We start from the raw sequence: 69514 nt of genomic DNA, 5'->3' as shown, positions 1-69514 counted from the left end.
CAGCCTGTCCAGGTCACGCTGGATGGCAGCACGGCCCTCTGGAGTGTCGGCCACCCCTCCCAGCTTGGTATCATCAGCAAACTTGCTGAGGATACACTCTGTCCCCTCATCTAGGTCATTAATGAATATATTGAACAAAATTGGACCAAGTATTGACCCCTGAGGGACACCACTGGTTACAGGCCTCCAACTGGACTCTGTGCTGCTGATCACAACCCTCTGAGTTCTGTCACTCAGCGAGCTCTTGATCCACCTCACTGTCACCTCATCTAGCCCATACTTCCTCAGCTTCCTAATGAGGATGTTATGGGAGACAGTGTCAAAAGCCTTGCTAAGGTCAAGGTAGATGACATCTACGGCTCTCCCCTCGTCCAGCCAACCCGTTATAACATCATAGAAAGCTATCAGATTGGTCAGGCATGATTTGCCCTTGGTAAATCCATGCTGACCACTTCCAATAACTTCCTGTTTCTCTATGTGTTTGGAGACGACATCCAGAATGAGTCGCTCCATTACCTTCCCAGGGACAGAGGTGAGACTAACCAGTCTGTAGTTCCCTGGGTCCTGCTTCTTGCCTTTTTTGAAGATTGGAGTGATGTCAGCCTTCCTCCAGTCCTCAGGAACCTCTCCTGTTCCCCATGACCTTGCAAAGACAATGGAGAGCCGTCTAGCGATAACATCTGCCAGCTCTCTCAGCACTCGCGGGTGCATCCCGTCAGGGCCCATGGATTTATGAATGTCCAGCTTGGCCAAGTGGTCTCTGACCCGGTCCTCCTCAACTAAGGGAAAGTCTTCCTCTGTCCCGACCTTCCCCCTTGCCTCCAGGGTATGGGATTCGTGAGGGACAGCTTTATCAGTGAAGACCGAAGAAAAGAAGGCATTCAGTAACTCTGCCTTCTCTGTGTCTTCCACCACTAGGGCACCCGTCTCATTCATCAGTGGACCTATATTTTCCCTAGTTTTCCTTTTTCTGTTGATATACTGGAAAAATCTCTTCTTGTTGTCTTTAACTGCAGTGGCCAAGCTGAGTTCTGATTGAGCTTTGGCCCTTCTAATCTTCCCCCTGCATAGCTTTGTTATATCTTGATAATCAAAACAATGACTGAAGTCTTCATCTATTTGCTATATTTTTAGAACAATCTTTGCTCTGTCACGTTAAGATGGATGTGGAAGCGGGACACCTGTGATCTGAGAAGAAAGAGACGTGTATCTAAACCAGAAAATTAAACAGCTGGCTTAGATCCATTCCGCTCTTTTGGATGTTACAACGTTGTCCAGTTTTTAAACACCCACGTTTTTGTTTCCAGATCATCATTCGTTGAAACCTCCCTCTTCAATCTACCCCATTTTACAGGATTATGCCACTTCTTTAGTACTTCCAGCCTCCAAGGAACTCCTGGCACCTCACCTGCTCCAGATATTCCTGAGACTGGCAATAACCCCTACAATGGCAAAGCTCTTACCCCCCACAAAGTCCCAGGAAATCCTCCCTGGCTAAAATGTCAAACACCAGGAGCCTGCATCCCTCCAAAAGCAGTTTACGCCCCAGCATCCTGACACATATTGAGGCTTCGTACAAGCCACTCCCACAGCTCACCCAAATTCCACAGTCTCTACTCGCTCATTTTGTTGTTCTTCAGCCATTTTCTCTTCCTAATCCTTGCTCTCCTGCCAAACCAGGCTCCTGGAATGAATGCGGAAGAAAAAAGAAGAAAAGCCAAACTTCTTTATCCTCCCTCTATTCCAACTCTGCTGGTAAGCAGATCAGGACTGGTGTTAGTATTAAATAACCATTTTGTTCTGACCTTGAATTTGTGACGTGTCCGTTTTAAAAATCTCCAGCTCCCTTGATGGTTACCAACAGTTCTTCCCCTTCACTGGGCATTGCTGGCATCGAGGTGGAAGCCCTGAAGTCCAGGCTTGTGTGTTTCCAAATCATTCTCTCCATCCTTGGAAGCATATTGAAAACAACGGGGAATGCTGTAGGGATGACATTTCTGAGCACGTTCATCAAGGTGCGTTACAGTCCTCTGCTCCACAGGCAGGGAATGCCAGGGCAGCAGCATTATTTGGGGGGCAGCAGACAGAAAAGGGTTCCGTGGACAGAAGCAGCCGTAAGGTATGGAAGTGAGGACCGCGTGTTCTTTGCGCTTCCGAGATCCAGGTTTTCCTCACGGGGACCCAAGTTACAGGTTTCACTTCCTTAGTGGAAGATACCGGCAAATAAAGGGATTGAAGTACTTTTAAAATCCTAAAGTCCTATAAAAGTATGTATTTCCACGTGTTTTCTTAAGGAAAGCTGCAGCCCCACATTACACATCATCAAATCTACGATAACATTTACGCAAGGTGTAATTGCGCTCACTTCACACTCCTTCCACCTCCCTGCTACTCAATTTAGCAACCGATCCAACAGAGAAGGAACAGCTTTTGCCTCTCTCCCCCTGAAGCACACCATCACCAGACCAGATCACTGCTGGGGGGGCTGGGAATCCACTGGGAGGGAAAGCAGAGCAGCCCCTTCCCATGACAGTTCCCACACTCCACCAAAAAGAAAAAAAAAAGCCAAAAAAAGACAAGAATGTGTTTTGAAAAATGAGACTATCAGACAAGAAGCACGGAAGCCCAGCTTCCTCCCACCACCTCTGCCGCTTGCACTGGCCCTGGGGATCACTCCGTGCCACCAAGTCGGCAGGAGACTAGTCCAGCAGCAAAAAGCAAAGGATTTTCTGACAGCTTCGGGTACCGACCAGCCCAACAAAAAGTCAGCTCAAGGGCAGCTGATGAAGGACGAACACAAAGAACGACCTGTCCTTTTGGTGGCATCAAGCTATCAGATTGTTTCGAACCTTCTCAAACTGCTTCCTTAGTTCTTCTTCCACAACGTCCAACTTTTTTTTCCCTTCTTTTTTGTTTTCCCCTCCCTTTTTAAACTGGGAGATAAACCAGTTTCAGTTTGCTTTGCTGCTGAAATAGCAAGTCCCATTACTTGCGAAAGCACCTGGTATTTCTTCTCCATCCCCAATGCTGACATTAGGACTCGTGGCTCCACAATCCAGTCAAGCCTGCAAAGCAATGCAGCTGGAAACGCAATCGGGGAAAAAAAAAATAAATCAGCTGATTTAATTCCCAGATCCGACTGGCTGTCCAAACACTAGTATAAGGGAGAAAGCAGAACACGTTTTCAGGAGCACAATTCTTGTTGGCAGCGTGGACTTGGAGCAGCTCAACAGACAGTCGGAAAGTCATATCCTAGATTCTTTATCCAAACGCTGCTGCTACTCTGCAGAGACTTGAGCGCTTCCCGCTTCAAAAAGTAGAAAAGCCATTGACTCGGTAAAATAAAAGCCTTAAGTAAGCCAAAAATGTCATAAATAACACTAGCAAGAGCATTAGAAAAGCCGCTCCCTCATCTAGTCTGAAATAGCAGGTTGTAGCTCTGTGCTTTTCTCTCTTAATTTTACAAACACGTACGTTGCATACACCTTACCCAGTTATGACTCACAAAAGTTCAGCCATCACTCATTTGAAGCTTTGGTGAAGACTGCCCGCACGTGATTTTATTATTTTTTGTTTGAAGTCGAAGTATAGGAAAGGGAAGAATAGGGAAGCATGAAGAACAGAAGAGCAGAGACTAGGGAAGCAGGTGGGATAGCAATTGCTGTCCTGTCGTACCCTGCACAATTCTGTTTCAAAAAGACTTTGCTCGAAAGGTCTTCATGTTTCCCCTCCTTCTGATTGGAAATACAGCGCAGGTTATCCTGGCAAACTTTTACTAAAGTTCGGCTGCCGTCTTAAACTGCTTTTCAGTGGACTTGCACAACAGCAACTACATCAACTTGTTATAAAAAAACTAACACACAGAAATCCACCTTGAGCAAGTCACAAGTAATAGTACCTCCCTAAAAACATAACAGTTGTAGGAAGGACATGAAGACATCAACGGAGAGGTGATACCGGGGGCGGGACGAGTCTGTTCTCTCATCCCTGTCTTTCAGCATTCATTCCCATGTAGCATTTTTAACCTCCTGGGAACCAAATTTTCCTAACCTCATCTGCACTGAAGTAGAAACACTTGAACTATTAAAGCTTCTCACAGTGAATCTGAAAGAGAAAAGGCCATATTCCAAGCCAGACACTGCAGTTTCCTGCTCAGAATTATTACGTTCTCTTTAATATTTTTTTTTTGCCACCTCCAGGGAAGGTTAAAAATTTAAACTCCTTATCACCTCCACAACTCCTCCTGATGCTGCAATAAGTTAAAAAATTACAGGCTGATGAGGAAAAAAAGGTGGTCCTGCCCAGCCGAGCGGGGCCAAGGCCAGGATCCTGTCTTCTGTGGAATCAGAGAAGCAGAGAATGGCTTGGGTTGGAAGGGACCTTAAAGATCATCTGAGAGATCCCATGGGCAGGGACACCTCCCATCAGACCAGCTTGCTCCAAGCCCCCTCCAACCTGGCCTTGGACACCTCCAGGGATGGGGCAGCCACAGCTTCTCTGGGCAACCTGGGCCAGGGGCTAACCACCCTCACAGCAAAGAATTTCTGCCCGAGATCTTATCTAAATCTCCCCTCCTTCCCTCTGAAACCAGCACCCCTGGTTCTGTCGCTCCCCTCCCTAATCCAGAGTCCCTCCCCAGCTTTCCTGGAGCCCCTTTAGGGACTGGAAGGGGCTCTAAGGTCTCCCCAGAGCCTTCTCTTCTCCAGGCTGGACACCCCAACTCCCTCAGCCTGTCCTCCCAGCAGAGGGGCTCCAGCCCTCCCAGCATCTCCAGGGCCTCCTCTGGCCCCGCTCCAACAGCTCCGTGTCCTTCTGCTCTTGGTGGCACCAGAGCTGGATGCAGTGCTCCAAATGCGGGCTCTCACGGGAACCCCCACGGTCCCTAGAGCTGTGCTCTTTCCCTCCCACCCATCGGGCACCAGGGACACAGTGCCACAGAGAGGTGGCCCCCGAGGGGGGAAGGCTCCGGTGCCGCTCCTGTAACACTTCAAAGCACCAAATCAGGGCACTCGTCACGCCCACGTGTTTTGGAAACAAAATAAATCCCCTCCCTGCCTCTAGCATGAGCAATCACAAAGAGAGCATCAGTTTTCACCTTTGCTGTCCCCCCGCCATCCCCATCCGAGGATGACTCTGCTCCTGGTAGACCTGTAGTCGCTGGCCATGTGAGGCCAGGTCTGAGCCAGCCTTGGGGGCTGAGCCCCCTCCACGGCCTTCCTGTGAGCAAGGACCACCTCACGGGGCAGCCGGCAGCATCACAACTGTGCCAAGCCCCATGGGGACTGTGTGTCCCCCCTGCCCCGCCGAGGGCGGCAGGGCATTACTCACACCGCACACGCGCTCGCCCATCATAGAATCATAGAATTGTTGAGGTTGGAAGGGACCTTTGAGATCATCGAGTCCAACCATTAGCCTACCCTGACAAGAGCCACTTCTAAACCATGTCCCTAAGTACCACATCTACCCTTTTTTTAAACACCTCCAGGGATGGTGAATCCACCACCTCCCTGGGCAGCCTATTCCAACGTTTAATAACCCTTTCAGTGAAGAAATGTTTCCTCATATCCAATCTAAACCTCCCCTGACATAACTTGAACCCGTTTCCTCTCGTCCTATCGCTTGTCACCAGGGAGAAGAGGTCAGCCCCCATCTCTCTACAACCTCCTTTCAGGTAGTTGTAGAGGGCGGTAAGGTCTCCCCTCAGCCTCCTCTTCTCCAGGCTAAACAACCCCAGCTCCCTCAGTCGTTCCTCATAAGGTTTGTCCTCCAGGCCCCTCACCAGCTTTGGAGCCCTTCTCTGGACACGCTCCGACACCTCAATGTCCTTCTTGGAGTGAGGGGCCCAAAACTGAACGCAGTACTCGAGGTGGGGCCTCACCAGTGCCGAGTACAGGGGGATGATCCCTTCCCTAGTCCGGCTCACCACACTATTCCTGATACAGGCTAGGAGGCTGTTGGCCTTCTTGGCCACCTGGGCACGCTGCTGGCTCATATTCAGCCGGCTGTCCACCAACACCCCCAGGGCCTTTTCTGCCGGGCAGCTTTCGAGCCACTCCGCCCCAATCTTGTAGCGCTGCATGGGGTGGTTGTGACCCAAGTGCAGGACCCAGCCCTTGGCCTTGTTGAACCTCATACCACTGACCTCAGCCCATCGGTCCAGCCTGTCCAGATCCCTCTGCAGAGCCAACCTTCCCTCAAGCAGATCAACACGCCCGCCCAGTTTAGTGTCATCTGCGAACTTACTGAGGGTGCATTCGATCCCCTCCTCCAGGTCATTGTAAAGATATTAAAGAGAACTGGCCCCAGGACCGAGCCCTGGGGGACGCCACTTGTGTCCGGACACCAACTGGATTTAACTCCATCTACCACCACGCTCTGGGCACGGCCATCCAACCAGTTTTTTACCCAGCGAAGAGTACACCTGTCCAGGCCAGGAGCAGCCAGTTTCTCCAGGAGAATGCTGTGGGAAACGGTGTCAAAAGCTGTGCAAAAATCCAGGTAGAGAACATCCACAGCCTTTCCCTCATCCACTAAGTGGGTCACCTTCACAAACCCATGCTGACTGGGCCTGGTCACCCTGTTCTCCTGCACGTGCCGTGTAATGGCACTGAGGAGGATCTGTTCCATGACCGTCCCAGGCACCGAGGTCAGACTGACTGGCCTGTAGTTCCCCGGATCCTCCTTCCGGCCCTTCTTGTGGATGGCTGTCACATTTGCCAACCTCCAGTCAGCTGGGACCTCCCCGGTTGTCCAGGACTGCTCATAAATGATGCAAAGTGGCCTGGCGAGCACTTCCGCCAGCTCCTTCAGTACCTTTGGGTGGATCCCATCCGGCCCCACAGATTTGTGCACCTCCAGGCGCTGAAGCAGGTCCCTCACCATTTCCCTTTGGATTACAGGGGCTTCATTCTGCTCCCCATCCCTGTCTTCTAGCTCAGGGGTCTGGGTACTCAGGGCACAACTGGTCCTACTGCTGAAGACTGGGGCAAAGACGGCAGTAAGTACCTCAGCCTTTTCCTCATCCTTGGTCACTATGTTACCGGCCCCATCTACTAGAGGACAGGGATTGTCCTTAGTCCTCTTTTTATTGCTAATATATTTATAGAAACTTTTTTTGTTGTCCTTGACAACAGAAGCCACGTTTAGTTCCAGCTGGGCTTTGGCCCTCCTGATTTTTTCCCTACATAGCTTCACTACCTCTTTGTAGTCCTCTTGAGTGGCCTGCCCTTCCTTCCAAAGGCCATAGATCCTCTTTTTTCCCCTAAGTTGCAACACTAGCTCCCTGTTTAGCCAGGCCGGTCTTTTTCCCCGACAGCTTGTCTTCCGGCACATGGGGACAGCCTGCTCCTGCGCCTCTAAGACTTCCTTCTTGAAAACCATCCAGGCTTCCTGGGCTCCTTTGCCCTGGAGGACTGCCTCCCAGGGGACTTTGTCAACCAGTCACTAACGAACCAGTCACTCCACGGCCTTCCTGTGAGCAAGGACCACCTCACGGGGCAGCCGGCAGCGTCACAACTGTGCGAAGAAGCCCCATGAGGAGTGTGTGTCCCCCCTGCCCCGCCGAGGGCGGCAGGGCATTACTCACACCGCACACGCACTCGCCCATCAGCACGAAAAAGAGCAAGCTCGTCATCTCCAAAAGGCCATTTCCTAAGGAGAAGCGAGGCCCAGCTCCCACCCAACTGCTCACCCAGAGCACAGTGTTAACAGGCTGTTGCTCCCCAGGGGCTGCTCTCAGGGAACCGCCTCGGGGCACAAGGACACGAGCCCCGGCTGAAGGGCCAGAGCCATGGATCAGAGGGGACGGCGGCTGCTACGCGTACAATTTCCCCACCGCCTCATACACAGAGGCTCTCAGCAGCCACAAGCGCTGCCAAGCGACCAGCAGCAGGTGTCCCCCGACGGGGTTTACTCCACACAAGTCCTTGGCGGGTCGCGGAGAGGACAGAGAAGGCACCAGGTAAGGTGTTCACAGCAGCATCACCCTGCTCCTTCCATCACACCCCCGAGGCCCCTCTGCTTAACGGGGGGGGCCCAGGAGGACCTGGGCAGTGTCCTTACCCCACTCGCCCCTCTGCAGGGCTTGTTTGCTGGTTCATTGGGCTTTTTCCCCCAGATTCTGCTTTTGTACTCAGCAGAGCACAGGGTCAGCCTCAAAACTGCAGCCCCCAGACAGCGAGAACCCAAGGGAAGGGGAAAGGACACTTCAAGCATTCAGCTACTGCGTCCTAGCGGTAATAAACAGCTAAAATCTTCCACGTCCTCCGGGAGCCCAGGAAGATGTAGTATCTCGTGGAGGGACAAACCACGACACATTGCCTTTGCAATAGTTCTTCCTTTGGAGAACCTCCTCTGATTTGGGGACGGATTAAGCTCATCACTTTGAAAGCAGAGGGCGATGTGGCTGCTGACCCGCACCACAGCCAAACCACCGCGTCAGCCGGCCCAGGAGAGCAGACCTTCAGGCGAGGAGCAGCACCGGGAAGGCTGATCCCACCCACGGCGACAGAGGGCATGGCCCCAAAATCACCAGCTTTCCCCCAAAGCCGAGGAGAGGAGAGACCGCATCAGCGGGCAGGAATCACCTCACATGATGGTAACTGCCATTACAGAAACACCACCACACGGTCATTTGTACAAGCGTTCCAACACGGGGCTTCCAAACCACCTCTTGGGCAATTTTTCCTCTACGATGGTCAAGGAAAGACCTGAAATCCCACTCCAGCTCTGGAGCGTAAACTATGGGGGGGGGGGGGTAAAAATGAAAGAAAGGGGGAAACGCCATGTTTAAACTGATCTAGCTGGGTCTGAGCGTAACAGAGCGAGGATCGACACAAGCTCTTCATTGGGCAGACGCCTGGAGGCAGCGCCTGCGGCAGAGCAGCAATAATCTCCTACTTGGCTGTTCCTGGGATTCTCGCTGCTGAACAACGTCCTGGTTGTCCCTTCAGCATTTTGGGACAATCGCTTGGAGGTTCTGGTGCTCTGATACCCAGCCTGGCCAGAGTCGTCTTCCTCCATAGACTGTGAGTGAGCTAAAACCCACATTGATATGTCAACCTTATTTTCAAAGACAAAAAAACCCTAAATCACTCTCATTACCAGATCAAGTTTCATTCCAGTAAGGCTCTTTAAATAATTTAAATATATATTTCAACAAAAATAAATAAATACTTCTCTTTTCACATTATAAAACTCCCTGGAGAAAGAAAAAAACCAAACCAACCCCAACCACAGGGGTTTCTCTCGCAAATCAAAAGATGGTAAATGCTTTCTTCTGATGGTCATCACAAATCCACTTGTAGGCATCAAGTAGATGGTAGATTACTCCAGAAACAGAAGAAAACTCTCTTTGAGGAAACAGCAGTTCAGCACCTTCTTGTTGGGATGAGAAGTTCAGCTCACACAACTGTTGCCACCACCAGATGAGTCCCATTTGTCCATAACGTGACCACGTGTGCTGTGAGAGAAGTTCAGCTCATGCAATGTCACCACCACCAGATGAGTCCCATTCGTCCATAAGGTGGCCACGTGCGCTGCGAGGTGTGAGCAGCCCTCTCTGCGATGGAAGTTCACAGCATTTGTTCTTAACCATTTCCTTGCCCAGGTGACACCAACCTTTCCAGCTTGCACTTAAGGTGTGTTAGCTAATTTCAAAGAGAGTTACTGTCTCCAAAATAGGGGCAGGTGGGGTGGGTGGGGGGGAATAACAATCTTAACCACTACTTCTTAACCTACAGAGAAAAATTTCTAACAACAACAACAAAGTATTAAAAAAGTAACTAGAAAAAGAGTTGGTCACCCAAAGGTGACCCCAGGGTTACTCCTGTAGCGCAGGTGTCACAGCAGCTCTTGATGGAGTATTTCCCACACCATCTTCTTACGGAAGTAAGGCATGTGGCTCTGAAAAGAAAAGAAAATCCATGAAATGCACCTCATGGCAGAAAGAGACACAAAATACGCAGAAACACCCAGTTACTTCCTTAATATACACTTCCTTTTAAGAACTGTCAACACTTGCCCTTCAGGTACAGCCTGGCTTTCACACGCACAGCTCCTAAGAGGGTGACATGCCACCAAAACCAGATCTCCTTGACCACACAACAGCTCACAAGCACTTTCACAGAAGAGCACTGCCTTGGAAAAGAACCAGTGTCTTCACTGGTCAAAGGGTGAGACCCATTTCTCCCAAAGATCCCAAGGCCAGATCCCACAAACCCCCTGGCTCCAGTATCTCCCCCAAGAGGAATCTCACTGGGAGCAGACACCTCAGCCGCTGCGTAACTTCCCTGGCTCGTGTCTCTGTGCGAAAGGGGCTGGAGCTGTTTAGATCCTTCACTCACCTGTGTAAAGGTCAGCGGTCTGTCTCTGCAGATGTAATCTGCGTATTTGCAGGTGAAAACACCGCAGTCGCTTCCGTTTGATTGCTGAGGGATTTCCTAACGAATGCAAAGAAGATGGAGAATTTGCCTCTATCTTCAAGGAAAAGCACCCATTGGAAGTAGCACCCATTACCAAAAATACCCTAACCAGACACTCCTGAACTTGCACCATCCCCAGTAACCGCTCCCCAACACAAGGAACAGACCCCAGGAACTGCACATCATCCCTCCCCTCGGCTTCCTACGCTCGGATGTTACAAGCCAAATTCCTGGCAGGCTGATAAGGGACAGCAGGCTTCCTCCCTGCAAGGTGTCTGGAGGTTTCTACAGTGTCTTTCTGAAGTGACATCCCTTAAATCGAGGCTTTCGGTGCTGCTTTTCACTATTAACTTGGCAAGAAACATCAGCCCAACCCCTTGCTTTGTCACGTGCCAGGATCTGGGCTGCAAACAAGCAGCCCACGTTCTCTGACAACTGCTAAAGAGACTTGAAATTTGACTTGTGAAATGGGGGCAAAGCCAAATTCACCTTCACGTGGCAGAGCAATTAAAAAAAACCCAAGAAAGTATTCAGCCAGCAAGGAGAGGCACTGCGCAAAGATTTCATCCCAGCACGGTTTCCTGGTCCACTTGCAGCCCCATGTGGGACCAGAAGAAGATGCTTATGGCTGTTCTCTAAAGTCCTGGCCTTATGAGAAAGCGTTAAGAGCTTCGTGACAAGGAGTTCTAGTTCACATTTCAAGTGCAAGTAGTGTTCGCTTACGTGTGGCTCCATGCTGTGAACAGTCCACTCTGAAACATTCAGGTTCACGTTTCTTTTTTCACGGCTCTCCTCTTGCAGGTATTTGCTGGTTAAAACAAAAGAAGAAAATCACTCTTCATCGCTGTAATTCAGGCCGAGAAAAAAAGAGCTGCTGAAAGATCACAGGAAGATGAGTGGCAGGAGGGTTTTATTGATCACTAACAAGGTTGGTGCCCGTGTGCCACGGGGCTACCATGTCTTTGTCTGTGCTATAGGGGGAAGGTGGCAGAACCCAGGCATCCAAGACGCTGGGTGCAGGGGACGACGTGAGACTAGGGAAGGAGTCACTGTCAGACAACTCGCAGCAAGCGAATCCAAGATTTCTGGTTTGTTATCTACAAGACATGCGGAAACTTGCAGCCCTGTCACAAGCGCAAAATCCAAAACCCTTCTCCTAATTCACAACACAAAAGCACTGACTGAGCAGTTACTTACAGCAAAGTCTCACAAATCTTGTCCCCTCCTTGTCCCAGGGAGTCGTAGTATTTGATGGTCTTCTTTCTCATATCTATGACCTGTTATTCAAAGGTGACTGTTAGACAAAGCGCAACCTTGTTGTGCTGCACAAACCTCAATAACCGTTCTTCCCAGCTTTTTCTCCCCAGCCAGTTCTAAATAACAAGCCCGTTTGACTCACCGCTAGTGTCCAGTGCAAACGCAAGTTAATGGGCACTAAGATGATGTCCTTGTTGAAGAGATCCACACGCCTGGTCCATCTTCCTACAGCTTTGTAGCCCCCAGAAGCAAGTTTTTCATAAAAGAAGGAACTGAAAGCGTGGACTGATGGATATCCCTCCTTCTTACTTCTTTCCGTCACAAGACCCATGTAGAAATTAATGACCTGTACCATAAAGAGTAAACTGGAGATGTAAAACAAGACACTAGCTTACCAAATGAAAAGCACAGCAAGATGTCTTTTCTGGCCACCCTGAAGTACGCAGCTGAGAGAACTCCAGCCTCAGCTGTCAGCTTTTGTTGTGAGAATTTCCCACTTGGTTACATCTGCAGCTTGATAAAAACACCTGCCACCCACTCCAAGAACCTACACTAACTCCTGGAAGCTGCACAATACAAGTAAAGGAACTGCCAGAAGCACCGGACCCTTCAGTACCTAAAATAAGAAACGTACAGAGATTTCTAGGCTCTGCAGTGCAGGTCATCAAATAACTTTGCAAAGACTTGTGTACACGCTGAAGGGGTATTTTGAAATAAACGCTCCATTAGAAGATCCCTGTGCTGCAGCTAGTTTTACCTCATCATTTAGCCAGCAAAGCTTCCTTAGGGTGTGGACGTCCTGGCGCGTGACCCTTAGTTTGAAGGCACTGCTCAGGATCTCCTCTGGCTCACCTTTGCCTAATGCGGCAACGACCTCTCTCTCCATGGCCTGAAATGGACAATTAAATGGGGAAGGACTTGTGAAACAGAGCGTTGAGTATGCCAACCTGTGGGCAGCTTTCAACTCAAACACGGCCTGGAAAGGAAGCTCAGGTGACAGAGCAACTGCCTTTGCCGGCTTTCGGCTAGGTTAGCAATCGCCCTTTTTGTTGGTTGGTTGGTTTCAGCATCCTGACTTGGAACTTCAGGGCCCAGGTTTGCCTCAATTTGTTTTCACCAAGGAAGCTGAGATAAAACGCAGGGACGAGCAAACACACAGCAAACGCCTTTCCCATGCGATGCTGCAGCCCTCGCAACGCTGAGGTTTAAGGCAACCGCAGCAGGCATTCTCCATGCCAAGGCAGCTACGTCAGGAGCCTGAAAGAATGGGAAGGTGGGGGAACTTCAAGGGAGCTGAAGTACCAGCAAAGGGGGAAACCGAGGCAGCCACACTGCAGTCAGGCAATCGGGAGTCCAGGCTGTGCATGCAACTGGTTGTCATTTGGACGTTTCCATCCAAGTCTGCTTAGGGAACGCAAATAAACAACTGGGTCTGTTAGTATAAAATACTCTGAACTGCCAGAGCATCTTCTTCTGGGTTGAACGTGGGCTAGCAGGATAAGAAAAACCCCTGGTTTTCCTTGTACTGAGCATCACCCCGCAGACTTTGTAAACTGTGGACTTGCTAGCCCTTTCCAAGTCAATCCTCAAGAGGCAAAAAAGGGGGCGCTCGATCAGACGGCAACTCCCAAGAATAAGAGCAGCCAACATTCAGACAAGCAGGGGAACCTCAACTCCCACTCCCTGTTGCATAGCGTAACTAAGTGAACTCCTGTGACCACTGCTACACGCAGTGCAACCGTGCCCAGAGCGCATCCGCGGCTCGGTGACATCCCGAGGACGTACGCAAGATGCTCAGGTCCCCCACAAGCAAGGCAACACCACGGAGCAGTAAAAGCTTCTATTTCAAGTTCTATCTTCATGCTAGGACAGGTTGAGAGGCAGATCCCATATAACTGCAGGAATCAGGTCAGCGCTGCTCTGGGAGACTGCTGTTAAACCTGGACTCATTTTTGTCCGAGTAACAGAAGACCCACCAACCCTTAGGTTAGAGCACAACTCAAGGAGTGCGTGGAGCCTAAGATGCTTAAATCCTTGAAATCCTTCAAACCAGCTTTAGTGCTGACCTTTGCACTGGGAAATCACAGCTGCAGACGCTCCCTAACAGCTTAAATGCAAGTTCTTCAGATTTCAAAAAGCCTGAAGAACCACCTATAACAAATGGAGTTCCTTGCAGCTGTTTCACAGCCTTCAGTTTTGTCTAACAGCCTGTCAGCTACGGTACCTCTGTGAGTGGAGTAAAGCCTTTTGCTCTTTTCTGCAGCCTTGGCGGTTTCTTTTCTTCCACCTCACAGGCAGGTGACTTTTTGGTCTCACCAGGTCCATCCTGTTGCAGAGTATCTTCTGCTGGTGGGGAGCCCCTGCGAGGAGCGGGAGAGAGAAAGAGAGAGAGCAGTGAGCTGTGGACCTGTACTGTCCTACGGAATTCTCAAGAATTCACCTTCTGGACAAGAAATGCTTTTTCAAGGCTCCTGCTGACTACAGCCTCGGTTGCACACGTGTGACAACATCGTCTCCGCTTCCAGCACGGTTCTTTCGGAGCAGCCAGACTGGCATAGAAGGAAGCGCTGGAGGCTTTGTAAATTCCTTCCCACCTCCCTGTGCAAGACTCCTTTGGTTTCCCTTGATCAGTTTCATTATTTGGAAAACAGGGAAGCAACCAGCACTTCCTCTGTCAAGTGCTCTGGGATCTACTGGGGATAAATGCTGCGTGCTAGGGCTTATACTGCAAGGTATAACAGGAACGTCTGCAACTCTACCTGCAGCCACATACAGTTAGCTTACGGGAACTAAGACCAGCACAGGGAACTAAAAATGGGACACCTACAGGATATTTACTTGCCTTCTGTAGGCTAGTCAAGAGAGTGACTGTCCCCATTTGGAGAGGATTACCAGTAAAACCACACAAACTCTGAAGAGCAACACACAGACAGTAAAGTTGTCCGTACACATGTGCCTTCTTCAAAACCAAGAATTTGCCTTGTCACCAAAGACAAGGGCAGGGAGACCTTTTCCAGGAGGGAGACCTACAACAGACTCTCACAGTATTCTCCACTTTCAGTCCAGCGTGGTAAGAGTCGCTATCACAAGCTTTGTCAAATGACTTCCCTTGGTAGTTAAATCCACAAAAAAAGGCAAGAAAATGTTCCTTTCACTGGAACCCATCCTACCCTCTCAGTTCCTTTCTTTCCTTCTCTCCCCTCGAGCTCAGGTGAACCACGGACAATCCCAGCACACAACAGTGCCGCACGGCTAAAGAGAGCGCTAGGCTTTAAAGCGGGGAGAAGAACAGGCACGGAAAGAGACACGCGCACAGAGCCAAAAGAAACAAGAACCGTGATGAAAAGAGACTCTACCTGGTCACAACATCGCCCTGAGATGGCTCTGGGCAGCAAACATCCACCCATGTGATACCTGCACAGAAAAGCAGCAGTATTAGAAAAATACGTCAACTTGCAATTTTACTTTTCAAGTAAAAACAAGCACAGAAGCCAGAGTTCTCTCAGGCAGACGAAGCCTCAGAAAAACCAGGCACATTCAAGACTTCTGTTCCGTGCAATACCTGTCCTCCTCTTTTTTGCCTCAGACTCGGCACGATCGTCCGCGGGCGCACAAGTGCTGAGGAAAGAACACACAGAACCGCGGCTTGAAACTTCCTTCAGCTTCTACCAGGCTGACTTCCCTTCACAGGGCCCAAACTTCCAAAGGTACTTTCCAGAGCCCAAAGGTTGCCCCCTCCGGCCAAAGGCCCGCGGGCGGCGCGGGGCGGCGGGCGGCGGCGAGGAGGGCGCCGAGGGCCCCCAGCAGCCATCGGGACACACCCCCCGCGCCGGAAATGCGCCCGGCCCGCGCGCCCGGCGCCGCCTCCCTATTGGCTGCCGGGGAGCGCCGCCCCGCCCCTGCGAAACGGAGGGGAGGGACGGGCAGGCGGAGCCATCTTGGCGCCGCCTGAGGGAGGCGGGAACGGCCGCCCAGCCCTCCGCCGCCTCCTCCCCGCTGGGGCCGGGCCTGTGCCGGCCCGCCCCCGGCCAGGCGGGGAGCTTTCCCTCCCAGAAAGCCCCGAGCCGGGCCCTGGATGGACGTGGAGGGCGACAGGCCCGTCTGCCTTTAGGGAGAGGCCCCGCAGAGCCCGGAGGGGCGGCCGTCAGGGGCCCAACCGAGGCCGGAGGGACCTCGCGGGGGACCCACAGAGGCCCGGGGGCCCCGTCGGAGGCCGCGGGGGCGCCCTGAAGGACCCAGAGGCTGGAGAAGCCGTTCCGCCTCCCGCAGGACGGGGGCGGGCCACACGGCCCGGCGACACGGGCTCTTGCGCGCCCGCTACTGCCTCCTGTGCTCTGCGGCGGTGAGGGAATGGCATTGCCGGGCTTACCCAGCCCTGGCCTCACGGCCCAAGCGGCGCTTTGTGCCGCTCCGCTGGGGAGCTGCAGGCGCTGCGTGCGGTTCCGCCATGGCTCCGCTGCAACTAGGGACGCGGACGCTGCGTTCGACCCTGGTGACCGACTGTGATGTAGCGGCGGCCAAGGGCCCGCTGCAGGGAGCCCGGCTAAAGCGGCCGCTGTGGGGCTGGCGAGTGCTGAGCTGGCTCCTGGTGGCCTTGGCTGGCTCTCGGGGGCATTCTAGGAAGGGGGAAGGATGGTCTTTTGGGGAAGGGCTCTTCCCTGCTCCCAAGGCAGATGTGGCCCACGTGAGACTCGTACAGCTGCCCTGTGCCACAGGGTGATGCTGAGGCTTCTCTCCTGCCTTGGGACCCCCTACCCTGGGCACAGGTGTGGAGCCAGCCCTGGGGCTGCAGGATTCCTCTGCCAGGCATGTCCCCCCAGCCGCAGTTTCTTCCACCCTGCAGCATAACCCACCGCAGGACAATGCTCAGAAAAAGATGAGAAATCTTCTCTGGGAACTGTGGTGGTTATTCTAAAGCAGCTCCTCTGTGCTTCCTGGTAACACCACTTCCTTGTCCACACCAGGACAGGGGTTTGAATGCTGTTAAATGATTTGAAAACACCTGCGTGAATGGCTTTGTGTGTGCCAGAAAAGTACCTGACAGTGGCAGCAGGGTCAGTGTGACTGCGGTGCCCGTCCAAAGGTTTTGTCCCAGTCGGATTCCTTTGTGCGTGGTGTTTGGTGTGGAGCCTGTTGTGATCTCTAAACGTCAATAACCAAACACACCAAGAAGTTACCATTTCATTAAATTAATGCCACCAGACTGAGGGTCTTTCCTTTTAGAGTGGAGTCTCTTGTTGCACCTTACACTAAATGTTTTGGGTTTTTTTCTCCTCTCTGTCCTGTATATGGCAAAAAATTCCCATTTTTCTAAAGGCAAATACAACAGCTGGATGTGCCAGAGGCTGCCTGTTGTAATTCCTGGCACGTCTTTACAGTGCAGTTTTACATCAGTTACATTTCTCAGTGCCTGTAATTGATGCAGCTGATGGTCATGACTTAATTCCTTACTGTGCCTTTGAGCTTCTTGCTCAGTCCATTGACGCGTAAGGACTCAAAATTAGGATATTTGGTGCACGAAAATCTGGAATCCCGTTACCAGACGTTTACATCCGCATGGATTACTGGAGTCCCATCTCCGATCCGATAGCGAATGCGGATCATTCCAGAATCTGAGCTCATTAATTGTGCGTTACCCAAAGTCTGTGCCTTTAGAGCAGCTTCAGTGTGAAAGCAGCTTCACACACCTGGGTGCTGAAGCAGCATATTTCCAATTAGTGGCATAACAAACTGAACAATTAACCTTAGGGCTGGAGGAATGCTTGGTCATTTTAGCTATACCCCTACTTTTAGGTATGGAAAGCGTAATATGCTTAATCTGGCATTTCAATCTCTTTATTTCGCATGTGTTCGGGATGATGCCGGGTGGCACAGCGCTATCCCAGACCCCAAACCAGCACTGCGACTCCCCGCAGCGCGCCTTTGCTGGGGCTTTCGCTGGCTAATCTCGGCGGTTCTTTGCCTTGGGTACCATCCCCCTGGATATGAGTCAGTTTGTCACCACAGCTGCCTTATGGCTCGTGTGTGTTTAGCCCGTCGGCACCTAAAGGCACCTCGCAGCTCGTCCCTGCTTCCCACCCCAAAACGGGCACTCCGGGAGGCAGACTCCGTCTCGTGGCCAAGCACGGGTCTGGGCGGTCTTACTCGGGGTGTAAAATGGCAGAACGTGAACTCGGCTCCTGCCTGAGCTGAGCAGGGCACATCTGAATTCCTGCCCGTCTTCTCCCCTGCCCACCGACCCCTCCCAGACGTTCCTCCTCCTCCACGGGCTGTCGCGGTGGTGTTTGTCACTCAGCTCAGAAGGGACACCGCCATCACCACCACTTTGTGGACCCAGAAGGACTAGGAGTGCCGGGCAGGGGTCCCTCAGCTTCCCGCCACCATTGCCATGGCAGGGGCTTGCATGGAGGTGGCACATCAGCTCAGCGAAGCCCCGCTGCAGCGTCTGCTCCACATCTGGTCTGGGCTGGGAGGATGGCTTTGGGGGAGGCGTGCGGAGACCCTGCTCTGTCCTCCCGGTGTCACCAGAGAGGTGCCCAGCACTCCTGGAGATGGGCTCTGCTCCCTCCCCTGCCGTGTGGTACCTGGCAGGGAAGGGCGAGCGCCTTCAGGGCGGCCACAGGGGCTTCCTGGGAAAGCCCCGCTTGTTTGGGAACGACTCAGCAGTCGGCTGCGGGTGGCAACTTCTTCCTGTAACTGCTCCAACGTAACTCCCTCTTCTGCTCTGAGAAACCCACAACAATTTATTGTCGTTTAGACAGGTATTCTCTCACCCGATGGCCCCTCCCCACCCAGGAAGGGGAACTGGGAAAAAACAAGGAAAGCCGAGGACTGAAATTCAAACAGGTTTAATAGAATAAGACTAGACAATTAACATTAAGAACACTAAAGAACCAGTATTGATCCCGATACCAATAGAAAATGCACAAGGACTATTCCCAGCCCATCCCATCAGCAGAAGCCGTGCTCTCCCAGCAGGGACAGCCAATGTGGGACCCTGCGAGTGCTGCGGCGTCCGGAGGAAGGGAAGGGCTCAGGGCCCCGGCACCGGGGCAAGGAGTGCTCAGGATGGCAGCCAGCAAGGGGGAGAGAACTCTGCAGCAAACTTTCTAATTTATACTGAATGGTTATAAATACAGAGAGACATCTATATACACAAATACAGAGAGACATCTATATACACACCTGCACAAGCGTCATTATGTATGCAGGCTTCACACTTCCAAACAAATCATAATTTGAAATACGGGTGGTCTGACACTGAGAAGGACACAAGAAATGCACAACTGGAGGGAAGCAGCAGGGAGAATCTTGCCCACAAACATACCCCGTACCCCTTTCTAGTGTTTAGAAGTTAATAAGCTTTGAAGAAATGAGTAGAGAAATCATTTTAGCTTAAGCAAATGACTGAAGTCTTCATCCCTTTGACATATTTTTACAACAACCTTTGGTACATTACGTTAAGATGGATGTGGAAGCGGGACACCTGTGATCTGAGAGGAAACAGATGTGTATCTAAACCAGAAAATTAAACAGCTGGCTTAGGTTCATTCAGCCCTTTTGGATTTTACAACATTTTCCAGTTTTTAAACATCCACATTTTTGTTTCCAGATCACCATTCGTTGAAACCTCTCTCTTCAATCTCCCCCATTTTACAGGATTATGCCACTTCTTTAGTACTTCCAGCCTCCAAGGAACTCCTGGCACCTCACCTGCTCCGCCTATCGCTAAGACTGGCAATAACCCCTAAAATGTCAAAGCTCTTACCCACCCCCAAGCCCCAGGAAATTCTCCCGACCTAAAATGTCAAACACCAGGAGCCCGCATCACTCCAAAAGCAGTTTATGCCCCATTATCCTGACACATACTGAGGGTTCCTACAAGCCACTCCCCACAGCTCACTGAAATCGCAGAGTTTCTACTACCTCCTTTGGTTGTTCTTCAGACATTTTCTCTGCCTAATTTTTGCTCTTTTGCCAAACTAGGCTCCTGTAAGGAATATGCAATAACAAAAGAAGAAAAAACAGACTTCTTTACCCTCCCTGTATTCAAACTCTGCCGGTAAGCAGATCACGACTGGTGTTTGCTATTAAATAACCATTTTATTCTAACCTTCAATTTGTGACGACGTGTACATTCCCAAAATCACCAGATCCCTTGATCGTTACCAACAGTTCTTCCCCTTCATTGGCCACTACTGGAATTGAGGTGGAAGCCCTGAAGTCCAGGCTTGTGGACTGGAACAACTGGAAGGAACAGCTTTTGCCTCTCTCCCCCTGAAGCACACCAGCACCAGACCAGATCACTGCTGGGGGGGCTGTGAATCCAATGGGAGGGAAAGCAGAGCAGCCCCTTCCCATGACAGTTCCCACACTCCACCAAAAAGAAAAAAAAAAAAAGGCCAAAAAAAGACAAGAATGTGTTTTGAAAAATGAGACTATCAGACAAGAAGCACGGACGCCCAGCTTCCTCCCTCCACCTCTGCCGCTTGCACTGGCCCTGGGGCTCACTCCGTGCCACCAAGCCGGCAGGAGACTAGTCCAGCAGCAAAAAGCAAAGGATTTTCTGACAGCTTCGGGTACCGACCAGCCCAACAAAAAGTCAGATCAAGGGCAGCTGATGAAGGAGGAACACAAAGAACGACCTGTCCTTTTGGTGGCATCAAGCTATCAGATTGTTTCGAACCTTCTCAAACTGCTTCCTTACTTCTTCTGCCACAACTTACTAATAAAAATCAGCATTTTTAAAAAGAGATGCCTTAAGTATCTTGTAAGTACATCTATACCTTGAGCATTTCTACTATTCAAGTTACTCTGATTAAAAAAAAAAAAAACCAACCAAAAGACCCGACTACCATATTAAACCATTGCTGACCAGGCACGTACCAAGTAATCACCACCACCATTAACTAATTCACACAACGAGACTCACTACTTTTCCCTTTAATTAGTCTTCTTCCCAGCCCTCCCATGCCTGAATCACATGCACTCCAGTGAGCGCAATTTCAATGAAGGAAAACACAATAAAAGCGACTTGGAAAAACGTGGCAATTATTACAGCATACCGATGGTATCTCAAGTGTGTTCCAGTATTCGAAGTATTAGTAGCACCTAATAACTTAGAGCCTCTTCAGTTAAAAAGAGCTCCCGGAGTTTAATCCCACTGTGGACTATAAACTCTGAGAGAGAATTTGAGCGGGGATTTTCTTTCCCTTCTTTTTTTCACACACCCCTCCCTTTTTAAACTGTGACATAAACCAGTTTCAGTTTGCTTTGCTGCTGAAATAGCAAGTCCCATTACTTGCGAAAGCACCTGGTATTTCTTCTCCATCCCCAATGCTGACATTAGGACTCGTGGCTGCACAATCCAGTCAAGCCTGCAAAGCAACGCAGCCGGAAACGCAATCGGGGAAAAAAAAATAAATCAGCTGATTTAATTCCCAGATCCGACTGGCTGTCCAAACACTAGTATAAGGGAGAAAGCAGAACACGTTTTCAGGAGCACAATTCTTGTTGGCAGCATAGACTTGGAGCAGCTCAACAGACAGTCGGAAAGTCATATCCTAGATTAGATCCGAGTATAGAAAAGGGAAGAACAGGGAAGCAGGAAGAATGGGAAAGTACAGACTAGGAAGTAGGTGGGATAGCAATTGCTGTCCTATCACACCCTGCACAGTTACCTTTCCAAAAGACTTTGCTCGAAAGGTCTTCGTGTTTCCACTCCTTCTGATTGGAAATACAGCGCAGGTTATCCTGCCAAACTTTTACTAAAGGTCGGCTGCCGTCTTAAACTGCTTTTCAGTGGACTTGCACAACAGCAATTCAATCAACCTTTTATAAAAAAAACTAACCCACAGAAATCCACCTTGAGCAAGTCAGAACTAAGAGTTCCTCCCCAACAACACAACAGTTGGAAGAACGACGTGAAGACACCAACGGAGAGGGAAGACCGGGGGCGGCACGAGCCTATTCTCTAATCCCTGTCTTTCAGCATTCATTCCCATGCAGCATTTTTAACCTCCCGCAGACCAAGTTTTCCTAACCTCAGCTCCACGGAAGGACAAACACTTGCACTATTAAAGCTTCTTACAGGGCATCTGAAAGAGAAAAGGCCCTACCCAAAGCAAGACACTCCAATTTCCTGCTCAGAATTGTTACGTTCTCTTCAAAATGGATTTTTTGCCACCTCCAGTGAAGGCTAAAACTTCAAACTACTCATCACCTCCACAGCTCCTGCTGAGGCTGCGAGAAGTTCAAAAAGTACAGGCTGATGAGGGAAAAAAGCACCCAAACCACAGCGCTGACCCCGGCACTGCGCTTCTCCGTAAAAACTAAACACCTCGAAGGAAAACAAGGCTCATTTCCCAAAGGAAAAACACCCCGACCCCGACCCCGACGCCGCCGCCGGAGCCACGGCGGGCCCTTCCCGCGGCGGCTCCTCCCCTCGGGCCGCGGCGCCGCCCGGAGAGGGGCGGCGGAGGGAGGGATGGAGGGGAGCGCGGGCTGTCCCGGCCGGGCAGCGCACTCAGGCTCCGTGTATTACCCGCTCGCCGTAGTTCTGCTCCCCGCTGTCGCTCATCGTCCCGCCGCTCCCCGCCACCGGCACCGCCGACCCGACCCGACCCGACCCGACCGTCCCCGGCGCCAGCGCTCTCCGCAGAGGAAGTGACGCCGCCCCGCCGGCGCGCGGGCCCCCGCGCCAGGCCCCGCCTCCCCCGCCGCCGGCCCTGAGGGGAGGCCCCGCCCCGCGGCGGCCCTGGCGGGAGGCCGTGGCGGCTGGCGGCTGGCGGCGGGCGCCGGGGGTGGCCCCCTCCTGCCCGGGCTCGGGAGCTGCTGGGGGCCGGGGGGGCGGAACCCGACGAGCGGCCCCTTCAGAGACAGCTCCGGTGCCCGGTGGAGCTGGTCCTGCCCGCCCGAGCGGGGCCAAGGCCAGGGTCCTGTCTTTCATGGAAGCAGAGAAGGGGTTGGCTTGGAAGGGACCTTCAAGCCCACCCAGTGCCACCCCCTGCCCTGGGCCGGGACACCTCCCACCAGCCCAGGCTGCTCCCAGCCCCGTCCAACCTGGCCTTGAACCCCTCCAGGGATGGGGCAGCCACAGCTTCTCTGGGCAGCCTGGGCCAGCGTCCCACCACCCTCACAGCAAAGAATTGCTTCCTCACATCTCATCTAAATCTCCCCTCTTCCAGTGAAAAACCCTTCCCCCTCATCCCATGGCTCGTCCCCTCCAAAAGGCCATTTCCTAAGGAGAAGCGAGGCCCAGCTCCCACCCAACTGCTCACCCAGAGCACAGTGTTAACAGGCTGTTGCTCCCCAGGGGCTGCTCTCCGAGAACCTCCTTGGGGCACAAGGACACGAGCCCCGGCTGAAGGGCCAGAGCCCAGGAGGTGACCCTGTAGACAGAGGGGACGGTGGCTGCTACGCCTACCATTTCCCCACCACCTCAGACGCAGAGGCTTTCAGCAGCCACCAGCGCTGCCAAGCGACCAGCAGCAGGGATCCCCTGACGGAGGACGGGGGACAAAATCCTGCTTTTGTACTCAGCAGAGCACAGGGTCAGCCTCAAAACTGCAGCCCCCAGACAGCGAGAACCCAAGGGAAGGGGAAAGGACACTTCAAGCATTCAGCTACTGCGTCCTAGCGGTAATAAACAGCTAAAATCTTCCACGTCCTCCGGGAGCCCGGGAAGAGGTAGTATCTCATGGAGGGACAAACCACGACAAATGGCCTTTGCAATAGTTCTTCCTTTGGAGAACCTCCTCTGATTTGGGGACGGATTAAGCTCATCACTTTGAAAGCAGAGGGCGATGTGGCTGCTGACCCGCACCACAGCCAAACCACCGCGTCAGCCGGCCCAGGAGAGCAGACCTTCAGGCGAGGAGCAGCCCGGGAAGGCTGATCCCACCCACGGCGACAGAGGGCATGGCCCCAAAATCACCAGCTTTCCCCCCGAAGACGAGGAGAGGAGAGACCGCATCAGCGGGCAGGAATCACCTCACATGATGGTAACTACCATTACAGAAACACCACCACACGGTCATTTGTACAAGCGTTCCAACACGGGGCTTCCAAACCACCTCTTGGGCAATTTTTCCTCTACAATGGTCAAGGAAAGACCTGAAATCCCACTCCAGCTCTGGAGCGTAAACTAGAGGGGGCGTGGCAAAATGAAAGAAAGGGGGAAACGCCATGTTTAAACTGATCTAGCTGGGTCTGAGCGTAACAGAGCGAGGATCGACACAAGCTCTTCATTGGGCAGACGCCTGGAGGCAGCGCCTGCGGCAGAGCAGCAATAATCTCCTACTTGGCTGTTCCTGGGATTCTCGCTGCTGAACAACGTCCTGGTTGTCCCTTCAGCATTTTGGGACAATCGCTTGGAGGTTCTGGTGCTCTGATACCCAGCCTGGCCAGAGTCTTCTTCATCCATAGACTGTGAGTGAGCTAAAACCCACATTGATATGTCAACCTTATTTTCAAAGACAAAAAAACCCTAAATCACTCTCATTACCAGATCAAGTTTCATGCCAGTAAGGCTCTTTAAATAATTTAAATATTTATTTTAATAAAAATAAATAAATACTTCTCTTGTCACATTACAGAACTCCCTGGAGACAGAAATAAAACAAACCAACCCCAACCACAGGGGGTTCTCTCACAAATCAAAAGATGGTAAATGCTTTCTTCTGATGGTCATCACAAATCCACTTGTAGGCATCAAGTAGATGGTAGATTATTCCAGAAACAGAAGAAAACTCTCTTTGAGGAAACAGCAGTTCAGCACCTTCTTGTTGGAAAGAGAAGGTCAGCTCACACAACTGTTGCCACCACCAGATGAGTCCCATTTGTCCATAACGTGACCACGTGTGCTGTGAGAGAAGTTCCACTCGTGCAATGTCACCACCACCAGATGAGTCCCATTCCTTTATAAGGTGGCCACGTGCGCTGCGAGGTGTGAGCAGCCCTCTCTGCGATGGAAGTTCACAGCATTTGTTCTTAAGCTTTCCCTTGCCCAGGTGACACCAACCTTTCCAGCTTGCACTTAAGGTGTGTTAGCTAATTTCAAGGACAGTTGCTGTCTCCAAAAGAGGGGCAGGCAGGGGGGGAAATAACAATCTTAACCACTACTACTTAACCTAAAGAGAAAAACTTGTGTGCCTGCTGCTATTTCAAATGAGGTAGTAGAAAAGTAACTAAAAGAAGAGGTAGTCACCCAAAGGTGATGACAGTGTTACTCTGGTAGCGCATGCCTCACAGCAGCTCTCGATGGAGTATTTCCCAGACCATCCTCTCGCGGAAATAAGGCATGTGGATCTGAAAAGAAAAGAAAAATCCATTAAATACACATCATGGCAGAAAGAGACACAAAATACGCAGAAACGCCCAGTTACTTCCTTAATATACACTTCCTTTTAAGAACTGTCAACGCTTGCCCTTCCGGTACAACCTGGCTTTCACCCGCACAGCTCCTAAGAGGGTGACATGCCACCAAAACCAGATAATCCTTGACCACACAACAGCTCACAAGCACTTTCACAGAAGAGCGCTGCCTTGGAAAAGAACCAGTGTCTTCACTGGTCAAAGGGTGAGACCCATTTCTCCCAAAGATCCCAAGGCCAGATCTCACAAACCCCCTGGCTGCAGTATCCGCCCAAGAGGAATCTCACTGGGAGCAGATACCGGACGCCAGGATGGAGAACACAGCTCTGCCCTGCTGAGGCCACTTGGAAGTTCCAGCCCAGCCACTATCTCCCAAGAACAGAGAGAGGTACAAAACCTCAGCCGCTGCGCCAGACGCAATGAACAGCCGCTGCGTAACTTCCCTGGCTCTTGTCTCTGTGCGAAAGGGGCTGGAACTGTTTAGAACCTTCACTCACCTGTGTAAAGGTCAGCGGTTTCTCTCTCGAGATGTAATCTGCGTATTTGCAGGTGAAAACGCCGCAGTCGCTTCCCTTCGATTGCTGAGGGATTTCCTAATGAATGCAGAGAAGATGGAGAATTTGCCTCTATCTTCAAGGAAAAGCAACTTGGAAGCAGCACCCATTACCAAAAATACCCTAACCAGACACTCCTGAACTTGCACCATCCCCAGTAACTGCTCCCCAACACAAGGAACAGACCCCAGGAACTGCACATCATCCCTCCCCTCGGCTTCCTACGCTCGGATGTTACAAGCCAAATTCCTGGCAGGCTGATAAGGGACAGCAGGCTTCCTCCCTGCAAGGTGTCTGGAGGTTTCTACAGTGTCTTTCTGAAGTGACATCCCTTAAATCCAGGCTTTCGGTGCTGCTTTTCACTATTAACTTGGCAAGAAACATCAGCCCAACCCCTTGCTTTGTCACGTGCCAGGATCTGGGCTGCAAACCAGCAGCCCATGTTCTCTGACAACTGCTAAAGAGACTTGAAATTTGACTTGTGAAATGGGGGCAAAGCCAAATTCACCTTCACGTGGCAGAGCAATTAAAAAAAACCCAAGAAAGTATTCAGCCAGCAAGGAGAGGCACTGCGCAAAGATTTAATCCCAGCACTGTTTCCTGGTCCACATGCAGCCCGATGTGGTACCAGAAGAAGATGCTTATGGCTGTTCTCTAAAGTCCTGGCCTTATGAGAAAGCGTTAAGAGCTTCGTGACAAGGAGTTCTAGTTCACATTTCAAGTGCAAGTAGTGTTCGCTTACGTGTGGCTCCATGCTGTGAACAGTCCACTCTGAAACATTCAGCTTCACGTGTGTTTTTTCACGGCTCTCCTCTTGCAGGTATTTGCTGTTTAAAACAAAAGAAAAACCACTATTCATCGCTGTAATTTAGGCCAAGAAAAAAAGAGCTGCTGAAAGATCACAGGAAGATGAATGGCAGGAGAGTAAAATGTCAGAGGATCCTCACAGCAGCTGATTTCAGGCATTTGGAGGAAAAATCCAAATCTTAAATTTACAAACACCGCGAGAGGCTGCGAGCTAACCATCAGGAATGAGACCGACAATTCCAACAGAGGCTTCCACAAAAGCCTAAGTTCATTGCTTAGCAGAGGCCAAAAAACCCCAAATCCCATGTTGTCAGAGGAAGAACAGAAAAACCAAGCAAGGAACCCTAATGTTGTCAGCCCACCACGTGCCTGAGTCCCACACACTGCGTGCGCCTCCGGAAGGACAAACACAAAAGCTTTTGGGCCAGCACCTCTGGCTGAGGAAGTTTCCAGGCCACCAGTTGCTGGAAAAAAGGACTGGATGCAGACCTGTTCTTATAGCCTTTCCCAGGGACCTGCTCTTAACTGTTCAGGACAGCACCGGACTAAACCAACGCTTGGTTTGTCTCTGCGGGGCCGCTCTCCTTGCTCTTGGGCTACAAAGCTGCTGGATTAAGGGGTTTGACTACCTCTGCATCAGTGGCAGAGACTTCTAAGGACGCCTGCTTGCACAACAGGAAAACCTGTCCCCGTTACGTTGGAGAGGTGTGCGTGCCAGCTGACACAGCTGCAAAAGCTGGCTACACGGTATCTGTCTTGAACGAGAATGTCAGAATTACAAAGAGCACCCAGCGGTATCTTCAAACACGTCTGCCCTCAACTTCTTCCCTTTCGTCAATAGCCCCATTTTATTGATCACTAACAAGGTTGGTGCCCGTGTGCCACGGGGCTACCATGTCTTTGTCTGTGCTATAGGGGGAAGGTGGCAGAACCCAGGCATCCAAGACGCTGGGTGGAGGGGAGGACGTGAGACCAGGGAAGGAGTCACTGTCAGACAACTCGCAGCAAGCGAATCCAAGATTTCTGGTTTGTTATCTACAAGACACGTTGAAACTTGCAGCCGTGTCACAGGGGCAAAATCCCAAAACGTTCTCCTCATTCACAACACAAAAGCACTGACTGAGCAGTTACTTACAGCAAAGTCTCACAAATCTTGTCCCCTCCTTCTTGCCCCAGGGAGTCAAAGTATTTGACGGTCTTCTTTCTGGTGTCTATGACCTGTTATTCAAAGGTGACTGTTAGACAAAGCACCACCTTGTGCTGCACAAACCTCAATGACTTTTCTTCCCAGCTTTTTCTCCCCACCCAACTCTAAATAACAAGCCCGTTTGACTCACCGCTAGTGCCCAGTGCAAGCTCAAGTTAATGGGCACGAAGATGATGTCCTTCTGGAAGACATCCACGCGTCTGGTCAATCTTCTTACTGTCCTGTAGCCCCCAGAAGCTAGTTTTTCATAAAACAAGGAACTAAAAGCGTGGACTGATGGATATCCTGCCTTCTTACTTCTCTCCATCACAAGACCCATGTAGAAATTAATGACCTGTACCATAAAGAGTAAACTGGAGATGTAAAATCAGACGCTAGCTTACCAAACGAAAAATACAGCCACATCTCTTTTCTGGCCACCCTGAAGTACGCAGCTGAGAGAACTCCAGCCTCAGCTGTCAGCTTTTGTTGTGAGAATTTCCCACTTGGTTACAGCTGTTTATCAAACTGCACTTTGGTAAAAACACCTGCCACCCACTCCAAGAACCTACACTAACTCCTGGAAGCGGCACAATACAAGTAAAGGAACTGCCAGAAGCACTGGACCCTCAAGTACCTAAAATAAGAACTGCACAGAGGTTTCTAGCCTCTGCAGTGCAGGTCATCAAATAACTTTGAAAAGTACACGGTGAAGGGGTATTTTTAAAGAAATGCTCAATTAGAAGATCCCTGTGCTGCAGCTAGTTTTACCTCATCGTTTAGCCAGCAACCGTTCCTTAGGGTGTGGATGTCCTCACGAGTCACCTTTAGGTTGGAGGCACTGCTCATGATCTCCTCTGGCTCACCTTTGCCTAATGCGGCAACGACCTCTCTCTCCATGGCCTGAAATGGACAATTAAATGGGGAAGGACTTGTGCAACAGAGCATCGAGCATGCCAACCTGTGGGCAGCTTTCAACTCAAACACGGCCTGGAAATGAAGCTCAGGTGACAGAGCAACTGCCTTTGCCAGCTTTCGGCTAGGTTAGCAATCGCCCTTTTTGGTTGGTTGGTTGGTTTCAGCATCCTGACTTGCAACTTCAGGACCCAGGTTTGCTTCAATTTGTTTTCACCAAGGAAGCTGAGATAAAACGCAGGGATGAGCAAACACACAGCAAACGCCTTTCCCATGCGATGCTGCAGCCCTCGCAACGCTGAGGTTTAAGGCAACCGCAGCAGGCATTCTCCATGCCAAGGCAGCTACGTCAGGAGCCTGAAAGAATGGGAAGGTGGGGGAACTTCAAGGGAGCTGAAGTACCAGCAAAGGGGGAAACCGAGGCAGCTACACTGCAGTCAGGCAATCGGGAGTCCAGGCTGTGCATGCAACTGGTTGTCATTTGCAGGTTTCCATGCAAAGGAAATTCTGCTTAGGGAATGCAAAGCAACCACTGGGTCTGTTAGTATAAAATACTCTGAACTGCCAGAGCATCTTCTTCTGGGTTGAACGTGGGCTAGCAGGATAAGAAAACCCCTGGTTTTCCTTGTACTGAGCATCACTCTGCAGACGTTGTAAACTCTGGACTTGCTAGCCCTTTCCAAGTCAATCCTCAAGAGGCAAAAAAGGGGGCGCTCGATCAGACTGCAACTCCCAAGAATAAAAGCTGCCAACACTCAGACAAGCAGGGGAGGCTGTTGTTAAACGTGGACTCCTTTTTGTCCGAGTAACAGAAGACCCACCAACCCTTAGGTTAGCACAACTGAAGGAGTGCGTGGAGCATCAAATGCTTAAACCCTTTCAATCCTTCAAACCAGCTTTAGTGCTGACCTTTGCACTGGGAAGTCACAGCTGCAGACACTCCCTAACAGCTTAAATGCAAGTTCTTCAGATTTCAAAAAGCCTGAAGAACCACCTATAACAAATGGAGTTCCTTGCAGCTGTTTCACAGCCTTCTCTTTTGTCAAACAGCCTCTCAGCTACGGTACCTCTGTGAGCGGAGTAAAGTCTTTTCCTATTCTTCTCAGCCTTATGACTTTCTTTCCTTTCACGGCAAGGGCGGGTGACTTTTTGGCCTGGGCGGGTGCCAGAGGTACTTGGCATAACACACCTTCTGCGATCTGAGCTCCACGCTGTTCCTGTGAGACAAAAGGACGTTAAGCTACCAATCCAGCACAGATTTTTTTGCTAGGGGATAGCACAGAAAATCTTGCTAATGTCTAAAACTGGAAGGGCTTTTGTACACACATCTAACCAGCCAACTCCAAAGTTACTTTTTGTCGAGGACTGCATTCCAACTTCCTATCTCACAAAAAAAGACACCACTGAAGATACCACAGTCCAGCTCTGCAGGTCAACCAAGCCCGTGCAGTAAAGACTCTGAGGCTGTACCCAACACATCAAAGGGCAAGAAGAAAAATAGTATAGGGTAGTGCGCTCATCATAGTCCAGAAACAAAATGAACGGCAGCGGGAAACCCTTTGTGATCGTGCTACTCAACAAATCATGCTCCCGCTTCCCTTGGGAAAAACGACCTGGACGAATACAGATATTGTTGAGGAAGTAATGAAAGGGAGGAGCGCAAAAATTTCTCATCACAACCAGATATATTTTCCTAAAAAATGAAATCATGAATAACACAAGCTTACCCTTGCAACTGCAACAGCTTGTTTCACCACTCCGTCCTCTTCCAGAGATTGTTCTGCTGTTGGGGAGCCCCTGCGAGGAGCGGGAGAGAGAAAGAGAGAGAGCAGTGAGCTGTGGACCTGTACTGTCCCATGGAATTCTCAAGAATTCACCTTCTGGACAAGAAATGCTTTTTCAAGGCTCCTGCTGACTACAGCCTCAGTTGCACACATGTGACAACATCGTCTCCGCTTCCAGCATGGTTCTTTCGGAGCAGCCAGACTGGCATAGAAGGAAGCGCTGGAGGCTTTGTACATTTCTTCCCATCTCCCTGTGCAAGACTCCTTTGGTTTCTCTTGATCAGTTTCATTATTTGGAAAACAGGGAAGCAACCAGCACTTCCTCTGTCAAGTGGTCTGGGATCTACTGGTGAGAAATGCTGCGTGCTAGGGCTTATACTGCAAGGTATAACATGAACACCCGCAACTCTACCTGCAGCCACATACAGTTAGCTTACGGAAACTAAGACCAGCACAGGGAACTAAAAATGGGACACCTACAGGATATTTACTTCCCTTCTGTAGGCTAGTCAAGAGAGTGACTGTCCCCATTTGGAGAGGATTACCAGTAAAACCACGCAGACTCTGAAGAGCAAACAAATACACAGACAGTAACCTTGTCTGTCTATACGTGCCTTCCTCAAAACCAAGAATTTGCCTTGTCACCAAAGACCCCCTTTTTCAGGAGGGAGACCTACAACAGACTCTCATGGTATTCTCCCCTTTCAGTCCAGCAGGGGAAGAGCAGGTATTCACAAGCTTCATCAAATGACTTCACTGAGTAGTTAAATCCACAAAAAAAGGCAAGAAAATGTTCCTTTTACTTCAACCCGTCATACTCTATCCGTTCCTTTATTTCCTTCTCTCCCCTCGAGCTTAGGTGAACCACTGACAATCCCAGCACACAACAGTGCCGCACGGCTAAAGAGAGCGCTAGGCTTTAAAGCGGGGAGAAGAACAGGCACGGAAAGAGACACGTGCACAGAGCCAAAAGAAACAAGAACCATGACTAAAAGAGACTCTACCTGGTCACAACATCTCCCTGAGACAGCTCTGGGCAGCAAACACCTACCAATTTGATACCTGCACAGAAAAGCAGTAGTATTAAAAAAATAAGTCAACTTTCGATTGCCATCAGATGTACGTAGCTCTCCATTTCTGAGGGATAAATTTAAAAAAATATATTTAAATGACGACTGTACAGTTAGGAAGTTTGAACTCTGGCAAGCAGTGTGAACTTTGAATATCATGTGGGAGTGTATAGGAAATGCCCTATTTTCATTTGAAGTCTACCTACAAACTGGAATGGATTTGAATCATGGGGATACTCACCAGTCCTCAGAGTTGCATATGGATAAACCTCTCCTCCTCCTTTTGTTTCTTCCGGGTCACTCATCACAGGTTCCTTGGAATAGGCTTCAACCCTTTGGTGCAGCAAAAACACCAGAGGAGAATCACAATTTTTATACACAGGGCGTTTGTTATCAGTACACACCAATTCACATATAAAGGTTTACAACCTTTAGATGTAGAAAGTACAGAGAAGTCAAAGCGAAAATCAGAATAACTGCCTTGAAGATACACTGCTGTTTGTCACCTCAGCCTCTTCTCAAGTTCTACACTTCCTCTTACCACACACCTTTAATCTTTATCTAATCTCCTGTGGCTATGAAGTATCTGGATTTAAAGAAAAAGCTTAAAATCGGCTGGGGGAGAAAAAAAACAAAAAAGCAGCTGGAGACCTCCCTTAGTACAGCAGCCTGAGGGAGTTCCAGGCTACCTTGGAGGAATATTGCTCTGTGGACACAAATACAAATGTTAGGCAATACGGAGGAAGTTCAACAACAAAAGTGAAAGGCAATAAACCTTTCGGAGAAGAACTCCAAGAAAATGGAAGGATTTTTACCTCAGACGCAGAATTGTCTTGTCACAAAGGGACAGTGAACGTAAGGCATCAGTAACTACAAAAAGAAATTGAAGGGTTTTATGAGTTTACAGTCAAGAGCTTCACAAAAGAAAACTTGTCATTTTCTCTCCTACATCATAATATTATTTGTGTTATGTCACTTGAGGAGAGTTTCAGAGTTTCATACTGGCAACTACAGAAACTTGTGCACACAAGGTACTGCCAGCCAAAACCCGAAATAAAAAAGGGTTATCAGGACCTACTACCCAAAATCAGCTTTTCAAACTACTGACTACTGGCAAGCCAACAGTGGACATATCAGAACTGAAGGACTGCATCCAAGGCAGCTCGTCTACTGAGACGACAAGATCAACGCCTGGCTCCACTCCAGAGGCAATGCAAGGATGCAGGCAGGAATCAGAGCTCACACTCAAGTATTCCCAGACGCTGCCTAGTATTGTGCCTGCGATAAGCCCTACAGAACTCTAGGGCTCCAGCTGTACGGTGCACAAGGGCGGGTGAAAAAGAAACGAGTTCATAACTCCATGTCAGCCTTACCAATCCGTAGCGTTCCTCCTTCTTCCGTACACCATCTTGCCCTTTTAGCTGGAGGCTCAGAAAAGGTGGACTGCAAACAAAAAAAAGGAAAACAACGAGAGTAAAACGTGAATTCCATGTGAACGCCAGCAAACAGAAACTTCTTGAAATTTAGTCAACTCTGTTCTGACTTGGGGACCATGATTTGCCCGCTCAGACTGCAGAAGAATGGCAATCTACAGGAATGCTCCCCTGGAATGGTGGATTATGAACCTATCAGAAGGAGGTTTATCCAGAGGAAGTACGCAGTTTTTCTTGCAAAGTAGTGTATTTTCATTCCTTAACTACAAGCTTGAGAAAGAGAGTAACAACAGTTTACAAGCACAGGACAACCATAAACTGGGATGACGGGAAAGTATCTGGAAGGCAACAAACGCTTTGCTCCTTCCTCGGCCGCAAGTGCCAGAGCAGAGGACGCAGAGCTGAGGAAGGCAAACCCAGCACACACGAGCTGCCTGCTAGAAATGGAAAAGAACCACCTACTGCTGCACAGGCTCAGAGCAGGCCCAACTTCAGGACGCTTCAGGGAGAGACGCTTGCTCTTTCATCTTCCACAGATTCGCCCTATTTTCCCAACCCTTGCTAACCTCTTCCCCAGACTCTCTGCTCGCAGCATCGTCGCTCACTGATGCTCTTGGGCGTTTCGTTGCCTTGCGTTGCAACTTTCCCACAGTGGCAACTTGTTCAGGTTTCTCTCCATCCTTGGAGTTGTCATAATCTAAAAAAGCAAAGACAGGCCATATAAGAACATGATAGGAAAGGAGATTAGGATTTCTATTGGCACCAAAGCCCCTCTTAGTCCCAGCTAAAGCAGTGTAACCCATTCCATGTTACGCGCCCTTCTGCCAACAGCACTTGGTGGCAATTTTTGTATGAGTTGCCTCACTGAGCAGCCCCTCAGAGCCACAGCTCAAAGACTAACCCACCCGTGAGTCTGCCGGCCAGATCTGCAAAAAAACCCTGCTTTCGGGAACATTCCCTGTTTCTGGAGTAGCAGCACAGGGTGCAATTTATCCTCCTCCCACCTCCGCACATGCATGCAGTTTGTCAGGTGTATGTGTTTATTACGTATACATCCACACGCATGCAGTTTATTACCTACAGTAGTAGATAAGCTAATGCTTATCTCCTTTGCCCACCAGCTTCACCACTCATGCCCATCATTGTTCATCTTTCTATCACGGAAAAACCTCAAGGGGCAGCAATAACAACCACCCTGTGCTTTAGATTGCCTTCAAGAGACTCACACAAGGGAGCTTTGCTATTTTACTGTATAGCTCGGAGAGCATTGTTAGAAAACTTATTTTCAGCAGGACAGCTTCTCAAGCCGTCTAACACACTTTCGCTTGACTTTCATCCTAATTGCTTCGCCTGTCACTCCCAGTGAACTCTTAGCAAAACTGGGTCTCCTGGTCAGGCCATGACACGACAGCCTGCAGCGCCCACAAAGGCGCATTCTTCACTTTGGGATTGTGCTCTGCACAGCAGCTGTGAACTACTGCTTGTGCAACGAGTGGCTCCTTCCAGAAGACCTTCGCTTCTCCCATTCACCGGGGAACATGAGACGCTCCGCAGAGCCTCCTGGAGCAAGTTGCTCCCAGAGGGAGCAACCACACTCCCCATAACGTGGCACGTGTTCCCAGATGTTCCCTCTCCTTGGAGAGACACATGCGACAGGCACGCAGATGGCTCAGCCATCTGTCACTGGGAGCTCTGGGGCACCTGCAACGCTTAACGTCTGGGAAGGCATCCCACTGTCTTCCACCCCACATACCTGCCACATCCCCATGCCATGCCTCTCCTCCACCCAAGATATCCCTACATGTATACAGACTGTTCCCTGCTCCTTCAACACTCCTACTCCAAGTCTCCTCCCCTTTTCTTTCTTTTCAAACCCCTACACTGTGCAGAGGGAAAGCGAGTCGGGGGGAACGTCTGGAACCCACACTCATCTCAGCATCACGAGTGAACAACTCTGGCCGCGGGCACAGGGCGACCCGACAGCGGCGGGACCAACGGCCAGCCACACAAGGCAAGAGCCGGGCCGGGAAGAGGGGTGCCAGGGTGGGAGAGGGCGGCGCATGGCACCTGGGAGCCCACGCCGAGCCCTGCCGCCCCGCAGGGGGGGCTCTGGGCGGGCAGAGGGGCCGAGCCCAACCCAGGAGCGTGGCGGGGACCCCAGGGCAAGACACCACACTGCGCCCCAGCCCGCAGAGCGGCTAACGGCTCAAGCCCCTCAGGCCGAGGCTCCTGCCACCCCCAAGCAGGCCCTGGGGGGGTCCCACAAGGCCCCAGAGCCGGGGCAGGCCACGGGGGATGGGGTCTGGCAATGGGACGGGGTGATGGGAGGGGGAGAGGACCACGGGTGGCCCGCAGGCGGCGGGGCGGCTCACTGACCTCGGGGGTGGCCTCTTGGAGGGCAACAAGGCCTTCGGGTGGCACGGGGCTGTGGGCAGCGGTGGCGAGGACGAAGCCAAGGGCCCCCAGCAGCCGTTCGTACATAGGCCCCGCGCCAGCCTGCTGCGGAAGTAACTACAAAAAGAAATTGAAGGGTTTTATGAGTTTACAGTCAAGAGCTTCACAAAAGAAAACTTGTCATTTTCTCTCCTACATCATAATATTATTTGTGTTATGTCACTTGAGGAGAGTTTCAGAGTTTCATACTGGCAACTACAGAAACTTGTGCACACAAGGTACTGCCAGCCAAAACCCGAAATAAAAAAGGGTTATCGGGACCTACTACCCAAAATCAGCTTTTCAAACAATTACTTCTGGCAAGCCAACAGTGGACATATCAGAACTGAAGGACTGCATCCAAGGCAGCTCGTCTACTGAGACGACAAGATCAACGCCTGGCTCCACTCCAGAGGCAATGCAAGGATGCAGGCAGGAATCAGAGCTCACACTCAAGTATTCCCAGACGCTGCCTAGTATTGTGCCTGCGATAAGCCCTACAGAACTCTAGGGCTCCAGCTGTACGGTGCACAAGGGCGGGTGAAAAAGAAACGAGTTCATAACTCCATGTCAGCCTTACCAATCCGTAGCGTTCCTCCTTCTTCCATACACCATCTTGGTCTTTTAGCTGGAGGCTCAGAAAAGATGGACTACAAACAAAAAAAAGGAAAACAACAAGAGTAAAACGTGAATTCCATGTGAACGCCAGCAAACAGAAACTTCCTGAAATTTAGTCAACTCTGTTCTGACTTGGGGACCATGATTTGCCCGCTCAGACTGCAGAAGAATGCCAATCTTTGCAGGATCTCTGACGACTACACTTTAGTTTTTTAATACAGGCTCTCATACCTGCAGTGATTAAAACAATATAAGCTTGTCACGCAGTTATCACTAGTCCAAAGTGTGGTAGTTTAGCCCTTCAAAAACATATTTTGAACAAATAAGAGAGAATGACTCTCTCACGAACGAATAGTCAGAGCATGACAGATTCTTATTCCTCTTATCCTATAGGGCAATAAGAAAAATAGCACTACTACTTGAACCAAACTGGGAAGTCAAGCAGCTCATGACTCATTTTGACAGAGTCCCAGTCCTACAGGCATCCTCCCCTGGAACGGTGATGGAGGATTGGATGGAACGGAGGATGGAACGGAATGGAACAATTCTGAACCTATCAGAAGGAGGTTTATCCAGAGGAAGTACGCAGTTTTTCTTGCAAAGTAGTGTATTTTGATTCCTTAACTACAAGCTTGAGAGAGAGAGTAACAACAGTTTACAAGCACAGGACAATCATAAACTGGGATGATGGGAAAGTATCTGGAAGGCAACAAACGCTTTGCTCCTTCCTCGGCCGCAAGTGCTAGAGCAGAGGACGCAGAGCTGAGGAAGGCAAACCCAGCACACACGAGCTGCCTGCTAGAAATGGAAAAGAACCACCTACTGCTGCACAGGCTCAGAGCAGGCCCAACTTCAGGACGCTTCAGGGAGAGACGCTTGCCCTTTCATCTTCCACTGATTCGCCCTATTTTCCCAACCCTTGCTAACCCCTTCCCCAGACTCTCTGCTCACAGCATCGTCCCTGACTGACGCTCTCCGGCGTTTAGTTGCCTTGCGTTGCAACTTCACCAGAGAGGAAACTTCTTCAGGTTTCTCTCCATCCTTGGAGTCGTCATAATCTAAAAAAGCAAAGACAGGCCATATAAGAACATGATAGGAAAGGAGATTAGGATTTCTATTGGCAACAAAGCCACAGCTAAAGCACTGTAACCCATTTCAAGTTTCACACCCTTCTGCCAACAGCACTTGGTGGCAATTTTTGTATTAGTTGCCTCACTGAGCAGCCCCTCAAGAGCCACAGCTCAAAGACTAACCCACCCGTGAGTCTGCCAGCCAGATCTGCAAAAAAACCCTGCTTTGGGGAACATTCCCTGTTTCTGGAGAAGCAGCACAGGGTGCAATTCATCCTCCTCCCACCTCCACACATGCATGCAGTTTATTACGTGTACGTGTTTATTACAAAAGTAATAAACTAAAGTAGAAAAATTAGAAAAGTCAAAAGAAGTACAAAAACCAGAGTTTTCTAAGGCAGATGAAACTGAAGAAAAATCAGGCCTATTAAAGACTTCTGTAACGTCCAATACCTGTTCTTCTCTTTTTGGCTGGAGGCTCATCGGGATCCTCCACAGGTGTAGAAATCCTGAGGAAAGAACACACAGAAGAGTGGTTTGAAACTTCCTGAAGCTTCTACCAGGCTCACTTCCCTTCACAGGACCCAAACTTCCAAAGTTACTTTTCATAGCCCAAAGGTCTCCTCCTCCGAGCACCCCTGCGATCATCTCAGGCACACACACACACCCTGAGCACACCGCTGAGCATCCCCCATCAACCCCCCACAACCTCTCCCAGGCAACGGACCGCTCACACACAGCTCATTATCCCACTACACCCTATTAGGCCTCTTTTCCTCATTCTCTTAATGCTTCCTAACGTTTTACATCTGTTCCCATCACCAAAAACTTGCGGAAGTTACGATGCCAAGTTTTCCTCTTTCCTCAAGGAAAGCCGCATACCAGCCACTACTAAGCCTTCCAAGTTCCTCAGTCACTACACGGAGTTGCAAAGAAAAGACTAAGTAGGACAGGAAACAAAAGGTGGGAAAGCAACTCATGCAGACACCCACTGCAATAACTTACTGCTAAAGCAGTGCTCGGGAACTCGTTCTTCAAAGGATTCTTAGCTGCACCCTTTCTTATTAAGCGTATGTCCAAATATTCTATCACTTGATAACAACGATAAAATCCAGTACACATTTTTACTTTGGGAATGGAGCACAAAGGTTGCTCCTAGTTGGTTTTTTCCTCTATTTGCCCCACAAAATGCCATGACAGACGCCAAGGATTCTTTGAAGAATTCTTCCGTCTTTCTTACACAAAATCATTCCTTTTCAACTGTTAGGCCCCCAAAACCTGCTGCTATCACCACTTATGGACTATCTCATCTTCTCTCTGTATCAGGAGCACAAAAAGGAACCGATATCCTTAGCGGCACCTTTCATACAATACCAAGAATATTTGCTTTTACTATGCTTTTAAAGTCAGGCAGAAAATATCGGGGAGGGAGGTCTGAAAGGCAAATACACTATAATAAAAATGCAACCTTACTCAGCATATTTGACATGGCAGAAGGCAAAACTAAGGAACCCAAAATATTGGTATCCTCCTGCTCGACTTCAGCAGGAGCTAGCTCATTCTGGGCTGCTTTTCAGTGAAAGCTTTCCAGCCTCATTCTTCTGCAGGGATCGGCACAATCCAGCCTCCTCAAGGCTACTTCCTCAGAGAAGCACGGTTTAAACGCCTGACTGCGGTTCATAACCACAGTTTGTGAACACAAGTGCCTCTTTCTCCACCTTTACCAGAGCACCCAACACCTGTGACAGCCTTGTCTTCTCCTTTTGCACTTTAACAGACACTTGGAGGGCTAGAATTACGTGGATCACAAAAAAAGATGAATTCTCTCTTGCCAGTTCAGAAATAAACATGGAAACCTTTGCTGTTCTGAAGTGGGCATGGCCAGGGAACGTGCATGGACAAAAGGGAAGGAAAAAATCAATCTAAGCCTAGCTACCTCTGTCTCCCATGGGAATACACAACCCCGGGAGGAGGTTAAACTGTGTCATTGCAACTGGGGTTTTGCCAAGGACCCGCCAGAAACAGGGAAGCGCACAGAGTGTTGAGTAGTATTTGAAACATGCCGAAAAAACGGGCCAGAACATAAACGCAACTTGAGACCGCTCTCCAGGGAGAGACGCATTCATGTCCTTCTCCACGCTCTACAGGAGACAGCACCTATTTACGCCCAGCATTTGACTTGCCTCCTTAGCAAGGACAGGAAAGAAAGAAGGTATTAGGAAAACTCAGCAACTCTGTAGGCTCCCACAGAAGCTCAGGCCCTCCTCTTTTCAAAACCTCCTCCCCCACCAGTGTTGAGGACGCTTCATTAAGATTTATAATTTGAATTTGTAAAAAATTCAAGTTTTCACAGGGTAACCCCCCATCCCAAAAAATCGCAGACTGCGCTGCAGCAGTGCAGTACGAGAGTAGCTAACGCTTATCTCCTTTGCCCACCACCTTCACCACTCATGCCCGTAATTGTTCATCTTTCTCTCATGGAAAAGCCTCAAGGGGCCGAGCCCAGCCCAGGAGCGTGGCGGGGACCCCGGGGCAGGACACCACACTGCGCCCCAGCCCGCAGAGCGGCTAACGAAAGGGAGGGGAGGGACGGGGAGGCGGCGCCATCTTGGCGCTGCCTGAGGGAGGCGGGAGCGGCCGCCCAGCCCTCCGCCGCCTCCTCCCCGCTGGGGCTGGGCCGGTGCCTGCCCGCCCCCTCCGTCCAGGCGAGGAGCTTTCCCCCTCAGAAAGCCCCGAGCCGGGCCCTGGACGGCCGTGGGACGCTGCTAAACCCTCCCTGGCGGGCCTGGGCCCGTTTCCCTTTAGGGAGAGGCCCCGCAGAGGGCGGGTTGGAGGCCGCAGGGGCCCAACCGAAGCCGGAGGGACCTCGCGGGGGACCCACAGAGGCCCGGGGGGCCCGTCGGAGGCCGGAGGATCCCCATGGAGGACCCAGAGGCTGGAGAAGCCGTTCCGCCTCCCGCAGGACGGGGGCGGGCCACACGGCCCGGCGACACGGGCTCTTGCGCGCCCGCTACTGCCTCCTGTGCTCTGCGGCGGTGAGGGAATGGCATTGCCGGGCTTACCCAGCCCTGGCCTCACGGCCCAAGCGGCGCTTTGTGCCGCTCCGCTGGGGAGCTGCAGGCGCTGCGTGCGGTTCCGCCATGGCTCCGCTGCAACTAGGGACGCGGACGCTGCGTTCGACCCTGGTGACCGACTGTGATGTAGCGGCGGCCAAGGGCCCGCTGCAGGGAGCCCGGCTAAAGCGGCCGCTGTGGGGCTGGCGAGTGCTGAGCTGGCTCCTGGTGGCCTTGGCTGGCTCTCGGGGGCCATCCCTGCCCTGCCCCGCTGTTAAGGGGTGGGGGGTTTAATAGGGTTCTTCCTAGTGGTTTATCAGGTGTTGCCTCTGGGGTGGAAATGTGCCCGTGCTGCTGCAGCCACGTCCTGGAGAGCCTTTTCCACATGAGGAATGAAAATGAAGGGTTAAGCCCAAGAGGAGCAAAGGGGGCAGATGAAAGGGCTCAGGGCAGGAATGGCCCTTTGGGACAGCCCTTGTCACAGGAGGTCCCCCTGGCTTTTGACGCCTGCAGGGAGTCTTAAGTGGTGGTGGTGTCTGGTTTAATGACAACGACCTTGCTCATTACTTTAGGACCTTAATTGCCGCTCCACTTTATGCTTCAGGGCTCTAGCCCAGGAAGATGCCTGAGCGCTGGAGGCAGGAGTGGCCATGGCAGAGGCGCTGCAGGCAGGCTGCAGGCAGGGTGGGCGGTGGAAGCAGCCCGGCAGAGGGCAGGGCAGCCCCCCGCAGGGCCTGCGACTTGGAGATGCCTCTTCAGTCGGCTTCTGCCTCCCTCTCCTCTCCCCATCCCGCCGGTGTTACCTGAATCCTGCAGCCGAGAGCTGGAGGGGGCGCAGGGCATTTGAGTTCCTGGGTGAGGAAAGACGCGAGGTTTTTCTCGGTTTCTCTCTGTGAAGCCAAAACTCACCTGCAACACTCCCGTTTCTGTCCACGGTGGAGAAAAGTGTGAAAGCAGCTTCATAGAACTGGATGCTGAAGCAGCATATTTCAAATTAGTGGCATAACAGTGGCCAGATTAGTGGCCATCACCACCTCTTTGTGGACCCAGAAGGACTAGGAGTGCCGGGCAGGGGTCCCTCAGCTTCCCGCCACCATTGCCATGGCAGGGGCTTGCATGGAGGTGGCACATCAGCTCAGCGAAGCCCCGCTGCAGCGTCTGCTCCACATCTGGTCTGGGCTGGGAGGATGGCTTTGGGGGAGGCGTGCGGAGACCCTGCTCTGTCCTCCCGGTGTCACCAGAGAGGTGCCCAGCACTCCTGGAGATGGGCTCTGCTCCCTCCCCTGCCGCGTGGTGCATATATATCCATATATACACACACCGGCACAAGTGTCATTACATGTGCAGGCTTCACACTTCCAAACAAATCCTCATTTTCCACCGACCGAAAATGCAATTCTGTGTCACACGCTCAGACACTGTTCTCAAATAATACCCCCTCTACTCTGTTGTTTACTTGTAATCTTCTTTGGTAATGACAGACCCTCATTAGCATTGGAGACTTTTTTTTAATCAGTATAAAGCTTAACTTCAGTCCCGTTGCCTAAACGCTTGGTTTGACCACACCAGAAGGTTTTCTTTCTATCAAGAGATTAAAGAACATTTCAAGTTCAGCAGCAGCAGAATTCTATTTTTTCCTGAAACCACACAGTTCTAAATTTTCTGTCAATTCTGATCAAGAACGCTCAGCCATGACACCGCAGTACCGGATTTTTTTCAAAAATCACCTGCTTTACCTTTGTAGCATCTCTCGAACCTGAATATTCAGCCTAATGGGCATTCCAGATTAAGCATTCCGAAATTCATTTGCTAAACCAACATGGGATCGTGCTTAAACCACTTCCAAACAACTTCAAGTTGAACTATTTACAATTGCCTCCCATCCAACACTGTGGGGACGGGGTGGGACACAACTCGCAGGATAAAGCAGATTTTCAGTGAATTCCAGGAGCAAGAGAATCAAGGCCATATTCTTCTCGGTCAAAATATTGGAGGAGGTGTCCTAAACTATGGCCACCTCACATATTAACCCTGCAAAGGGCAGTGCAAATCCTGAGAACTAATTTAGGTTACAAACAACAAATTTAACCTCAACGCGTTATTCCCTTCCAAAGGAAACAATCCACAGACATGAGTTCTGAGTTAATGTATTAATAGCGCTGTAAGCAGCCTTCAACTCTTTGTAAAAGAGTTAGACAACGCCAGATTAAAGAAGGGCCAAACCCCAAACTAAGGCTGTTCTTCCTTTGGGGAAAAAGACTTCTGTTCATAAAACTTCACCCTCTTGGCGGGATCAGGCAAGACAGAAGGAACCTTGTCGAAATACGGGTGGTCTGATACCGAGAAGGACACCAGAAATGCACAACTGGAGGGAAGCCGCAGGGAGGATCTTGCCCACAAACATACCCCGTACCCCTTGTTAGTTTTTAGAAGTTAATAAGCTTTGAAGAAATCAGCAGAGAAATTCCATAAGCATAAGCCAATGACTGACGTCTTCATCTATTTGCTATATTTTTAGAACAATCTTTGCTCTGTCACGTTAAGATGGATGTGGAAGCGGGACACCTGTGATCTGAGAAGAAAGAGACGTGTATCTAAACCAGAAAATTAAACAGCTGGCTTAGATCCATTCCGCTCTTTTGGATGTTACAACGTTGTCCAGTTTTTGAACACCCACGTTTTTGTTTCCAGATCATCATTCTTTGAAACCTCCCTCTTCAATCTCCCCCATTTTACAGGATTATGCCACTTCTTTAGTACTTCCAGCCTCCAAGGAACTCCTGGCACCTCACCTGCTCCAGATATTCCTGAGACTGGTAATAACCCCTACAATGGCAAAGCTCTTACCCCCCACAAAGTCCCAGGAAATCCTCCCTGGCTAAAATGTCAAACACCAGGAGCCTGCATCCCTCCAAAAGCAGTTTACGCCCCAGCATCCTGACACATATTGAGGCTTCGTACAAGCCACTCCCACAGCTCACCCAAATTCCACAGTCTCTACTCGCTCATTCTGTTGTTCTTCAGGAATTTTCTCTTCCTAATCCTTGCTCTCTTGCCAAACCAGGCTCCTGGAATGAATGCGGAAGAAAAAAGAAGAAAAGCCAAACTTCTTTATCCTCCCTCTATTCCAACTCTGCTGGTAAGCAGATCAGGACTGGTGTTAGTATTAAATAACCATTTTGTTCTGACCTTGAATTTGTGACGTGTCCATTTTACAAACCACCAGCTCCCTTGATGGTTACCAACAGTTCTTCCCCTTCATTGGGCATTGCTGGCATCGAGGTGGAAGCCCTGAAGTCCAGGCTTGTGTGTTTCCAAATCATTCTCTCCATCCTTGAAGCATATTGAAAACAACGGGGAATGCTGTAGGGATGACATTTCTGAGCACGTTCATCAAGGTGCGTTACAGTCCTCTGCTCCACAGGCAGGGAATGCCAGGGCAGCAGCATTATTTGGGGGGCAGCAGACAGAAAAGGGTTCCGTGGACAGAAGCAGCTGTAAGGTATGGAAGTGAGGACCGCGTGTTCTTTGCGCTTCCGAGATCCAGGTTTTCCTCACGGGGACCCAAGTTACAGGTTTCACTTCCTTAGTGGAAGATACCGGCAAATAAAGCGATTGAAGTATTTTTTAAATCCTAAATTCCTATACAATTACGTAGTTCCACTTGTTTTCTTAAGGCAAGCTGCAGCCCCACATTACACATCATCAAATCTACGATAACATTTACGCAAGGTGTAATTGCGCTCACCTCACACTCCTTCCACCTCCCTGCTACTCAATTTAGCAATCGATCCAACAGAGAAGGAACAGCTTTTGCCTCTCTCCCCCTGAAGCACACCAGCACCAGACCAGATCACTGCTGGGGGGGCTGGGAATCCACTGGGAGGGAAAGCAGAGCAGCCCCTTCCCATGACAGTTCCCACACTCCACCAAAAAGAAAAAAAAAAAAGACAAGAATGTGTTTTGAAAAATGAGACTATCAGACAAGAAGCACGGAAGCCCAGCTTCCTCCCACCACCTCTGCCGCTTGCACTGGCCCTGGGGCTCACTCCGTGCCACCAAGCCGGCAGGAGACTAGTCCAGCAGCAAAAAGCAAAGGATTTTCTGACAGCTTCGGGTACCGACCAGCCCAACAAAAAGTCAGATCAAGGGCAGCTGATGCAGGAGGAACACAAAGAACGACCTGTCCTTTTGGTGGCATCCAGCTATCAGATTGTTTCGAACCCTCTCAAACTGCTTCCTTAGTTCTTCTTCCACAACTTCCAATTTTTTTTCCCTTCTTTTTTGTTTTTTCCCCTCCCTGTTTAAACCGTGACATAAACCAGTTTCAGTTTGCTTTGCTGCTGAAATAGCAAGTCCCATTACTTGCGAAAGCACCTGGTATTTCTTCTCCATCCCCAATGCTGACACTAGGACTCGTGGCTCCACAATCCAGTCAAGCCTGCAAAGCAACGCAGCTGGAAATGGAATCGGGACAAAAAATCAGCTGATTTAATTCCCAGATCCGACTGGCTGTCCAAACACTAGTATAAGGGAGAAAGCAGAACACATTTTCAGGAGCACAATTCTTGTTGGCAGCGTGGACTTGGAGCAGCTCAACAGACAGTCGGAAAGTCATATCCTAGATTCTTTATCCAAACGCTGCTGCTACTCTGCAGAGGCTTGAGCGCTTCCCGCTTGAAAAAGTAGAAAAGCCATTGACTCGGTAAAATAGAAGCCTTAAGTAAGCCAAAAATGTCATAAATAACACTAGCAAGAGCATTAGAAAAGCTGCTCCCTCATCTAGGCTGAAATAGCAGGTTGTAGCTCTGTGCTCTTCTCTCTTAATTTTACAAACACGTACGTTGCATACACCTTACCTAGTTATGACTCACAAAAGTTCAGACATCACTCATTTGAAGCCTTGGGGAAGACTGCCCGCACGTGATTTTATTATTTTTTGTTTGAAATCAAAGTATAGGAAAGGGAAGAATAGGGAAGCATGAAGAACAGAAGAGCAGAGACTAGGGGAGCAGGTGGGATAGCAATTGCTGTCCTGTCGTACCCTGCACAATTCTGTTTCAAAAAGACTTTGCTCGAAAGGTCTTCGTGTTTCCACTCCTTCTGATTGGAAATACAGCGCAGGTTATCCTGGCAAACTTTTACTAAAGTTCGGCTGCCGTCTTGAACTGGTTTTCAGTGGACTTGCACAACAGCAACTACATCAACTTGTTATAAAAAAACTAACACAGAGAATCACAGAATCATAGAATCGCTGAGGTTGGAAGGGACCTTTAGGATCATCAAGTCCAAGCATTAACCTACCCTGAAAAAAAAACCGCTTCTAAGCCATGTCCCTGAGTACCACATCTACCCTTTTTTTAAACACATCCAGGGATGGTGACTCCACCACCTCCCTGGGCAGCCTATTCCAATGCTTAATAACCCTTTCAGTGAAAAAATGCTTCCTAATATCCAATGTAAACCTCCCCTGACATAACTTGAACCCGTTTCCTCTCGTCCTATCGCTTGTCACCAGGGAGAAGAGGTCAGCCCCCATCTCTCTACAACCTCCTTTCAGGTAGTTGTAGAGGGCGGTAAGGTCTCCCCTCAGCCTCCTCTTCTCCAGGCTAAACAACCCCAGCTCCCTCAGTCGTTCCTCATAAGGTTTGTCCTCCAGACCCCTCACCAGCTTTGGAGCCCTTCTCTGGACACGCTCCGACACCTCAATGTCCCTCTTGGAGTGAGGGGCCCAAAACTGAACGCAGTACTTGAGGTGGGGCCTCACCAGTGCCGAGTACAGGGGGACGATCACTTCCCTAGTCCGGCTCACCACACTATTCCTCATACAGGCTAGGAGGCTGTTGGCCTTCTTGGCCACCTGGGCACGCTGCTGGCTCATATTCAGCTGGCTGTCCACCAACACCCCCAGGGCCTTTTCTGCCGGGCAGCTTTCGAGCCACTCCGCCCCAATCTTGTAGCGCTGCATGGGGTGGTTGTGACCCAAGTGCAGGACCCAGCCCTTGGCCTTGTTGAACCTCATACCACTGACCTCAGCCCATCGGTCCAGCCTGTCCAGATCCCTCTGCAGAGCCAACCTTCCCTCAAGCAGATCAACACGCCCGCCCAGTTTAGTGTCATCTGCGAACTTACTGAGGGTGCATTCGATCCCCTCCTCCAGGTCATTGTAAAGATATTAAAGAGAACTGGCCCCAGGACCGAGCCCTGGGGGACGCCACTTGTGACCGGACACCAACTGGATTTAACTCCATCTACCACCACGCTCTGGGCACGGCCATCCAACCAGTTTTTTACCCAGCGAAGAGGACACCTGTCCAGGCCAGGAGCAGCCAGTTTCTCCAGGAGAATGCTGTGGGAAACGGTGTCAAAAGCTGTGCAGAAATCCAGGTAGAGAACATCCACAGCCTTTCCCTCATCCACTAAGTGGGTCACCTTCACAAACCCATGCTGACTGGGCCTGGTCACCCTGTTCTCCTGCACGTGCCGTGTAATGGCACTGAGGAGGATCTGTTCCATGACCTTCCCAGGCACCGAGGTCAGACTGACTGGCCTGTAGTTCCCCGGATCCTCCTTCCGGCCCTTCTTGTGGATGGCTGTCACATTTGCCAACCTCCAGTCAGCTGGGACCTCCCCGGTTGTCCAGGACTGCTCATAAATGATGCAAAGTGGCCTGGCGAGCACTTCCGCCAGCTCCTTCAGTACCTTTGGGTGGATCCCATCCGGCCCCACAGATTTGTGCACCTCCAGGCGCTGAAGCAGGTCCCTCACCATTTCCCTTTGGATTACAGGGGCTTCATTCTGCTCCCCATCCCTGTCTTCTAGCTCAGGGGTCTGGGTACTCAGGGCACAACTGGTCCTACTGCTGAAGACTGGGGCAAAGACGGCAGTAAGTACCTCAGCCTTTTCCTCATCCTTGGTCACTATGTTACCGGCCCCATCTACTAGAGGACAGGGATTGTCCTTAGTCCTCTTTTTATTGCTAATATATTTATAGAAACTTTTTTTGTTGTCCTTGACAACAGAAGCCAGGTTTAGTTCCAGCTGGGCTTTGGCCCTCCTGATTTTTTCCCTACATAGCTTCACTACCTCTTTGTAGTCCTCTTGAGTGGCCTGCCCTTCCTTCCAAAGGCCATAGATCCTCTTTTTTTCCCTAAGTTGCAACACTAGCTCCCTGTTTAGCCAGGCCGGTCTTTTTCCCCGACGGCTTGTCTTCCGGCACATGGGGACAGCCTGCTCCTGCGCCTCTAAGACTTCCTTCTGGAAAACCATCCAGGCTTCCTGGGCTCCTTTGCCCTGGAGGACTGCCTCCCAGGGGACTTTGTCAACCAGTCACTAACGAACCAGTCACTCCACGGCCTTCCTGTGAGCAAGGACCACCTCACGGGGCAGCCGGCAGCGTCACAACTGTGCGAAGAAGCCCCATGAGGAGTGTGTGTCCCCCCTGCCCCGCCGAGGGCGGCAGGGCATTACTCACACCGCACACGCGCTCGCCCATCAGCACGAAAAAGAGCAAGCTCGTCATCTCCAAAAGGCCATTTCCTAAGGAGAAGCGAGGCCCAGCTCCCACCGAACTGCTCACCCAGAGCACAGTGTTAACAGGCTGTTGCTCCCCAGGGGCTGCTCTCAGGGAACCGCCTCGGGGCACAAGGACACGAGCCCCGGCTGAAGGGCCAGAGCCCAGGAGGTGACCCTGTAGACAGAGGGGACGGTGGCTGCTACGCCTACCATTTCCCCACCACCTCAGACGCAGAGGCTTTCAGCAGCCACCAGCGCTGCCAAGCGACCAGCAGCAGGGATCCCCTGACGGAGGATGGGGGACAAAATCCTGCTTTTGTACTCAGCAGAGCACAGGGTCAGCCTCAAAACTGCATCCCCCAGACAGCGAGAACCCAAGGGAAGGGGAAAGGACACTTCAAGCATTCAGCTACTGCGTCCTAGCGGTAATAAACAGCTAAAATCTTCCACGTCCTCCGGGAGCCCGGGAAGATGAAGTATCTCATGGAGGGACAAGCCGTGACACATTGCCTTTGCAATAGTTCTTCCTTTGGAGAACCTCCTCTGATTTGGGGACGGATTAAGCTCATCACTTTGAAAGCAGAGGGCGATGTGGCTGCTGACCCGCACCACAGCCAAACCACCGCGTCAGCCGGCCCAGGAGAGCAGACCTTCAGGCGAGGAGCAGCACCGGGAAGGCTGATCCCACCCACGGCAACAGAGGGCATGGCCCCAAAATCACCAGCTTTCCCCCAAAGCCGAGGAGAGGAGAGACCGCATCAGCGGGCAGGAATCACCTCACATGATGGTAACTGCCATTACAGAAACACCACCACACGGTCATTTGTACAAGCGTTCCAACACGGGGCTTCCAAAGCACCTCTTGGGCAATTTTTCCTCTACGATGGTCAAGGAAAGACCTGAAATCCCACTCCAGCTGCAGAGTGTAAGCTAGAGGGGGGGAAAAAGTGAAAGAAAGGGGGAAACGCCATGTTTAAACTGATCTAGCTGGGTCTGAGCGTAACAGAGCGAGGATCGACACAAGCTCTTCATTGGGCAGACGCCTGGAGGCAGCGCCTGCGGCAGAGCAGCAATAATCTCCTACTTGGCTGTTCCTGGGATTCTCGCTGCTGAACAACGTCCTGGTTGTCCCTTCAGCATTTTGGGACAATCGCTTGGAGGTTCTGGTGCTCTGATACCCAGCCTGGCCAGAGTCGTCTTCCTCCATAGACTGTGAGTGAGCTAAAACCCACATTGATATGTCAACCTTATTTTCAATGACAAAAAAAAAAAAAATCACTCTCATTACCAGATCAAGTTTCATTCCAGTAAGGCTCTTTAAATAATTTAAATATATATTTCAATAAAAATAAATAAATACTTCTCTTTTCACATTATAAAACTCCCTGGAGACAGAAAAAAACCAAACCAACCCCAACCACAGGGGTTTCTCTCGCAAATCAAAAGATGGTAAATGCTTTCTTCTGATGGTCATCACAAATCCACTTGTAGGCATCAAGTAGATGGTAGATTATTCCAGAAACAGAAGAAAACTCTCTTTGAGGAAACAGTAGTTCAGCACCTTCTTGTTGGGATGAGAAGTTCAGCTCACACAACTGTTGCCACCACCAGATGAGTCCCATTTGTCCATAATGTGACCACGTGTGCTGTGAGAGAAGTTCCACTTGTGCAACTGTTGCCACCACCAGATGAGTCCCATTCATCCAGAACGTGGCCACGTGCGCTGCGAGGTGTGAGCAGCCCTCTCTGCGATGGAAGTTCACAGCATTTGTTCTTAAGCTTTCCCTTGCCCAGGTGACACCAACCTTTCCAGCTTGCACTTAAGGTGTGTTAGCTAATTTCAAAGAGAGTTACTGTCTCCAAAATAGGGGCAGGTGGGGTGGGTGGGGGGGAATAACAATCTTAACCACTACTTCTTAACCTACAGAGAAAAATGTTTTCCTTAACCTACAGAGAAAAATTTCTAACAACAACAACAAAGTATTAAAAAAGTAACTAGAAGAAGAGTTGGTCACCCAAAGGTGACCCCAGGGTTACTCCTGTAGTGCAGGTGTCACAGCAGCTCTTGATGGAGTATTTCCCACACCATCTTCTTACGGAAGTAAGGCATGTGGGTCTGAAAAGAAAAGAAAATCCATGAAATACACATCATGGCAGAAAGAGACACAAAATACACAGAAACACCCACTTAATTCTTTACTATGAAGTTCCTTTTAAGAACTGTCATCACTTGCCCTTCGGGTACAGCCTGGCTTTCACCCACACAGCTCCTAAGAGGGTGACATGCCACCAAACCCAGATCTCCTTGACCACACAACAGCTTACAAGCACTTTCACAGAAGAGCACTGCCTTGGAAAAGAACCAGTGTCTGCATTGGTCAAAGGCTGAGACCCATTTCTCCCAAAGATCCCAAGGCCAGATCTCACAAACCCCCTGGCTGCAGTATCTCCCCCAAGAGGAATCTCACTGGCAGCAGATACCTCAGCCGCTGCGTAACTTCCCTGGCTCGTGTCTCTGTGCGAAAGGGGCTGGAGCTGTTTAGAACCTTCACTCACCTGTGTAAAGGTCAGCGGTCTGTCTCTGCAGATGTAATCTGCGTATTTGCATGTAAAAACGCCGCAGTCACTTCCGTTTGATTGCTGAGGGATTTCCTAATGAATGCAAAGAAGATGGAGAATTTGCCTCTATCTTCAAGGAAAAGCAACTTGGAAGCAGCACCCATTACCAAAAATACCCTAACCAGACACTCCTGAACTTGCACCATCCCCAGTAACCGCTCCCCAACACAAGGAACAGACCCCAGGAACTGCACATCATCCCTCCCCTCGGCTTCCTACGCTCGGATGTTACAAGCCAAATTCCTGGCAGGCTGATAAGGGACAGCAGGCTTCCTCCCTGCAAGGTGTCTGGAGGTTTCTACAGTGTCTTTCTGAAGTGACATCCCTTAAATCGAGGCTTTCGGTGCTGCTTTTCACTATTAACTTGTCGAGAAACATCAGCCCAAGCCCTTGCTTTGTCACGTGCCAGGATCTGGGCTGCAAACAAGCAGCCCACGTTCTCTGACAACTGCTAAAGAGACTTGAAATTTGACTTGTGAAATGGGGGCAAAGCCAAATTCACCTTCACGTGGCAGAGCAATTAAAAAAAACCCAACAAAGTATTCAGCCAGCAAGGAGAGGCACTGCGCAAAGATTTCATCCCAGCATGGTTTCCTGGTCCACTTGCAGCCCCATGTGGGACCAGAAGAAGATGCTTATGGCTGTTCTCTGAAGTCCTGGCCTTATGAGAAAGCGTTAAGAGCTTCGTGACAAGGAGTTCACGTTTCAAGTGCAAGCAGTGCTCACTCACATGTGGCTCCATGCTGTGAACAGTCCACTCTGAAACATTCAGGTTCACGTGTCTTTTTTCACAGCTTTCTTCTTGCAGGTATTTGCTGGTTAAAACAAAAGAAAAAAATCACTCTTCATCGCTGTAATTCAGGCCGAGAAAAAAAGAGCTGCTGAAAGATCACAGGAAGATGAGTGGCAGGAGGGTTTTATTGATCACCAACAAGGTTGGTGCCCGTGTGCCACGGGGCTACCATGTCTTTGTCTGTGCTCTAGGGGGAAGGTGGCAGAACCCAGGCATCCAAGACGCTGGGTGCAGGGGACGACGTGAGACTAGGGAAGGAGTCACTGTCAGACAACTCGCAGCAAGCGAATCCAGGATTTCTGGTTTGTTATCTACAAGACATGTGGAAACTTGCAGCCCTGTCACAGGGGCAAAACCCAAAAACCTTCTCCTAATTCATAACACAAAAGCACTGACTGAGCAGTTACTTACAGCAAAGTCTCACAAATCTTGTCCCCTCCTTGTCCCAGGGAGTCAAAGTATTTGACGGTCTTCTTTCTGGTGTCTATGACCTGTTATTCAAAGGTGACTGTTAGACAAAGCACCACCTTGTGCTGCACAAACCTACATGACTTTTCTTCCCAGCTTTTTCTCCCCACCCAACTCTAAATAACAAGCCCGTTTCACTCACCGCTAGTGTCCAGTGCAAACGCAAGTTAATGGGCACTAAGATGATGTCCCTCTGGAAAACATCCACACGCCTCGTCCATCTTCCCACGGCTTTGTAGCCCCCAGAAGCAAGTTTTTCATAAAAGAACGAACTGAAAGCATGGACTGATGGATATCCTTCCCTCTTACTTCTTTCCATCACTAGACCCATGTAGAAATTGATGACCTGTACCATAAAGAGGAAGCTTGAGATGTAAAACAAGACACTAGCTTACCAAATGAAAAGCACAGCAACATCTCTTTTCTGGCCACCCTGAAGTACGCAGCTGAGAGAACTCCAGCCTCAGCTGTCAGCTTTTGTTGTGAGAATTTCCCACTTGGTGACATCTGCAGCTTGATAAAAACACCTGCCACCCACTCCAAGAACCTACACTAACTCCTGGAAGCTGCACAATACAAGTAAAGGAACTGCCAGAAGCACCGGACCCTTCAGTACCTAAAATAAGAACCGTACAGAGATTTCTAGGCTCTGCAGTGCAGGTCATCAAATAACTTTGCAAAGACTTGTGTACACGCTGAAGGGGTATTTTGAAATAAACGCTCCATTAGAAGATCCCTGTGCTACAGCTACTTTTACCTCATCATTTAGCCAGCAAAGCTTCCTTAGGGTGTGGATGTCTTCACGAGTGACCCTCAGTTTGAAGGCACTGCTCAGTATCTCATCCGGCTCACCTTTGCCTAATGCGGCAACGACCTCTCTCTCCATGGCCTGAAATGGACAATTAAATGGGGAAGGACTTGTGAAACAGAGCATCGAGCATGCCAACCTGTGGGCAGCTTTCAACTCAAACACGGCCTGGAAAGGAAGCTCAGGTGACAGAGCAACTGCCTTTGCCGGCTTTCGGCTAGGTTAGCAATTGCACTTTTTGGTTGGTTGGTTGGTTTCAGCATCCTGACTTGGAACTTCAGGGCCCAGGTTTGCCTCAATTTGTTTTCACCAAGGAAGCTGAGATAAAACGCAGGGACGAGCAAACACACAGCAAACGCCTTTCCCATGCGATGCTGCAGCCCTCGCAACGCTGAGGTTTAAGGCAACCGCAGCAGGCATTCTCCATGCCAAGGCAGCTACGTCAGGAGCCTGAAAGAATGGGAAGGTGGGGGAACTTCAAGGGAGCTGAAGTACCAGCAAAGGGGGAAACCGAGGCAGCTACACTGCAGTCAGGCAATCGGGAGTCCAGGCTGTGCATGCAACTGGTTGTCATTTGAACGTTTCCGTCTAAGTCCGCTTAAGGAACGCAAATAAACCACTGGGTCTGTTAGTATAAAATACTCTGAACTGCCAGAGCATCTTCTTCTGGGTTGAACGTGGGCTAGCAGGGTAAGAAAAACCCCTGGTTTTCCTTGTACTGAGCATCACCCCGCAGACGTTGTAAACTCTGGACTTGCTAGCCCTTTCCAAGTCAATCCTCAAGAGGCAAAAAAGGGGGCACTCAATTAGACGGCAACTCCCAAGAATAAGAGCAGCCAACATTCAGACAAGCAGGGGAACCTCAACTCCCACTCCCTGTTGCATAGCGTAACTAAGTGAACTCCTGTGACCACTGCTACACGCAGTGCAACCGTGCACAGAGCGCATCCACGCCTCGGTGACATCCCGAGGACGTACGCAAGATGCTCAGGTCCCCCACAAGCAAGGCAACACCACGGAGCAGTAAAAGCTTCTATTTCCAGTTCTATCTTCATGCTAGGACAGGTTGAGAGGCAGATCCCATATAACTGTAGGAATCAGGTCAGCGCTGCTCTGGGAGACTGCTGTTAAACCTGGACTCATTTTTGTCCGAGTAACAGAAGACCCACAAACCCTTAGGTTAGAGCACAACTCAAGGAGTGCGTGGAGCCTAAGATGCTTAAATCCTTTCAATCCTTCAAACCAGCTTTAGTGCTGACCTTTGCACTGGGAAGTCACAGCTGCAGACACTCCCTAACAGCTTAAATGCAAGTTCTTCAGATTTCAAAAAGCCTGAAGAACCACCTATAACAAATGGAGTTCCTTGCAGCTGTTTCACAGCCTTCAGTTTTGTCTAACAGCCTGTCAGCTACGGTACCTCTGTGAGTGGAGTAAAGCCTTCTGCTCTGTTTTGCAGCCTTGGCAGTTTCTTTTCCTGCATATCACAGGCAGGTGACTTTTTGGCCTGGGCAGGTGCCAGAGGTACTTGCAATAAGGCATCTTCTGCGGTCTGAGCTCCACACTGTTCCTGTGAGACAAAAGGACGTCAAGCTACCAATCCAGCACAGATTTTTTTTTGGTAGGGGATAGTACAGAAAATCTTGCTCATGTCTAAAACTGGAAGGGCTTTTGTACACACATCTAACCAGCCAACTCCAAAGTTACTTTTTATTGAGGACTGCGTCCCAACTGCGCACCCATGTAGTGCTGCACTCAAAACTAAACGGAGGCAAGAGAGGCAGGAAGTTAGTTTGCCTTGGAGTAGCATTAAGAACCCCAGAAAAGCCTCCGCAGGTAGGTATCAGGTTGAGATGGAGATTAACAGCTCTGATTTCCATGACTAAAATTTAATTCTCATCTCAATCCTGACCAGAGACGAAAGTCAAAGAGACGTACTTCCTATCTCACAAAACAAGACACCACTAAAGATACCACAGTCCAGCTCTGCAGGTCAACCAAGCCTGTGCAGTAAAGGCTTTGAGGCCGTACCCAGCACATCAAAGGGGAAGAAGAAAAATAGTATAGGGTAGTGCGCTCATCATAGTCCAGAAACAAAATGAACGGCAGCGGGAAACCCTTTGTGATCGTGCTACTCAACAAATCATGCTCCCGCTTCCCTTGGGAAAAACGACCTGGACGAATACAGATATTGTTGAGGAAGTAATGAAAGGGAGGAGCGCAAAAATTTCTGATCACAACCAGATACATTTTTCTAAAAAACGGAATAATGAATAACAGAAGCTTACCCCTGCAACAATTTGTTTCACTGCTGTGGCCTGTTCCAGAGATTGTTCTGCTGGTGGGGAGCCCCTGCGAGGAGCGGGAGAGAGAAAGAGAGAGAGCAGTGAGCTGTGGACCTGTACTGTCCCACGGAATTCTCAAGAATTCACCTTCTGGACAAGAAATGCTTTTTCAAGGCTCCTGCTGACTACAGCCTCGGTTGCACCCCTGTGACAACATCGTCTCCGCTTCCAGCACGGTTCTTTCGGAGCAGCGAGACTGGCATAGAAGGAAGCGCTGGGAGCTTTCTAAATTCTTTCCCATCTCCCTGTGCAAGACTCCTTTGGTTTCTCTTGATCAGTTTCATTATTTGGAAAACAGGGAAGCAACCAGCACTTCCTCTGTCAAGTGCTCTGGGATCTACTGGGGATAAATGCTGCGTGCTAGGGCTTATACTGCAAGGTATAACATGAACGTCTGCAACTCTACCTGCAGCCACATACAGTTAGCTTACGGGAACTAAGACCAGCACAGGGAACTAAAAATGGGACACCTACAGGATATTTACTTGCCTTCTGTAGGCTAGTCAAGAGAGTGACTGTCCCCATTTGGAGAGGATTACCAGTAAAACCACGCAAACTCTGAAGAGCAAACACACAGACAGTAAAGTGGTCCATATACACGTGCCTTCTTCAAAACCAAGAATTTGCCTTGTCACCAAAGACAAGGGCAGGGAGACCTTTTCCAGGAGGGAGACCTACAACAGACTCTCACAGTATTCTCCACTTTCAGTCCAGCGTGGTAAGAGTAGGTATCACAAGCTTTGTCAAATGACATCCCTTGGTAGTTAAATCCACAAAAAAAGGCAAGAAAACGTTCCTTTCACTGGAACCCATCCTACCCTCTCAGTTCCTTTCTTTCCTTCTCTCCCCTCGAGCTCAGGTGAACCACGGACAATCCCAGCACACAGCAGTGCCGCACGGCTAAAGAGAGCGCTAGGCTTTAAAGCGGGGAGAAGAACAGGCACGGAAAGAGACACGCGCACAGAGCCAAAAGAAACAAGAACCGTGATGAAAAGAGACTCTACCTGGTCACAACATCGCCCTGAGATGGCTCTGGGCAGCAAACATCCACCCATGTGATACCTGCACAGAAAAGCAGCAGTAGTAGAAAAATACGTCAACTTGCAATTTTACTTTTCAAGTAAAAACAAGCACAGAAGCCAGAGTTCTGTCAGGCAGACGAAACCTCAGAAAAACCAGGCACATTCAAGACTTCTGTACCGTGCAATACCTGTCCTCCTCTTTTTTGCCTCAGACTCGGCACGATCGTCCGCGGGCGCACAAGTGCTGAGGAAAGAACACACAGAACCGCGGCTTGAAACTTCCTTCAGCTTCTACCAGGCTGACTTCCCTTCACAGGGCCCAAACTTCCAAAGGTACTTTCCAGAGCCCAAAGGTTGCCCCCTCCGGCCAAAGGCCCGCGGGCGGCGCGGGGCGGCGGGCGGCGGCGAGGAGGGCGCCGAGGGCCCCCAGCAGCCATCGGGACACACCCCCCGCGCCGGAAATGCGCCCGGCCCGCGCGCCCGGCGCCGCCTCCCTATTGGCTGCCGGGGAGCGGCCCCCGCCCCTGCGAAACGGAGGGGAGGGACGGGCAGGCGGCGGGGCGCGCGCATGCGCGGCGCCGCCTGAGGGAGGCGGGAGCGGCCGCCCAGCCCTCCGCCGCCTCCTCCCCGCTGGGGCCGGGCCTGTGCCGGCCCGCCCCCGGCCAGGCGGGGAGCTTTCCCTCCCAGAAAGCCCCCAGCCGAGCCCTGGACGGCCGTGGGGGGCGACAGGCCCGTCTCCCTTTAGGGAGAGTCCCCGCAGAGCCCGGAGGGGCGGCCGTCAGGGGCCCAACCGAGGCCGGAGGGACCTCGCGGGGGACCCACAGAGGCCCGGGGGGCCCGTCGGAGGCCGGAGGGGCCCCATGGAGGACCCAGAGGCTGGAGAAGCCGTTCCGCCTCCCGCAGGACGGGGGCGGGCCACAGCGCCCGGCGACACGGGCTCTTGCGCGCCCGCTACTGCCTCCTGTGCTCTGCGGCGGTGAGGGAATGGCATTGCCGGGCTTACCCAGCCCTGGCCTCACGGCCCAAGCGGCGCTTTGTGCCGCTCCGCTGGGGAGCTGCAGGCGCTGCGTGCGGTTCCGCCATGGCTCCGCTGCAACTAGGGACGCGGACGCTGCGTTCGACCCTGGTGACCAACTGTGATGTAGCGGCGGCCAAGGGCCCGCTGCAGGGAGCCCGGCTAAAGCGGCCGCTGTGGGGCTGGCGAGTGCTGAGCTGGCTCCTGGTGGCCTTGGCTGGCTCTCGGGGGCCATCCCCTGCCCTGCCCCGCTGTTAAGGGGTGGGGGGTTTAATAGGGTTCTTCCTAGTGGTTTATCAGGTGTTGCCTCTGGGGTGGAAATGTGCCCGTGCTGCTGCAGCCACGTCCTGGAGAGCCTTTTCCACATGAGGAATGAAAATGAAGGGTTAAGTGCAAGAGGAGCAAAGGGGGCAGATGAAAGGGCTCAGGGCAGGAATGGCCCTTTGGGACAGCCCTTGTCACAGCAGGTCCCCCTGGCTTTTGACGCCTGCAGGGAGTCTTAAGTGGTGGTGGGCTGTGGTTTAATGACAACGACCTTGCTCATTGCTTTAGGACCTTAATTGCCGCTCCACTTTATGCTTCAGGGCTCTGGCCCAGGAAGATGCCTGAGCGCTGGAGGCAGGCTGCAGGCAGGGTGGGCGGTGGAAGCAGCCCGGCAGAGGGCAGGGCAGCCCCACGCAGGGCCTGCGACTTGGAGATGCCTCTTCAGTCGGCTTCTGCCTCCCTCTCCTCTCCCCATCCCGCCGGTGTTAGCTGAATCCTGCAGCCGAGAGCTGGAGGGGGCGCAGGGCATTTGAGTTCCTGGGTGAGGAAAGACGCGAGGTTTTTCTCGGTTTCTCTCTGTGAAGCCAAAACTCACCTGCAACACTCCCGTTTCTGTCCACGGTGGAGAAGAGCGTGAAAGCAGCTTCATAGAACTGGATGCTGAAGCAGCATATTTCAAATTAGTGGCATAACAGTGGCCAGATTAGTGGCCATCACCACCTCTTTGTGGACCCAGAAGGACTAGGAGTGCCGGGCAGGGGTCCCTCAGCTTCCCGCCACCATTGCCATGGCAGGGGCTTGCATGGAGGTGGCACATCAGCTCAGCGAAGCCCCGCTGCAGCGTCTGCTCCACATCTGGTCTGGGCTGGGAGGATGGCTTTGGGGGAGGTGTGCGGAGACCCTGCTCTGTCCTCCCGGTGTCACCAGAGAGGTGCCCAGCACTCCTGGAGATGGGCTCTGCTCCCTCCCCTGCCGCGTGGTACATATATATCCATATATACACACACCAGCACAAGTGTCATTACATGTGCAGGCTTCACACTTCCAAACAAATCCTCATTTTCCACCGACCGAAAATGCAATTCTGTGTCACACGCTCAGACACTGTTCTCAAATAATACCCCCTCTACTCTGTTGTTTACTTGTAATCTTCTTTGGTAATGACAGACCCTCATTAGCATTGGAGACTTTTTTTTAATCAGTATAAAGCTTAACTTCAGTCCCGTTGCCTAAACGCTTGGTTTGACCACACCAGACGGTTTTCTTTCTTTCAAGAGATTAAAGAACATTTCAAGTTCAGCAGCAGCAGAATTCTATTTTTTCCTAAAACCACACAGTTCTAAATTTTGTGTCAATTCTGATCAAGAACGCTCAGCCATGACACCGCAGTACCGGATTTTTTTCAAAAATCACCTGCTTTACCTTTGTAGCATCTGTTGAACCTGAATATTCAGCCTAATGGGCATTCCAGATTAAGCATTCCGAAATTCATTTGCTAAACCAACATGGAATCGTGCTTAAACCACTTCCAAACAACTTCAAGTTGAACTATTTCCAGTTGCCTCCCATCCAACACTGTGGGGACGGGGTGGGACACAACTCGCAGGACAAAGCAGATTTTCAGTGAATTCCAGGAGCAAGAGAATCAAGGCCATATTCTTCTCCGTCAAAATATTGGAGGAGGTGTCCTAAACTATGGCCACCTCACATATTAACCCTGCAAAGGGCAGTGCAAATCCTGAGAACTAATTTAGGTTACAAACAACAAATTTAACCTCAACGCGTTATTCCCTTCCAAAGGAAACAATCCACAGACATGAGTTCTGAGTTAATGTATTAATAGCGCTGTAAGCAGCCTTCAACTCTTTGTAAAAGAGTTAGACAACGCCAGATTAAAGAAGGGCCAAACCCCAAACTAAGGCTGTTCTTCCTTTGGGGAAAAAGACTTCTGTTCATAAAACTTCACCCTCTTGGCGGGATCAGGCAAGACAGAAGGAACCTTGTCGAAATACGGGTGGTCTGATACCGAGAAGGACACCAGAAATGCACAACTGGAGGGAAGCCGCAGGGAGGATCTTGCCCACAAACATACCCCGTACCCCTTGTTAGTTTTTAGAAGTTAATAAGCTTTGAAGAAATCAGTAGAGAAATTCCATGAGCATAAGCAAATGACTGACGTCTTCATCCCTTTGCTATATTTTTAGAACAATCTTTGCTCTGTTACGTTAAGATGGATGTGGAAGCGGGACACCTGTGATCTGAGAAGAGAGAGATGTGTATCTAAACCAGAAAATTAAACAGCTGGCTTAGATCCATTCCGCTCTTTTGGACGTTACAACGTTGTCCAGTTTTTGAACACCCACGTTTTTGTTTCCAGATCATCATTCTTTGAAACCTCCCTCTTCAATCTCCCCCATTTTACAGGATTATGCCACTTCTTTAGTACTTCCAGCCTCCAAGGAACTCCTGGCACCTCACCTGCTCCAGATATTCCTGAGACTGGCAATAACCCCTACAATGGCAAAGCTCTTACCCCCCACAAAGTCCCAGGAAATCCTCCCTGGCTAAAATGTCAAACACCAGGAGCCTGCATCCCTCCAAAAGCAGTTTACGCCCCAGCATCCTGACACATATTGAGGCTTCGTACAAGCCTCTCCCACAGCTCACCCAAATTCCACAGTCTCTACTCGCTCATTCTGTTGTTCTTCAGGCATTTTCTCTTCCTAATCCTTGCTCTCTTGCCAAACCAGGCTCCTGGAATGAATGCGGAAGAAAAAAGAAGAAAAGCCAAACTTCTTTATCCTCCCTCTATTCCAACTCTGCTGGTAAGCAGATCAGGACTGGTGTTAGTATTAAATAACCATTTTGTTCTGACCTTGAATTTGTGACGTGTCCATTTTTCCAAATCTCCAGCTCCCTTGATGGTTACCAACAGTTCTTCCCCTTCATTAGGCATTGCTGGCATCGAGGTGGAAGCCCTGAAGTCCAGGCTTGTGTGTTTCCAAATCATTCTCTCCATCCTTGAAGCATATTGAAAACAACGGGGAATGCTGTAGGGATGACATTTCTGAGCACGTTCATCAAGGTGCGTTACAGTCCTCTGCTCCACAGGCAGGGAATGCCAGGGCAGCAGCATTATTTGGGGGGCAGCAGACAGAAAAGGGTTCCGTGGACAGAAGCAGCCGTAAGGTGTGGAAGCGAGGACCGCGTGTTCTTTGCGCTTCCGAGATCCAGGTTTTCCTCACGGGGATCCAAGTTACAGGTTTCACTTCCTTAGTGGAACATACCGGCAAATAGAGTGATTGAAGTACTTTTAAAATCCTAAATTCCTATAAAATGATGTATTTCCACGTGTTTTCTTAAGGAAAGCTGCAGCCCCACATTACACATCATCAAATCTACGATAACATTTACGCAAGGTGTAATTGCGCTCACCTCACACTCCTTCCACCTCCCTGCTACTCAATTTAGCAACCGATCCAACAGAGAAGGAACAGCTTTTGCCTCTCTCCCCCTGAAGCACACCAGCACCAGACCAGATCACTGCTGGGGGGGCTGGGAATCCACTGGGAGGGAAAGCAGAGCAGCCCCTTCCCATGACAGTTCCCACACTCCACCAAAAAGAAAAAAATAAAAAAAAGCCAAAAAAAGACAAGAATGTGTTTTGAAAAATGAGACTATCAGACAAGAAGCACGGACGCCCAGCTTCCTCCCACCACCTCTGCCGCTTGCACTGGCCCTGGGGATCACTCCGTGCCACCAAGCCGGCAGGAGACTACTCCAGCAGCAAAAAGCAAAGGATTTTCTGACAGCTTCGGGTACCGACCAGCCCAACAAAAAGTCAGATCAAGGGCAGCTGATGAAGGAGGAACACAAAGAACGACCTGTCCTTTTGGTGGCATCCAGCTATCAGATTGTTTCGAACCTTCTCAAACTGCTTCCTTAGTTCTTCTTCCACAACTTCCAATTTTTTTTTCCTTCTTTTTTGTTTTTTCCCCTCCCTGTTTAAACCGTGACATAAACCAGTTTCAGTTTGCTTTGCTGCTGAAATAGCAAGTCCCATTACTTGCGAAAGCACCTGGTATTTCTTCTCCATCCCCAATGCTGACACTAGGACTCGTGCCTCCACAATCCAGTCAAGCCTGCAAAGCAACGCAGCTGGAAACGCAATCGGGGAAAAAAATCAGCTGATTTAATTCCCAGATCCGACTGGCTGTCCAAACACTAGTATAAGGGAGAAAGCAGAACACGTTTTCAGGAGCACAATTCTTGTTGGCAGCGTGGACTTGGAGCAGCTCAACAGACAGTCGGAAAGTCATATCCTAGATTCTTTATCCAAACGCTGCTGCTACTCTGCAGAGGCTTGAGCGCTTCCCGCTTGAAAAAGTAGAAAAGCCATTGACTCGGTAAAATAGAAGCCTTAAGTAAGCCAAAAATGTCATAAATAACACTAGCAAGAGCATTAGAAAAGCCGCTCCCTGATCTAGGCTGAAATAGCAGGTTGTAGCTCTGGGCTTTTCTCTCTTAATTTTACAAACACGTACGTTGCATACACCTTACCTAGTTATGACTCACAAAAGTTCAGACATCACTCATTTTAAGCCTTGCTGAAGACTGCCCGCACGTGATTTTATTATTTTTTGTTTGAAATCAAAGTATAGGAAAGGGAAGAATAGGGAAGCAGGAAGAACAGAAGAGCAGAGACTAGGGGAGCAGGTGGGATAGCAATTGCTGTCCTGTCGTACCCTGCACGATTCTGTTTCAAAAAGACTTTGCTCGAAAGGTCTTCATGTTCCCACTCCTTCTGATTGGAAATACAGCGCAGGTTATCCTGCCAAACTTTTACTAAAGTTCGGCTGCCGTCTTGAACTGGTTTTCAGTTGACTTGCACAACAGCAACTACATCAACTTGTTATAAAAAAACTAACACAGAGAATCACAGAATCATAGAATCGCTGAGGTTGGAAGGGACTTTTAAGATCACCAAGTCCAACCATTAACCTACCCTGACAAAAAAAACGCTTCTAAGCCATGTCCCTAAGTGCCCCATCTACCCTTTTTTTAAACACCTCCAGGGATGGTGACTCCACCACCTCCCTGGGCAGCCTATTCCAATGCTTAATAACCCTTTCAGTGAAAAAATGTTTCCTCATATCCAATGTAAACCTCCCCTGACATAACTTGAACCCGTTTCCTCTCGTCCTATCGCTTGTCACCAGGGAGAAGAGGTCAGCCCCCATCTCTCTACAACCTCCTTTCAGGTAGTTGTAGAGGGCGGTAAGGTCTCCCCTCAGCCTCCTCTTCTCCAGGCTAAACAACCCCAGCTCCCTCAGTCGTTCCTCATAAGGTTTGTCCTCCAGACCCCTCACCAGCTTTGGAGCCCTTCTCTGGACACGCTCCGACACCTCAATGTCCTTCTTGGAGTGAGGGGCCCAAAACTGAACGCAGTACTCGAGGTGGGGCCTCACCAGTGCCGAGTACAGGGGGACGATCACTTCCCTAGTCCGGCTCACCACACTATTCCTCATACAGGCTAGGAGGCTGTTGGCCTTCTTGGCCACCTGGGCACGCTGCTGGCTCATATTCAGCCGGCTGTCCACCAACACCCCCAGGGCCTTTTCTGCCGGGCAGCTTTCGAGCCACTCCGCCCCAATCTTGTAGCGCTGCATGGGGTGGTTGTGACCCAAGTGCAGGACCCAGCCCTTGGCCTTGTTGAACCTCATACCACTGACCTCAGCCCATCGGTCCAGCCTGTCCAGATCCCTCTGCAGAGCCAACCTTCCCTCAAGCAGATCAACACGCCCGCCCAGTTTAGTGTCATCTGCGAACTTACTGAGGGTGCATTCGATCCCCTCCTCCAGGTCATTGTAAAGATATTAAAGAGAACTGGCCCCAGGACCGAGCCCTGGGGGACGCCACTTGTGACCGGACACCAACTGGATTTAACTCCATCTACCACCACGCTCTGGGCACGGCCATCCAACCAGTTTTTTACCCAGCAAAGAGTACACCTGTCCAGGCCAGGAGCAGCCAGTTTCTCCAGGAGAATGCTGTGGGAAACGGTGTCAAAAGCTGTGCAAAAATCCAGGTAGAGAACATCCACAGCCTTTCCCTCATCCACTAAGTGGGTCACCTTCACAAACCCATGCTGACTGGGCCTGGCCACCCTGTTCTCCTGCACGTGCCGTGTAATGGCACTGAGGAGGATCTGTTCCATGACCTTCCCAGGCACCGAGGTCAGACTGACTGGCCTGTAGTTCCCCGGATCCTCCTTCCGGCCCTTCTTGTGGATGGCTGTCACATTTGCCAACCTCCAGTCAGCTGGGACCTCCCCAGTTGTCCAGGACTGCTCATAAATGATGCAAAGTGGCCTGGCGAGCACTTCTGCCAGCTCCTTCAGTACCTTTGGGTGGATCCCATCCGGCCCCACAGATTTGTGCACCTCCAGGCGCTGAAGCAGGTCCCTCACCATTTCCCTTTGGATTACAGGGGCTTCATTCTGCTCCCCATCCCTGTCTTCTAGCTCAGGGGTCTGGGTACTCAGGGCACAACTGGTCCTACTGCTGAAGACTGGGGCAAAGACGGCAGTAAGTACCTCAGCCTTTTCCTCATCCTTGGTCACTATGTTACCGGCCCCATCTACTAGAGGACAGGGATTGTCCTTAGTCCTCTTTTTATTGCTAATATATTTATAGAAACTTTTTTTGTTGTCCTTGACAACAGAAGCCAGGTTTAGTTCCAGCTGGGCTTTGGCCCTCCTGATTTTTTCCCTACATAGCTTCACTACCTCTTTGTAGTCCTCTTGAGTGGCCTGCCCTTCCTTCCAAAGGCCATAGATCCTCTTTTTTTCCCTAGGTTGCAACACTAGCTCCCTGTTTAGCCAGGCCGGTCTTTTTCCCTGACAGCTTGTCTTCCGGCACATGCGGACAGCCTGCTCCTGCGCCTCTAAGACTTCCTTCTGGAAAACCATCCAGGCTTCCTGGGCTCCTTTGCCCTGGAGGACTGCCTCCCAGGGGACTGTGTCAACCAGTCACTAACAAACCAGTCACTCCACGGCCTTCCTGTGAGCAAGGACCACCTCACGGGGCAGCCGGCAGCGTCACAACTGTGCGAAGAAGCCCCATGGGGACTGTGTGTCCCCCCTGCCCCGCCGAGGGCGGCAGGGCATTACTCACACCGCACACGCGCTCGCCCATCAGCACGAAAAAGAGCAAGCTCGTCATCTCCAAAAGGCCATTTCCTAAGGAGAAGCGAGGCCCAGCTCCCACCCAACTGCTCACCCAGAGCACAGTGTTAACAGGCTGTTGCTCCCCAGGGGCTGCTCTCCGAGAACCTACTCGGGGCACAAGGACATGAGCCCCGGCTGAAGGGCCAGAGCCCAGGAGGTGACCCTGTAGACAGAGGGGACGGTGGCTGCTACGCCTACCATTTCCCCACCACCTCAGACGCAGAGGCTTTCAGCAGCCACCAGCGCTGCCAAGCGACCAGCAGCAGGGATCCCCTGACGGAGGACGGGGGACAAAATCCTGCTTTTGTACTCAGCAGAGCACAGGGTCAGCCTCAAAACTGCATCCCCCAGACAGCGAGAACCCAAGGGAAGGTGAAAGGACACTTCAAGCATTCAGCTACTGCGTCCTAGCGGTAATAAACAGCTAAAATCTTCCACGTCCTCCGGGAGCTCGGGAAGATGAAGTATCTCATGGAGGGACAAGCCGCGACACATTGCCTTTGCAATAGTTCTTCCTTTGGAGAACCTCCTCTGATTTGGGGACGGATTAAGCTCATCACTTTGAAAGCAGAGGGCGATGTGGCTGCTGACCCGCACCACAGCCAAACCACCGCGTCAGCCGGCCCAGGAGAGCAGACCTTCAGGCGAGGAGCAGCACCGGGAAGGCTGATCCCACCCACGGCAACAGAGGGCATGGCCCCAAAATCACCAGCTTTCCCCCAAAGCTGAGGAGAGACCGCATCAGCGGGCAGGAATCACCTCACATGATGGTAACTGCCATTACAGAAACACCACCACACGGTCATTTGTACAAGCGTTCCAACACGGGGCTTCCAAAGCACCTCTTGGGCAATTTTTCCTCTGCGATGGTCAAGGAAAGACCTGAAATCCCACTCCAGCTGCAGAGTGTAAGCTAGAGGGGGGGAAAAAATGAAAGAAAGGGGGAAACGCCATGTTTAAACTGATCTAGCTGGGTCTGAGCGTAACAGAGCGAGGATCGACACAAGCTCTTCATTGGGCAGACGCCTGGAGGCAGCGCCTGCGGCAGAGCAGCAATAATCTCCTACTTGGCTGTTCCTGGGATTCTCGCTGCTGAACAACGTCCTGGTTGTCCCTTCAGCATTTTGGGACAATCGCTTGGAGGTTCTGGTGCTCTGATACCCAGCCTGGCCAGAGTCGTCTTCCTCCATAGACTGTGAGTGAGCTAAAACCCACATTGATATGTCAACCTTTTCTTCAATGACCAAAAAAAAAAAAAAAAAAAAAATCACTCTCCTTACCAGATCAAGTTTCATTCCAGTAAGGCTCTTTAAATAATTTAAATATATATTTCAATAAAAATAAATAAATACTTCTCTTTTCACATTATAAAACTCCCTGGAGACAGAAAAAAAACAAACCAACCCCAACCACAGGGGTTTCTCTCGCAAATCAAAAGATGGTAAATGCTTTCTTCTGATGGTCATCACAAATCCACTTGTAGGCATCAAGTAGATGGTAGATTATTCCAGAAACAGAAGAAAGCTCTCTTTGAGGAAACAGCAGTTCAGCACCTTCTTGTTGGGATGAGAAGGTCAGCTCACACAACTGTTGCCACCACCAGATGAGTCCCATTTGTCCATAACGTGACCACGTGTGCTGTGAGAGAAGTTCAGCTCATGCAACTGTTGCCACCACCAGATGAGTCCCATTCGTCCATAAGGTGGCCACGTGCGCTGCGAGGTGTGAGCATCCCTCTCTGCGATGGAAGTTCACAGCATTTGTTCTTAAGCTTTCCCTTGCCCAGGTGACACCAACCTTTCCAGCTTGCACTTAAGGTGTGTTAGCTAATTTCAAAGAGAGTTACTGTCTCCAAAATAGGGGCAGGTGACGTGGGTGGGGGGGAATAACAATCTTAACCACTACTTCTTAACCTAAGAGAAAAATGTTTTCCTTAACCTACAGAGAAAAATTTCTAACAACAACAACAAAGTATTAAAAAAGTAACTAGAAGAAGAGTTGGTCACCCAAAGGTGACCCCAGGGTTACTCCTGTAGTGCAGGTGTCACAGCAGCTCTTGGTGGAGTATTTCCCAGACCATCTTCTTACGGAAGTAAGGCATGTGGCTCTGAAAAGAAAAGAAAATCCATGAAATACACCTCATGGCAGAAAGAGACACAAAATACGCAGAAACACCCACTTAATTCTTTACTATGAAGTTCCTTTTAAGAACTGTCATCACTTGCCCTTCGGGTACAGCCTGGCTTTCACCCACACAGCTCCTAAGAGGGTGACATGCCACCAAACCCAGATCTCCTTGACCACACAACAGCTCACAAGCACTTTCACAGAAGAGCACTGCCTTGGAAAAGAACCAGTGTCTTCACTGGTCAAAGGCTGAGACCCATTTCTCCCAAAGATCCCAAGGCCAGATCCCACAAACCCCCTGGCTGCAGTATCTCCCCCAAGAGGAATCTCACGGGGAGCAGACACCTCAGCCGCTGCGTAACTTCCCTGGCTCTTGTCTTTGTGCGAAAGGGGCTGGAGCTGTTTAGAACCTTCACTCACCTGTGTAAAGGTCAGTGGTCTGTCTCTCGAGATGTAATCTGCGTATTTGCAGGTGAAAACGCCGCAGTCGCTTCCGTTTGATTGCTGAGGGATTTCCTAACAAATGCAAAGAAGATGGAGAATTTGCCTCTGTCTTCAAGGAAAAGCAACTTGGAAGCAGCACCCATTACCAAAAATACCCTAACCAGACACTCCTGAACTTGCACCATCCCCAGTAACCGCCCCCCAACACAAGGAACAGACCCCAGGAACTGCACATCATCCCTCCCCTCGGCTTCCTACGCTCGGATGTTATAAGACAAATTCCTGGCAGGCTGATAAGGGACAGCAGGCTTCCTCCCTGCAAGGTGTCTGGAGGTTTCTACAGTGTCTTTCTGAAGTGACATCCCTTAAATCGAGGCTTTCGGTGCTGCTTTTCACTATTAACTTGTTGAGAAACATCAGCCCAAGCCCTTGCTTTGTCACGTGCCAGGATCTGGGCTGCAAACAAGCAGCCCACGTTCTCTGACAACTGCTAAAGAGACTTGAAATTTGACTTGTGAAATGGGGGCAAAGCCAAATTCACCTTCACGTGGCAGAGCAATTAAAAAAAACCCAAGAAAGTATTCAGCCAGCAAGGAGAGGCACTGCGCAAAGATTTCATCCCAGCATGGTTTCCTGGTCCACTTGCAGCCCCATGTGGGACCAGAAGAAGATGCTTATGGCTGTTCTCTGAAGTCCTGGCCTTATGAGAAAGCGTTAAGAGCTTCGTGACAAGGAGTTCTAGTTCACGTTTCAAGTGCAAGCAGTGCTCACTCACATGTGGCTCCATGCTGTGAACAGTCCACTCTGAAACATTCAGCTTCACGTGTCTTTTTTCACAGCTTTCTTCTTGCAGGTATTTGCTGGTTAAAACAAAAGAAAAAAATCACTCTTCATCGCTGTAATTCAGGCCGAGAAAAAAAGAGCTGCTGAAAGATCACAGGAAGATGAGTGGCAGGAGGGTTTTATTGATCACTAACAAGGTTGGTGCCCGTGTGCCACGGGGCTACCATGTCTTTGTCTGTGCTATAGGGGGAAGGTGGCAGAACCCAGGCAGCCAAGACGCTGGGTGGAGGGGACGACGTGAGAATAGGGAAGGAGTCAATGTCAGACAACTCGCAGCAAGCGAATCCAAGATTTCTGGTTTGTTATCTACAAGACATGTGGAAACTTCCAGCCGTGTCACAGGGGCAAAACCCAAAAACCTTCTCCTAATTCACAACACAAAAGCACTGACTGAGCAGTTACTTACAGCAAAGTCTCACAAATCTTGTCCCCTCCTTGTCCCAGGGAGTCGTAGTATTTGACGGTCTTCTTTCTGGTGTCTATGACCTGTTATTCAAAGGTGACTGTTACACAAAGCACCACCTTGTGCTGCACAAACCTACATGACTTTTCTTCCCAGCTTTTTCTCCCCACCCAACTCTAACAAGCCCGTTTGACTCACCGCTAGTGTCCAGTGCAAACGCAAGTTAATGGGCACTAAGATGATGTCCCTCTGGAAGAGATCCACACGCCTCGTCCATCTTCCTACGGCTTTGTAGCCCTCAGAAGCAAGTTTTTCATAAAAGAACGAACTAAAAGCGTGGACTGATGGATATCCCTCCTTCTTACTTCTTTCCGTCACAAGACCCATGTAGAAATTGATGACCTGTACCATAAAGAGGAAGCTTGAGATGTAAAACAAGACACTAGCTTACCAAATGAAAAGCACAGCAAGATGTCTTTTCTGGCCACCCTGAAGTACGCAGCTGAGAGAACTCCAGCCTCAGCTGTCAGCTTTTGTTGTGAGAATTTCCCACTTGGTGACATCTGCAGCTTGATAAAAACACCTGCCACCCACTCCAAGAACCTACACTAACTCCTGGAAGCGGCACAATACAAGTAAAGGAACTGCCAGAAGCACCGGACCCTTCAGTACCTAAAATAAGAACCGTACAGAGATTTCTAGGCTCTGCAGTGCAGGTCATCAAATAACTTTGCAAAGACTTGTGTACACGCTGAAGGGGTATTTTGAAATAAACGCTCCATTAGAAGATCCCTGTGCTGCAGCTACTTTTACCTCATCGTTTAGCCAGCAAAGCTTCCTTAGGGTGTGGACGTCCTGGCGCGTGACCCTTAGTTTGAAGGCACTGCTCAGGATCTCCTCTGGCTCACCTTTGCCTAATGCGGCAACGACCTCTCTCTCCATGCCCTGAAATGGACAATTAAATGGGGAAGGACTTGTGAAACAGAGCATCGAGCATGCCAACCTGTGGGCAGCTTTCAACTCAAACACGGCCTGGAAATGAAGCTCAGGTGACAGAGCAACTGCCTTTGCCGGCTTTCGGCTAGGTTAGCAATCGCCCTTTTTGGTTGGTTGGTTGGTTTCAGCATCCTGACTTGGAACTTCAGGGCCCAGGTTTGCCTCAATTTGTTTTCACCAAGGAAGCTGAGATAAAACGCAGGGACGAGCAAACACACAGCAAACGCCTTTCCCATGCGATGCTGCAGCCCTCGCAACGCTGAGGTTTAAGGCAACCGCAGCAGGCATTCTCCATGCCAAGGCAGCTAAGTCAGGAGCCTGAAAGAATGTGAGGGTGGGGGGAACTTCAAGGGAGCTGAAGTACCAGCAAAGGGGGAAACCGAGGCAGCTACACTGCAGTCAGGCAATCGGGAGTCCAGGCTGTGCATGCAACTGGTTGACATTTGGACGTTTTCGTCTCAGTCCGCTTAAGGAATGCAAAGCAACCACTGGGTCTGTTAGTATAAAATACTCTGAACTGCCAGAGCATCTTCTTCTGGGTTGAACGTGGGCTAGCAGGATAAGAAAAACCCCTGGTTTTCCTTGTACTGAGCATCACCCCGCAGACGTTGTAAACTCTGGACTTGCTAGCCGTTTCCAAGTCAATCCTCAA

At 50.4% G+C, this 69514-nt stretch overlaps 3 protein-coding genes and 2 long non-coding RNA genes across 5 annotated transcripts; all 5 read right to left on the bottom strand.

The window, feature by feature from the left end:
• Positions 1–9840: 9840 nt before the first annotated feature.
• Positions 9841–12564, bottom strand: LOC134517538 (sentrin-specific protease 2-like). The gene is made up of 6 exons (XM_063339135.1): positions 12436–12564; positions 11821–12024; positions 11619–11698; positions 11145–11229; positions 10344–10439; positions 9841–9903 (listed from the first exon to the last, which is right to left on the bottom strand). The coding sequence occupies exons 1-6, from the start codon at positions 12562–12564 to the stop codon at positions 9841–9843; spliced, it is 657 nt and encodes a 218-aa protein (XP_063195205.1).
• A 1373-nt stretch (positions 12565–13937) lies between these two features.
• On the bottom strand, positions 13938–15540 carry LOC134517539 (uncharacterized). The gene is made up of 3 exons (XR_010071661.1): positions 15241–15540; positions 15035–15092; positions 13938–14038 (listed from the first exon to the last, which is right to left on the bottom strand). It is a non-coding gene; the product is annotated as an uncharacterized LOC134517539 (long non-coding RNA).
• A 33315-nt stretch (positions 15541–48855) lies between these two features.
• LOC134517358 (sentrin-specific protease 2-like) lies at positions 48856–52281 on the bottom strand. Its single transcript, XM_063338769.1, has 6 exons — positions 52128–52281; positions 51513–51716; positions 51314–51393; positions 50840–50924; positions 50047–50142; positions 48856–49606 (listed from the first exon to the last, which is right to left on the bottom strand). The coding sequence occupies exons 1-6, from the start codon at positions 52254–52256 to the stop codon at positions 49544–49546; spliced, it is 657 nt and encodes a 218-aa protein (XP_063194839.1). The 5' UTR covers positions 52257–52281; the 3' UTR covers positions 48856–49543.
• A 1318-nt stretch (positions 52282–53599) lies between these two features.
• LOC134517359 (uncharacterized) lies at positions 53600–56030 on the bottom strand. The gene is made up of 4 exons (XR_010071605.1): positions 55731–56030; positions 55525–55582; positions 54464–54527; positions 53600–53745 (listed from the first exon to the last, which is right to left on the bottom strand). It is a non-coding gene; the product is annotated as an uncharacterized LOC134517359 (long non-coding RNA).
• A 9947-nt stretch (positions 56031–65977) lies between these two features.
• Positions 65978–68808, bottom strand: LOC134518016 (sentrin-specific protease 2-like). Its single transcript, XM_063340200.1, has 6 exons — positions 68680–68808; positions 68065–68268; positions 67870–67949; positions 67396–67480; positions 66597–66692; positions 65978–66156 (listed from the first exon to the last, which is right to left on the bottom strand). Exons 1-6 carry the CDS (start codon positions 68806–68808, stop codon positions 66094–66096), a joined length of 657 nt encoding a protein of 218 aa, XP_063196270.1. The 3' UTR covers positions 65978–66093.
• Positions 68809–69514: the final 706 nt, after the last annotated feature.

The sequence above is a fragment of the Chroicocephalus ridibundus genome, chromosome 6 (assembly GCF_963924245.1).
Source record: "Chroicocephalus ridibundus chromosome 6, bChrRid1.1, whole genome shotgun sequence".
Classification (NCBI taxonomy): domain Eukaryota; kingdom Metazoa; phylum Chordata; class Aves; order Charadriiformes; family Laridae; genus Chroicocephalus; species Chroicocephalus ridibundus.
This window is presented reverse-complemented; position numbering and strand designations above follow the sequence as displayed.

What these genes read in the sequence shown, in the direction of transcription:
- LOC134517538 (XM_063339135.1), bottom strand. Translation starts at nt 12,564, where the DNA reads ATGGAGAGAGAGGTCGTTGCCGCATTAGGCAAAGGTGAGCCAGAGGAG. An exon ending in GTTTGCACTGGACACTAGCG is followed by an intron (nt 11,699 to 11,820) that starts GTGAGTCAAACG and finishes TTTGAATAACAG; the next exon opens with GTCATAGATATGAGAAAGAA. An exon ending in TTCACAGCATGGAGCCACAC is followed by an intron (nt 10,440 to 11,144) that starts GTAAGCGAACAC and finishes TGCATTCGTTAG; the next exon opens with GAAATCCCTCAGCAATCAAA.
- LOC134517358 (XM_063338769.1), bottom strand. Translation starts at nt 52,256, where the DNA reads ATGGAGAGAGAGGTCGTTGCCGCATTAGGCAAAGGTGAGCCGGATGAG. An exon ending in TTCACAGCATGGAGCCACAT is followed by an intron (nt 50,143 to 50,839) that starts GTGAGTGAGCAC and finishes TGCATTCATTAG; the next exon opens with GAAATCCCTCAGCAATCAAA. An exon ending in GACCGCTGACCTTTACACAG is followed by an intron (nt 49,607 to 50,046) that starts GTGAGTGAAGGT and finishes TTTTCTTTTCAG; the next exon opens with ACCCACATGCCTTACTTCCG.
- LOC134518016 (XM_063340200.1), bottom strand. Translation starts at nt 68,808, where the DNA reads ATGGAGAGAGAGGTCGTTGCCGCATTAGGCAAAGGTGAGCCAGAGGAG. An exon ending in TTCACAGCATGGAGCCACAT is followed by an intron (nt 66,693 to 67,395) that starts GTGAGTGAGCAC and finishes TGCATTTGTTAG; the next exon opens with GAAATCCCTCAGCAATCAAA. An exon ending in GACCACTGACCTTTACACAG is followed by an intron (nt 66,157 to 66,596) that starts GTGAGTGAAGGT and finishes TTTTCTTTTCAG; the next exon opens with AGCCACATGCCTTACTTCCG.